At 45.8% G+C, this 72089-nt stretch overlaps 1 protein-coding gene across 3 annotated transcripts; it reads right to left on the bottom strand.

Annotated features, from left to right (window-relative positions):
* Nucleotides 1-35276: 35276 nt before the first annotated feature.
* On the bottom strand, nucleotides 35277-59492 carry LOC119405337 (uncharacterized). Of its 3 annotated transcripts, none has more exons than XM_037672173.2 (5): nucleotides 59229-59489; nucleotides 53626-53765; nucleotides 52365-52444; nucleotides 45619-45690; nucleotides 35277-35476 (listed from the first exon to the last, which is right to left on the bottom strand). In XM_037672173.2, the coding sequence occupies exons 1-5, from the start codon at nucleotides 59355-59357 to the stop codon at nucleotides 35352-35354; spliced, it is 546 nt and encodes a 181-aa protein (XP_037528101.1). In that variant the 5' UTR covers nucleotides 59358-59489; the 3' UTR covers nucleotides 35277-35351. The 3 variants fall into 3 exon arrangements, with proteins under 3 accessions (XP_037528101.1, XP_037528102.1, XP_049275215.1); XM_037672174.1 differs by lacking the exon at nucleotides 59229-59489 and adding an exon at nucleotides 55202-55283; XM_049419258.1 differs by lacking the exon at nucleotides 45619-45690 and having other exon boundaries at nucleotides 59229-59492.
* Nucleotides 59493-72089: the final 12597 nt, after the last annotated feature.

Here is a 72089-nt window from a genome sequence, read left to right as displayed (position 1 = left end):
GGAATACCAGAAAACATCATCCGGAACTGTCTTATCTTACACTAAAAAAAATTCCGGCAGATTCCATGCATCGTAGGAGTCGATTTGATGCAAAGCAGTCATCAAACAGCCTATGTCGCATTTTGTATGGCACGAGCAACGAATGACACTCTTCTTTCTCGTTGAAGCGCTTGCAAATGTGCACTTGCTTCCGGTTTCGGGAAAAAAATCGGGAGGCCTTCTCCTATCGGGAAGATGGATGCAGGCGAAGCTTGATGTTTGCACTCCTGTCTTTCTTTCTTTCTTTCTTTCTTTCTTTCTTTCTTTCTTTCTTTCTTTCTTCTTTCTTTCTTCTTTCTTTCTTCTTTCTTTCTTTCTTTCTTTCTTTCTTTCTTTCTTTCTTTCTTCTTCTTCCTTCTTTCTTTCTTTCTTTGCTTCTTTCTTTCTTTCTTTCTTTCTTTGCTTCTTTCTTCCTTTCTTTCTTTGCTTCTTCTTTCTTTCTTTCTTTGCTTCTTTCTTCTTTCTTTCTTTCTTTCTTTCTTTCTCTCTTTGCTTCTTTCTTTCTTTCTTCCTTTCTTTCTTTGCTTCTTTCTTCCTTTCTTTCTTTGCTTCTTTCTTTCTTTGCTTCTTCTTTCTTTCTTTCTTTCTTTCTTTCTTTCTTTCTTTCTTTCTTTCTTTCTCTCTTTGCTTCTTTCTTTCTTTCTTCCTTTCTTTCTTTGCTTCTTTCTTCCTTTCTTTCTTTGCTTCTTTCTTCCTTTCTTTCTTTGCTTCTTTCTTTCTTTGCTTCTTTCTTCTTTCTTTCTTCTTTCTCTTCTTTCTTTCTTTCTTTCTTTGCTTTCTTTCTTTTTCTTTCTTTCTTTCTTTGCTTCTTTCTTTCTTTGCTTTCTTTCTTTCTTTCTTTCTTTCTTTCTCTCTTTCTTCTTTCTTTCTTTCTTCCTTTCTTTCTTTGCTTCTTTCTTCCTTTCTTTCTTTGCTTCTTTCTTTCTTTGCTTCTTTCTTTCTTTCTTTCTTTGCTTCTTTCTTTCTTCCTTTCTTTCTTTGCTTCTTTCTTTCTTTCTTTCTTTGCTTCTTTCTTTCTTTCTTTCTTTGCTTCTTTCTTTCTTTCTTTCTTTCTTTCTTTCTTTCTTTCTCTCTTTGCTTCTTTCTTTCTTTCTTCCTTTCTTTCTTTCTTTCTTTCTCTCTTTGCCTTTCTTTCTTTCTTTCTTTCTTCTTTCTTTCTCTCTTTCTTCTTTCTTCTTCTTTCTTTCTTTCTTTCTCTCTTTGCTTCTTTCTTTCTTTCTTCCTTTCTTTCTTTGCTTCTTTCTTCCTTTCTTTCTTTGCTTCTTTCTTTCTTTGCTTCTTTCTTTCTTTCTTTCTTCTTCTTTCTCTCTTTGCTTCTTTCTTTCTTTCTTCCTTTCTTTCTTTGCGTCTTTCTTCATTTCTTTCTTTGCTTCTTTCTTTCGTTGCTTCTTTCTTTCTTTCTTTCTTTGCGTCTTTCTTTCTTCCTTTCTTTCTTTGCTTCTTTCTTTCTTTCTTTCTTTGCTTCTTCCTTTCTTTCTTTCTTTCTTTCTTTCTTTCTTTCTTTCTTTCTTTCTTTCTTTCTCTCTTTGCTTCTTTCTTTCTTTCTTCCTTTCTTTCTTTGCTTCTTTCTTCCTTTCTTTCTTTGCTTCTTTCTTTCTTTGCTTCTTTCTTTCTTTCTTTCTTTCTTTGCTTCTTTCTTTCTTCCTTTCTTTCTTTGCTTCTTTCTTCCTTTCTTTCTTTCTTTCTTTCTTTCTTTCTTTCTTTCTTTCCTTCGCCCTCCGCAATGCTCCCTCCTAACTTTTTACTTCCTCCGTTTCACATGCTTAGCAGCACAGCACTTCAGTTGCTGCCGGGAACAACGGCGGCCATGAGTTCATATCCAGCCAACAATAAAATATGGCAACGTGAAATAAGAAGTGAACTCGATAAAAGATCCGAATGCCCATATCAGAAACGGCTGATCGCTGACAAGCCCACAATCGTGAGAGGGCATCAGTTATTCAAAAAAAAAAGCAGCGCATACAAATACACAAGTGACAGGCGCACATTCGATAACATTATTTGTTGGTGTTTTACGCCCCGAAACCTCGATATGGTTATGAGAGACGCCGAGGTGGAGGGCTCCAGAAATTTTAACCACCTGGCGCTCTTTTTGACGTGCACCTAAATCTAAGTACGCGGGTCTCCAGCATTTCTCCTGTACCGAAAGGCGGCCGGGGTTCGATTCCGCGACCTTCGTGTCAGAAGTCGAGCACCATAGCCACTAGACCACCTTTTCTGGGTAGGCGCACCTTTGAGGGCCGCATTTCCGTACGCCCATCGGCACCGCATTTTTTTTGCGCACACCGCCGCCACCGAAGTCTCTTGAATCATAACAAGCTTCACTTTATTAAAACTGATACGAAATCACTGGTTCAAGTTAAGACTTATATTGGGTACATATGATGTAGATGCAAAAATTTACTTCAGATGAGGGGCAACTAACTGCCAGGATAGTTATTGATATTTAATAGAATGAGTTCAATAAAAGGGCTGAAGCTCTTCTTGTGAGCAGCTGGAAGTGTTGCGCCACCTGGCGGAGCACATCTCAACCACACGCTTCTTTCTACGTGGCCTCTGAGATCCGCTTCGGCAGCGCGGCGAATCACGAAATTAACTCTAGTAATACGCCAGGGCACAAACTCAGACGTGCGTGCCACCACCAGACACATAAGTGAGCTATCAGGGCCACCTGCATTTTTTAACGGCGAATCTGCTTAACAAATCGTTCCTTGTCCGGGGAACCAAAAAACTATCATGATCATAAACTGGTGTGTGCCACATAAATTGGGTAAATCCCACTGCTCACCACTGGTCTACTAAAAATGAAGAAGGCAACAGTTAGCCCAACAAATGGCTGTGAAGCGACGGCGGCCCCGAAGAGATTGAAGGCTTACGCCAACGACGACCTGCCAGTAGATCTATGAGAGGTGCGAACGCGTGGCTTCAGCGCGAGTTTCTATTTCTGGTGTTTGGGCATCCTTGTCGCGTCTGTGACTGTGTGTTGTTTAACTCGAACCTCTCTGCGCTGAGAATCAACGCATAAAGAACCTGGCACCACCTAGCCAAATCCTATCAGCGACCTTGCACCAACCTAGAAACAATCCGCATCACCCAACTAAGAGGTAAAAACAACCTAGAAGCAACAACGTTAGTTTTCAGAATCGTCCGCTTTCGCTGTTTCAAGCCTTGCGCGGCTTGTACAAGCTTCGCCAATCTTTTTTAAATGCGAATGCATTTCTTAGTCGGGCTATGTGAGGCATCCGGCGTTGTCCGCGCGCCTCTCCGCTCTCACTCCCTCTCCCATAGCAACAGCTGCGGGCGCGCGCGCTTATCCTCGCCCCTAGCAACCGGAGCAGGTTGTGCGGGCGGAGTAGCGGAGAGTAAGTGGAGAGGAGGAGCGCGCTCTGGCGTGTGAGGGCGCTCGCATCGTGGGAGCTCGGCGGAGCTCCCGCGTGTGTGGAGAGAGTAGGAGTGGGTAGGTGCAGTGCTTCGCCGCTCCTTCTCTCGCCGTTCGCTCTCTCTCCTCCCTGCGCCACCACCTCAATGCAGTGCGTTTGAAACGCGTTTGTAGCGTTTGTGCTGCCTTGGCACAGCCTGAAAACAGCGCGTTATAGACGCGTTTGTGCTGCATTGAAGGCGGTGGCAATACCCTGAGGTGATTACGTGCGCACGTAGGAAGCGTTCGTTGAAAGAGGCGCCCAAAAGGGAGACACTTGAGCGCGTCGATGTGTCCAGCTTTACGCCATCAAAATTACTACGCCGTGTACTCTCGACGCAAGAAATGCATTCGCATTTCCTCACGATTCCCTTCGGGGAGGTGGGGGCATTTTTTTGAGCCATGCCTTACTACGTGGATCGACGTCCTTGTGTACATGGAGCGATTGTGCGCATAAAGTCGATTTGCCAGGTGCGACCACTACACTGGCCTGTAAAGCATAGCTTATGGTCTGATGTAACGTCGGCACTCACTTTAGATTGAGGACGACAGTTTTGTCAAAACCAAGTGAACGCTACGTTGCGATGACGTGCATACATAAAGTTTTTGAATACAGCTTGGGTAGCCATAGGCGTCAATACGTAATGTTTATTACGCTAATGTAAGAGCAGATAGCCAAACCTTCATCGAGAAATGGCGTTTTCCAGACACGATGCTTGTACAGGGTGTTTTTCTGAAGCAATTTCAACCACTCCAGTGGCGGTGTGGTAGAACATACTTGAATGCCACGAAAAATGACTTGAGTTCAATTCCGGCTCGAGTGGAGATGTATATTGTTTGCGTCCATCTGGAATTTCTGGCTTCTCAACAACGTCGCGGACGCCGACACCGGATTAAACGCAACATGAGGTCGCTAACGCTATCTAGTTAAGACATGCAAAGTCTATACGCCACTCATGAAGTTGCTGTAGACAGTAAACACTTTCGCGCATAACCGCATACCACGGACCTTGGTATGCGGGTATGCGCCGCAGCTGACACGGAGAAAGGGTTCCATGACAGACGCAAGAGGCATGTGACGTTATTCATGTCGTGATCTGTAAGTCATGCTCATCATTCACTCATGTCTTTATATGAAAATGTTGGTATGCAGGCTGTATACCAAGTTTAGGAAGCGATCACGAGAGCATTCTGACGTAGGTGGCTAGATAGATAGATAGATAGATAGATAGATAGATAGATAGATAGATAGATAGATAGATAGATAGATAGATAGATAGATAGATAGATAGATAGAAAGAAATGCTCGAAGCACCTTTGCTTGCTAACATAAGCGTAAAATTTTATCATGTGTAGGAAAAATTGCAATGATTTAGAGATCTGTATGCTCTGCGTAACCTACGGCCTTCCTTAGAGCCCCGTTTTCGAGTGGCATCAGGGTTGCCGTTGGGTGGACTTGAAAATGAGCGAAAACTCAAGCCAAAAGTAGCCAAAGTAGCAATGCCATTGAATTTTATCGTCATATTCGTAGCCAAGTGGAAGAAAATCGGTATTATGAGAACAATTTTTAGGGGCGAAGCTCCTTAAGGCGGCACCCGTTCGTCCCTCGTAGTCGTAGTCGTAGTAGTCGTAGTGCGTAACCAGTCTTACGCTTTGACCTCCAAGGTGGTGCCGGTGGGAGATTTTTCTTGTGCGTTGTTGAACAATAAAAAATTCGCAGCGTTAGCTAATAGCCGACTTCTTCTGTCTCTATTCCCATTAGCAGCCATTCTTTACCTCCAAGGTAGTGCCTGGTGAGATTTCTCCTGTGCGTGATTAAACAATAAAAATTTTGTTCAAAACGTCGTTGATTGATGAAATAAACCAACGAAAGACGCCAGATGTTTTGTAAAAACAAAACGAAAGAACGCCAGATGTTTCTAAAGCAAAACGAAAAGACGCCAGCTGCTTAACGAAAGACGCCAGATGTTTTCTAAAGCAATGATTTTCTAAACAATGAAAATTCACAGCGTACATGTAAAATTAAAGTGAGCTGCAAGTCGTCATAACTCATCGAACCTTTAGTATAAACGCGCCCGATCTCACGTCGGTGATGTACTGGGCAGAATTCACGGAATATTCACGGTTTACCGATGAACCTCCGCAGCTTCGCCCACTCATCATCATTCACTCCCTGGATATGCTGTGATTTTTTGTATTGACAAATAAATATCATTTTGAGTGAGCGAGACTATAGGAACAGGAGCCCAATATTTGCCCTCTTGGTTGGTCTTAAATACACAAATAAGTTGCAAATGAATGAAGAAGTCATAAGAAATTCAATGCGCTTGTATATAGTTTATGTACAGTAGATGGAGTTCTTGTTAGATACAGATTAATGTTACAACATTCCAGCCAACAAGTCAGTGGGGGCATCATACGTTCAAGCAGTTTTTCCCTGAAGCCGTGGACCGAATTTGTTTAGTAGAGTTTACACAATACAAGTCCAGCTTCAAATATTGTAATCTGGTTGAAGATGAACAGCCCACCTTTAATTTGTTGCGGATCTGTTTTTGTAAATTTCACGGAAGAATTCTCGCTGCGCATCAGAATTAGAAGCATGCACGTAGCATGAACATAGATGACTGATTACATGAGCAGCCCGCTGGCCACGCTTTTGCCAACATGCTCACAACTTCGCCACTCCACATATGCAGGCACTCTGAGCGTTTTTATAAGGGTGCTTCAATGCGCACCAGCCCACTGGTCGGCCGAGGACCCTCGCGCTCATCGGGTGACACGAGAGAAAAGCCTAAAAACAATATATTTCGTCTGCGATTATTGAGAAAAACGGCTGGTTATTGAGACAAAACACAAGTTTCAAAGTAGCCAGAAAGTAGCCATGGAGCCAGCCTGAAATTTTCTTCGTCAAACGACGCGTCTTCCGCTACCGCGTGTCTAATAATCACATTGAGGTTCTGGATTGTTCAAGTAGGTTATTTGCGTTTTGTATCGCCACCTCGAATCCTATTAAACTGTTGTATAAAAATATTGGAAGTTTTAATTATGTTTTGCATGATAAATAAAACACTCTTTAACTGTTGCATACAAGTGAGATGCTTATTACCCGCCAAGATGGTCTAGTGGTCATGGTGCTTGACCACTGACTCGAGGGTTGCGGCTTTGAATCCTAGCCGGGGCGTCGCATTTCGATGTAGGCAAATTAATGGAGGCCTGTGTGGTCGAAATTTCCGGAGCCCTCCTCTATTGCCTATGATATCATTGTTTTGGGACGCAAAACCTCATCACTAAGAAGTTCAGTGAGGTCGAAAATAGGGCTATTCGTGTGAAGACAAAAAAAAGTTAATTTTTGCAAAGATGTTCAGCTTGGTAAGTTGGCCAGAGGAAATGGTGCTTGTAAAGGTAATTCACTCAGTGTTTTCTTCAATGCGAAAACGCAAAAGCAGGAAGTCCCGTTCCGTACAATAATAAGTGAAAATGGATATTGCCAGCACCTAGCAATCCAATTCTTGTTAAACAAATTAAATGGGTTAACGGTCAACAACCCCTTTGATACGAAGAGTTCAGGAGATGTTGTGCGATTTCTGCGGAAGGGGAATTCTATTGAATTTATGCTCTCTGTGGATGTTCAGGGTTTATTTTATTCTCTTCCTCATGAGCAGTTATTTGTTGCTGTACGTGATTGCATCGAAGCCGGTGGGGTCATTGATTTTCAAAATTGTGCTGGTGTGTCATTCAATGATTTCATGACTTTACTTGAATTTTTTATCGTCGTTCTACATTTGTTGCCTTCGAGAATGGGTCTTATCTACAGCGACAAGAGATTTGCATTAGGTCCTGTGTGGCACCATTTTTGAGCAACATATTTTTAGCGCACGTGGATCGTTCTGTGTTAAGCATCCTAGAGAAAACCAATGTCATCAAAGTATTTAGATATCTAAACGATTTTTGAATACATTAAGAAACCCTCTGTTTTTCTGTACATAAGTCTGTTGATTTTATTCTTGAAGGGTTTCAGAAGTGTGGGAAGCACTTGATCTTCACCCATGAAATTCCGGGTAACGACTCGCTGCCGTTTTAGATTAACGGCTGTGTTTAAACGGTCATGTTTGTTGTTCAAACAGGCCCCGATCTCAGAAGACACTGTTGCCATGTGATTCTGCGCAGTCAGAACTAGTCAAGCGGGGGATTGTGAAGCTTTGTTTGGGTTTGTTCTCAGGTAGTCATGCTCATATCTTATGCAGGATAGCTTTAATGATCCAGTACGTCGAGTTTTGGGACGCCTGGTACCCTTGCACGTTTGTTACGGCGATCGCGGACGTTCTCCCGCGTCAAGCACTCCTTTCCGCCACACCGTTTCGGTGAGACACCTGGGCCGAAATCTAGGAGCCGCCCTGAAGTGTTGCGCTACAAGCTCCCCACTTCTAACAATTTCAAGAAGATTTTGAGAGGGCACGATGTGCCGATGGTCCTTTCTGCCCCGCGCAAGCTGGCCTGACTGTTCCCGAAAATATGTTTTGCTAAGAAGAAACCTGGAGGGTGCGAAAAAAGGCACGTGGTGCCTTACCTATCCTGCGCGGTTGGCGCTGTCCCATTAGCTTCCGCTTTCGTGCGGATGTCTTATGTCGGGAAAACCGGACGGTGCATCAACGTTCGTGCCAGGGAACATGAATTATCGCTAATCAATAAAGAGAATGCGCATTTGCCTGCGCAATTCCGGCATTGTATGTGTGCTCCGAATTTCCGAGGCTTCAAACTTTTGGGCAAAAGCCATAATGGCACTGCTCAGGCGCTGATGGAAGCCTTTTCTATCTCGACAAGAGGGGATGCCTGTGTCAGTCAAATATCAATTTGTTTGTTGGAAAGTGAAATGAGGTTCTTGCACAGCCTGTTGTAATCTGCAGAGCTTGCAGTATGTTTACCGTTGTTACCACGTAAGTAAATGAGCATATATATTGACTGCGACGATGAAAAATAAAGTTAGTTGAAACTTTCCGCTCGTCCGTGTCTTCTGCGTCGCTGTCTATAGTTAGCGCGCATCCATTTTTTTCCTTGCATGCAGAAAGGTGATGGAGGGGGGCGCGGTGGTCTTAGTTCATTGACTGAGAAGAAATACAAGAAGATGGTTTTCGCATTGTAATGCTCTTAGGCGAATGCTTTACGGACATCGGGAAGTTTTTCATTTATTTCGTTATGGCGACGATTGTCTTAGGTGCCAGAGGGACGGAAAGGCGGGATAGTTTTTTCGTAGAGTCGGCGTAGAAATGCATACGTCTTTAAAAACGGGCTTAAAAGAAACTTGATCGGTGCCACCTTGCAGCATTGCATGCAGGCAAATTTTCTTGGTAAACAGCAATTCCGATGGTACACTCAAGCACATGACGGCTTTATGCTTATACAGAAAGGATATGCTTGATGCGAACCCTGATTGCTATGTCGGGTGGGACTCGCGCGCATTGCCGCCTCATACCTACACGTGCTGCGCAGTAGAGATGCGCGCGTACCACAGACGCCCTACAAAAGCGCCAGCCAACACGTGCGCGGGGAGTTAGCGACAGGACTGGCGGGGTGTGTGCGCGTGTGCGTTGGACGACCGGTGTGGTGAAGGATAATCTGTGAACGGCAAGTGTGATGGCCGGGAGGACTGTTTGTCTCATGAGCGTAACCGTTTAACGTTGCTTGTTACTAATAAATAGCTTTTTTTTAGTTGTAAGGCAGCGCGGGAACCCATCGTTTGGTCAGGCGACGAGGACTCCCACAGTTGTTTTATAAAACGGGACGTCTCGGACAAAGGCTTCTTGCCGCATCACGAGCAGCGCGCGGCTCTGTGGCTGCACACCGGCTTTCACAAAATTTAAATGTTATATCAGGTGCTTTAAAAAAAAAACGGTCAGCTTGCCCGATCTAGCAATGACCATTGGTAAGGTGAACCTTATAAACAGCGTTCTGGCTCTTTGTTACGTACGTTTCTCATCGTTTTGTATCCCAGAAGGGTGCGTTTGAACATTTTCTGTACGAAGCGCCGCACTCGAAGCTGCGACGTATTGTATGTAGGGAAGAACGTGGTAAACAGCCCCATAAAGACGATCTTGCAGTCCCTAACTCCACTAATTTTTAAGACGTCGAACTAATGTGTAAGAGACTTTCTGCAACGCAAGTCATAATGATAGCAGGCAACGTTATTCAGTAGGGGAAGTTCTAGGTCTATGAATCGGAGTTTCGTGGTTGAAAAACCGAAATGTCAGTGAGAATGTGTTTCGCGTTTCATGACTCACCGGAGTCTTCATACTGCAGTATTCCGTTCTTGAAAAGGCGCTGAAACTAGTGACGGAACTTTCGCGTAATAACGAACTCCGGTTTCTTAAGCGCACCAATTTGCAACTGCGAGGACAGGGAAAAGGCGCTTCCGATAGGACCAATGAAAAGCTAAAGTGGCCATTGTTATCAAGCCCTAGGGATGCTTGTTATGTCACAGGCGAACACGTTCCTTAGCGGTTGAGAGGGAACGTAAAAAGGGGAACCAAGATTAGGCGAACGAAATAACGTACGGAAGCGTAAGGCTGCCCGGCGACATGCGCGGGCTTTCTGTGTAATGCTTTGCAACACATTTGCACGGCTCAATGCTACGTCGTTCCTGTGGCACGTTACATGTAATTGCTTACTGAATAGCAAATAACCTACAATGGGCATTAGCGAGTGAAAACGAAACAACACCAATGCCACAAGAAATATATGTTATGTGTAAAAATGCGAGAAGTAATAAGTCGTGCGTGAGTTGCTACGTGCAATTTTGGTCTATAATAATTGCAGTGTTACTCAATTGCAGCGTTACCGTAATTGCATTTCTATACTAATTAAGTGTTACCACAAAGCCACTTGAATAGGAAGCTCATGCTTTGAGCGGGATCAAAAGAAAGCAATTACTCTGTACACTGGCTAACCAGCCAAGCTGATACATGTGGCCCCTGCGTTCATCACTCGGTTAATTACGACGGTTCAATAAGGTCTTTCTCAAACATTGGTTACGTCGGTCCAGAAATCGTAATTGGTGCCTACTGCCCGTGTGTTGCCTTCTTGATTGCTAGTGGACCAGCGGTGAGCAGAGCAGCGGTGACTGGAACAATTTGTGTGGAACTTACGCGCTCGCATTTTTTGCGCACTTAGGACGGACGAACTTTTGTATCGCGTAGCTACCTGCAGGTTCGGTGTAACAGAGCAAGCACAATGTTTGTCTATGAACCCCGTTCTCATTACTGCCACAGACAAACACACGAGATATAGTGATTGAAATAATCAATTACCTCTCGCAGTTCCGTCAAACTAGTTTTCTTGATCGGCGTCGAAGGCTTGAAATTGCAACCAAAGGTCATCTTGGAAAAAACGAAAATAGCAAGTAGAACAAACGAAACCATCTTTTTCTCAGAAACGCACTGCAGCTGCGGAAATGTCAAGGGATTTTGAGACTGTGAGCTTAAGAGCGGTTGCCCTAGGCCTTATATGAAAACACAGATTCCATTAAAGTGCGCCGTATTCATTTTATTTCAGTTGTTTTTGAGGCTACTTGAATTGTTTTAGCAGGGCTTCCTTCTCATTGTATGCATTTGTAATTCGTTGAACGCAGTCCGGCATCAAGGCCTCACATTCTTCTGTTCCGCCTTAAAAAATTCTTGAAGACTTCCTACATATTGTTGATCATAGACTGACATTTTTACAAGCTGCAGGGCGGCTGTAGAATTTATTTGTCTTTGACGACGTTTTAGAGGAATTGTCTGTGAACTTTTCGGTCTTCCTGTTTACTAGGTAACTCCATTTCATAGATGCACATGCCCGTTGTGATCGACAATATCGTTTCAGTCAAGTATATTCTGCAAAAATAGTCAAATACGGTGAATTCATGCTCACGTCGCCTCTCCCCAGGTTTCACGTAAGTGGCCTACATGCCCCTTGCCTACGTGCCCTTTCCCCACAAATAGTTTAACCTGAACGCGCGAGCATCGACCGCCGAGTTGACAAGGGCTGTAGAATGGAGCGCAGTGGCGGAATGAACGAGAATACGCACATGCGCGCTCTAAGCAGTCGTGCGCAACTCTCATCTGCTAGGCTTTTTTTTTTCTGAATAATGCGGCGCGTGAATTGACTCCTCGGCGTCTCCTCCCACTCGGTGGCATTGGAAGCATCGATTACTCAGCGTTCCACATCACAAGTGGATAAAGAAATGGGCCGCTCTTAGATGCGCTTCTTAAGGGCAGTTCAAACAAAATGTCGGAGCGTTGCTTGAAAGCACACCCTTCGCCCCATCTCGTTGGTGATACTGAACACGCTGAAACAACTTCGAGGTCTGAGTACCGCCAGCGGTAAATCGTGTATATATAAGTGTGAGTTCACCGCAAGGGCGAAGCAATGAATGCGATAGGCAATAAATTGTAGTGTTATACGAAGTGAGGCTGGTAGATAACTGTTTTCTATCGGATCTCACACAACGTCAAAACGCTGGTGTAAGGAAATACGCCCCCTCCAGGGAGAAATGCTCTGTCCGCATAGTCACTTCGCGTTGATAGCGCCGCACGTAGAAGGGTATATGAGCCGCCCGCTGTGATGGTTGTCGAGAAAGGGCGCGCGCCAGCGATCGCGACTGCGCCCTTAGATTCAAAGTTCAAAGTTGCTGCTGGCGTGACCCCCTCCCCCCCCTCGCGTCTTCTCATGCTCGTTAAAGACGGGCGTGGCGTTTCCTGTATGCTTCGCCTGCAGGCCTCCAGAGCGGGGTGATGGTATCGCATGTATCATCCAAGCGACGGAAATGGGCCGCCTCGTTTTCACCTCCGCTTCGGCCGCGTTCGTCGCCCCCGCTCGTGCGCTTTTACCCGCGGGAGAGCATAAGATGCACGAGGGATCATATCAATTTGGACTTCATACGGGACATGCCGGCAAAAGCCCGTGGAGACTGTCCATCTAATTGGTCTCGCAATAATAGCTCTCCGTTGGTATATTAAAGTAGGAATAGCGCGTGGCAAAGTTGTCTAAGGCGGCGCGCTGCGGAGTGGGGAGTCACAGGTTCGAATTTCGGTGGCGCCCTTCGGAATGTTTTTCTTTGTGGCTTTTATATATATATACGAAAATATACGGAACATGACGGCGACGTTGACAGTGACCGCAAAAAAAAACGCCAGGCCTGCGCGGAAAGCGCAGCACAGTCACAGCGAAAGCTGGAAGAGCCGCGTTTCTAGAGACCGTTATAAACTCTCTTGTGGTTACTAATACAAGTACATTAGCAACGTACCCACTACGCCACAAATCATAATTTTTGGGAAGTTGCGAAGCACCCACCACGACATTATTCGTTATTCTGCGGAGAAACGAGGTACCATCTGTAAGGCATTATGTGCACTTTGTTGATGCGACGGTTGATGGGGATGAAGAATTATGGCTGAGCCGTTTGTAATGGGTTGGAAGCTTTAAAAGAACCACTACGTAATTCACATTGTGTGACGCCCGGTCGTTATTGAACTCTCCCGCCACGCTTTATAACATACGTTAACGTGAGAAAGAGAGAGAGAGAGCGAATTAACTTTATTGAGACCCTGAGGAAATAGATCATGGGAGTCTTATGAGCTTCCTTGGCAACCAATAGAACTGCACTTGCGAAGAACCCACTACGCTATAAATGATCATAATTTTTTGAAGTAGGGAAGCAGCCACTATTTCATTTTTCTTCATTCTGCGGAGAATTGTGGTACCCGCTAAACACCTTTAAGGCATTATGCGCACTTTGTTGATGCTGTGGCTGATGACGATGAAGAATTATGGGAGAGCAATTGTAATGGGTTGGAAGCATTCAACAACTCACACGTTGCGCAATTCGCAATGTGTGACGCTTGGTTACAAAATTCGCGTTGTGTGACGCTTGGTTGTTATTTTACTCTTCTACCACGCTACATTACATGTGTTAATGTGGTTGTTTCGCGACATGAAGCCTGTATAGGGTCTTTTTGCAAAGCAGTTTCAGCACAGGCATGGCTCAGAGGTTGAATACTGGGCTCCCACGCAGCGGACCCAGCGGCCGTATAACGAACCGCTGTTCCGTGTTCCGTATTCCGTTTTGGCCGCCATTAGCGCCCCGTGATTGGTCGTTTCACCTGTCACTCAAGTGACGTGTCGGAAGCCCAAATTTTGGTGACGTCAAAATGACGAGTACACGCTCATTATGCTAAAATATACGGAATCGGTTCCGTCGAAGCGCGGAACAGCCAGCGAGTGGCCCCGTATCGACGGAACAGCAAACATGGCGGTGCCAGCGTATTTCTCAGAGGCTTTTTCGTGTTGTTCGCGTCGGTCGCTCGGCAGCGCCGTGGGCGCCCGACGACGCGTTCGACATGCCAGTCGATGAAAGAGTTCGCCCGAAGTAAGGAAGGTGCTGCGGTTGTGCGACGAAGTGGCCGAGGAAGGCGCGCGACGGCGCGACTGACTGCGCTGTCGGTGCAGCCTGTGGGTGTTGTGCGGCCTCGGTTTTTCGCGAGTGGCAGCTTTCAAGCCTCGTTTGGAAGCGAGGATACTATTGTCATCATGAAAGCTGCGGTGAGCAGACTGTGTGCGATGTTGTGGCGGAGGTAATCGTGCACGCCGGGATCCGTAACAAGTGGGTTCACTTCCCGTGGACGCCGGATGAAATGGGGGCCTTCAGTGTTTCCTACGGCTGCCGGCGTCATCGGATGCGTGGACGGCAGCGTTGCACCGAAGGGCGACCATCACAAGGCGGCATTTTATCCCCGCAAAGGACATTATGCCCACATCGTCATGCTAGTAAGTATCGGTCTTCCCATCCTTTCGAGCGCATGTCCGCGTAGCGAAATGTGGCTCACAGTGCTTCACGCTTTCGTCAGATCTGCGACGCAGACATCGGAATCCTGCCGTGAACCACTGCGTTTGGGGTCAGACTACGACGCCCACGTCTGGCGGACAACGCGGCTGCGTGAGCGCATCGAAGGGGCCCGGATTGCCTCGGCCATACCTCCTGGCCTCTAGGTGAGCAGAACAAAAAGTTGGGATATTCACAGTTTGAGCTAACGGAATATTTGCCCGCGCTATGGTTAATGCCCTGTTTGATTAGCTCCAGGTACTTGGTAACTGTGACAACTGACAGGATGTCGCTCGCTGCATGTGTGTCATCTTGCAGCTATCGGTTATCCGCTCCATAATATCGACAAATGACTCACATTGTCCTGACAACCCATTTGTAGTAGTCATGCTTCGCATAGTACGAGTAAGTCAGACTGGTGAGGTGTATAGCATTAGACCATGTAGATCATTCTATAATTGCTATCTTTGTGTGGCTCAGCCTTGTGCATCTCTTACATTGAAGTAGTATTTACAACACACCACTTGTATTTGTGCAGGTGACAGAGTCTACAAACCAGGACCATGGCTCCTGACATCTCTCCAAGGCTGTCCTCTCAGAAACAGTGTTAAATAGGTAAGTGCTACACCACACATGCTGCAGTGCAGTCTGTAATGAAGCTTTGTATTGGGCTAATGAAGAGCTGCTTTCGCTGCGTTCAGCAGTGCTGTGCCCTCCATTAAGAATCAGAATGTGCATCTCACATTACCGCAGCATGTGTAGTGTTGCACTTGCCTTTGCATTGCAGAAGGTGACAAAAGTGTTCATGATTTCAGCGATGACTGCAATAGTGAGCATGGCAGTGTTGTCAGTGATGACCCCCGACCACTGCTTAGACAAGGAAGGTCATCACACTCCACATATATTCCTGGACAAGCTGTCCGCAATGGTAATCCACTATTTGGCTAACTGCACCACTGACAATAGCACTAGGCAAGTGTCATTTCAGTGAGAAACATGTGCCTAAGAGACATAACAATAATATATGGGGTTTTCTGTGCCAAAACCATGATACAGTTGTGAGCCACGCTGCAGTGGAGGACTGAATTTATCTTGACCTCCTGTGGCTCTTTAACGTGAATCTCAATGCAAGTACAGCAGTGATCCTGCATGTTACCCTCATGGAGATGTGTTCGCTGTCAGCAGGAACCGACCTATGTGCTGAATGAAGTTCAGCAGCGCGACTTCTTACCTGCTAAGATGTTACCTAACAAGTAGAACAAAACGTTTCGAAGTTAAATTTCCTGGTAATAATAAATCGCTGCTGGGTTTCATCATACGCTGGCATTTCAAGTACCTTTTTTTATTCAGAAGTGTGCTCATTTGTGAAAGAATATGTAAGCAGTCTCTTCAAGACAGAACCTTGTAAAAAAAAGAATTTATTCGTGTTCACACCAATGCAAAGATGGCATATACTTTCTGTACATAAACGTACATTGTGAAACTGCAGTGTCATGTTTTTAAAGCATTACATGCACAAGTTACAAGAAACTAGAGGTGTGCACGGGCTCCGGGTAGCCCGAAAGCCCGAGCCCGACCCGGCCCGCGGGCCGGGCTCGGGCGGGCCGACGTGTTTTCACCTCGGGCCCGGGCCGGGCTCGGGCTACTTGGAGTTTCATCGGGCCGGGCTCGGGCCTGGCGCAAAGCCCGACTCAAGCCCGAAATATAGAGAATGAGCGGGAATTGCTTTCCAGCACGCATACAGCGCCTTTTCCGCGACCGCCCTTTACCCTTTACCGTTTTTCCTTTTCATTCACTACTTTAAACAAAAGGGGAGCAGGTAAAGCATTGCCTTTGTTGCACTCCGACAAACAGAGAAGTAACACCACCTGAACTAGTGACGGCGCCACGCGACTGTTCGCGTTAGCGGACAGGACGAGCGACCCGGCGCAGATCGCCTCGTGCAAGCTGACGCTTGCATGGGCATACCCCATACACGTGACGGCTTTGGCGAGCGAACTCCATTGTTGCTGGCATGAGGCCGTCTACTTGTATTTTGTATTCTGTGTAATAGAGACTGTTCGTCGTGTGTCGTTTGATAATATTTGATATGCTCAATAAAATGCCAAATTACCGGAAAACAATGTTTTGTTTTCGCAACGAACCTTCAAAAAGCCGGGCCGGGCCGGGCCGGGCTCGGGATTGTGTTTTCGTACGTCGGGCCGGGCCGGGCGGGCTCGCAGCCCTTTGCCGTCGGGCTCGGGCGGGCCTTCGACAACGTTAGCGGGCCCGGGCCGGGCTCGGGCTCGGAAATACGGCCTGTGCACAGCTCTACAGGAAACATCATGTTGAAGGAAGCACAGTGTCACATGTACTGCTTGGGTAATTAATGACTACTACAATGCAAATATAGATGACATCAGCATGCCTTCCTACTATGGACACGTTACGTTGCTAAAAGCATTATATGCGTTTCAAGGAGCACCCTTGTGGTCGCGTGTGGCAGGGACCTGTCCGCGCACCTCAAATTTTGGTTTAAGTTCAGCACATGTTGTCTCTGTTTATTGCTGCGTCCCATCCTACCGCATGAAAAAAAAAGAGGGACACGTGAAATGTGCACAGTATACGAATCACAAGATACGTGGGCAACTGTGGGCACAGCTATGCATTTCAGATATATTACAGAGTAGTATAGTACCCCTAAGAAGATGGTGGTTTGTGAATGTTTATAAGAAAGGACAGTTGCATAACAATGGTATTACATGAAGCAGCAAGACAAACCAATGTATACAGTGTTCAAAACACGCCTGTGCAAGTGACAGGATGCTTTCCTGAATAGCAGTAGCAAAGTTTTTTCTTACAGATATAGCGCCAACATTACGTAAATGTAAAATGCATGTTGCAATGTAACTGGCCTAATTTGCAAAAAAGAGTATATGCTTGGTTTTCGAAGACATAACTTTGCAAAAGGATTGATAGCTGTGACCCACGCAAAAGTCAACTGCAGTATCAAAAAGGACTGTGTGATTATTTTGTTCAGTGTAAAAGCACCTCCTGTGAGTGGCAAACAGGCATATCATCCTTTAGTGCAATTTGTAAACACACTTGTGTCATATACATTCCTACGTCAAGTGACATCATGAAACTAAAGTCTTTTGGTGTACAGTCAAGCATGGTCTGCATATCATTTCAGATAGCTGACTAGCATATGCCAAAAAACTTATGAAGAGCAAGCACTGCCACGAAATCTTGCAGTGTCAGTTTTACTGGAGAGAAAGGCTATGCTTACAGGCTTGCCGCACGAAATGACGCCACATGATATGTGTTGTGTGCATCATTTCAGAAGGCTGACAATCACATGTCAAAGCAACTTGGGCAGACGTGCTCACACTACCCCAAGAAAGAGGAGTATCGATTTAAAAACACTTACGTGCTACACTTTTCACACCAAAAAGATGACACGCAAGTAAAGAAACGCGAAACAAAGAACAGAAAAATGAAGACAAGTTTAAACGGCAATAAAGTCTTAATGTTCATGGCCGACGAGGTAGCTACAGCAGCAGTGAAGACTGGGGAACTCCAGGCCCATTGGCAGCCAGGAGATGTTAGAGGGTGCCTGCGATGCATTAGGTAGCCGAACGCATGCCCCTCACTTCATCGACAAGCTCCGGATGCTGCAGGTAGAGAAATTCACAATGTATTACAGGCCACTTAATGCAAGAACACACAGGAAACCAAACTAATGCTCCATCGGTTTGATTCGGATAGGCAGCGATGAAAAGAAATTTGTCATTGAGCTGGAGAAAAAATCCAACCGTTTTTTGTTATTTATACGTTTAAACCAGGGCCCAACCACAAGAAGTCAAATAGATTTGAAGTGTTGGTTTCACTTATTTTTGTTCCATGAAAATGTGACCCTGAATTGACTCCGCTTCTTTCTAACCTCGGTACAAGCACTTCAAAGTAGCATCGTTAAGTCTTCACACTTCAGCTTCCTTTACGTGGCAAAAAAAAAAAAAAAAAAAAACTCGGAACTTGGCGAAAAACTCGTAGCACTTCTAGCCACATACACCAAAAACAGGCCCGCCGCTGCTGGAACAGCCTGATAGGTGGCTCCGTAAATTTTCCTTTCTTTTTTAGGGGCGAAGCTCCTTAAGGCGGCACCCGTTCGTCCCTCGTAGTCGTAGTCGTAGTCCGTAACCAGTCTTACGCTTTGACCTCCAAGGTGGTGCCGGTGGGAGATTTTTCCTGTGCGTTGTTGAACAATAAAAAAATTCGCAGCGGTAGCTACAAGCCGACTTCTTCTGTCTCATTCCCATTAGCAGCCATTCGTTACCTCCAAGGTAGTGCCTGGTGAGATTTCTCCTGTGCGTGATTAATCAATAACAATTTTGTTCAAAACGCTGTTGATTGATGAAATAAACCAACGAAAGACGCCAGATGTTTTGTAAAAGCAAAACGGAAGAACGCCAGATGTTTCTAAAGCAAGAGGAAAAGACGCCAGCTGCTTAACGAAAGACGCCAGATGTTTTCTAAAGCAATGGTTTTCTAAACAATGAAAATTCACAGCGTACATGTAAAATTAAAGTGAGCTGCAAGTCGTCATAACTCATCGAACCTTTAGTATAAACGCGCCCTATCTCACGTCGGTGATGATGTACTGTGCAGAATTCACGGAAGATTCAAGGTTTACCGATGAACCTCCGCAGCTTCGCCCACTCATCATCATTCACTCCGTGGATATGCTGTGATTTTTTTTTCAGAGTTCTCGCCGCAACGCGGTAAACCAATGCAGCATATATGATACAGTTCTTTGCAGTCTACAACAATTATGATTATCAAATCTATTCGTTATATCATAACAAATGAAACACCGTGGTGTGCATGTTAACGGAAATGTTTTACGCAACAAGTTTCTTCTGTGCAAGTTCGATTCAGCAGAAATGTACGTAAAATGCACAGGGGAAACAACTGAATGTGCACGTCCATGTACGCTGTAACTACGCTCGCTCACGCACTATCGTTCACGAAATCAAAAGGTGAAGCTTAATAGATATCAGACGATAGAACTACAGGCTTCCACAGTTCATAACGATGTTTCTTCGCTACCTGTAAGAACCAAAGCAAATTAAACATAACGCGGTAACGGCATGCTCGGCATAGTTTACTCACCTTGCGGCTAGAATTCCACGTTTCCCTTGCTCTTTGCAGCTTCCGATATTCCTCTGCGACGAAAATACTCCCCGGTAGTCGCGATCACATTCTTTTCGCAGCATTATAGGTGACAGAACAGAAAACACGGCTCGCAGAGACGATCAGCTGTTTTTCTCGCAACGGCCACCTTAAGCGACTTGGATTGGATGCAAAAGCGACATCCATGTGGCTACAACTCCCAAAATACGTTTGTTTTGCGTTTTCTTCGCAATACGCTTCATTAACCTCAGCACCAGAAGCTCATAAAACAAATTTATTTTCATTTACGTACAATTGTTCTTCTGTCACACGCTCGCGGACGAAATAAGAGTTATACGGCCCCTTTGCGGCCCTCAGCCAAAAAGTCACTAAAGCCCCTAAATTTTCCTTCCGAAAATGCCTAAAAAATGCTAGGGATTTCCCCAGAATTCCTACGTAAAAAACGCCAACTGCCGCACTTGTCTTGCTCAACAAGCTATGGGCGGCTACGAGCGCTTTTTATTGCCCAAATTCAAAAAACGTCGCGGCTTCCGGCGTGGGCGGCGCTTCAAGCGTGACGTAACAGGCAAACCGGAATACGGAACACGCAATAAAAGTCCATTATACGGCCGCAGGTTCGAACCTCGTTTCATCCTGGAAATTTTTTCTTATTTCGTTTTTTTCTTATTTCGAGCGATAGCGGGTACGGACACCGGCGGCGGCGGCGGACAACTACGGCGCCAGAAACGGCCCTTGTTGTGATCTCATAACAGCTTTCGCTGTAAAACCCACCCAGAGTGTCTATATAATTGCCATCGCATTAAAAAGAAGTGTAAAAGGCTTTGAAGTATTGTTGAAATATTTCGTGATGATGGAATGAAAGCCCTCTCTAAGACGTGATGGAAAGCCGACATGGAGGATTGTACGAATCAGGAAAATTGCGAATTTGCGAAAACTGAATGCCAGACACATGTTACGGCGGCCGCGTGACACGCCCTCCGCTGGGCCATTTGAGACGCTGAAGAACCAAGGAGGACTAAAAAAATTATTTTAGTACTCCTTGTGATGAAAACTAGAAAAACGTAGAAAGGCACGATAGCGACGCCGCCTGAGAACAACTTTACAGGGAAAGCCGCTACCATAGAGAATGAAATTTTACGCTTACCCATCACTTAGACAACACCGAAAGGAGGCTCTGCCTGTGCTTTTTACGGCAAAAAGTTCTAGTGCTATTATGAAGAACTACATCTAGGCAAGATTTAAGCTGGCAACAAGTCCGATCGATATATAATTACTGTGGCTGAACGTCTGAAAACCCCGATATTATTATGCGGGACGCCGTAGTGGAAGGCTCCCAAAATTTCAACCACCTGGGGTTCTTTAACGTGCACCTAAATCTAAGTACACGGGTTTCAAGCATTCTAGCCTCCATCGAAAATGCGGCCGCCATGGCCGGGATTGGATGCCGCGAACTTTTAAATGCACAAATGTAGCCAATAAAGTGGACGGGAGAAGGACCGCCGATTGGTACAGCATCGGATGCGTTATTCGAAGGTAGCGGGTTGGGTCTCTGCCGGCGGCAACTTGTCTTTTCGCCTGCTTTACTTTCTTCACACTTATAATATAGTTCCTACAAATGGCAACCGCTATAGTTTCCTCGACTTGGTTAGTTCTCCGAAGCCGTAGTTCATCGAAGCCGCATGTCTGCGCCTATCGTAGAAGGTCCACAGGAATATCGTTGGTTGATTGACCGGGCTTTTGGACCCCGAGTTAATCAATGCGTGCATGACGTTTTTGTACGGCCGATAAATGTAGTTGATCTTATCAGGTATGTATTTAACTGAGTCTACGTCTTCGTCATCGGCGGCACGGTTGGCAGGAAACGTCTGTGAATGCCACGAGCATGCGGACCAAGTCCATGAAGCAACAACGCCTTCCGAGCAGACTTAGGCTTAATGTTGCATTCGCCAGCCAGGTCATACATGCTGAATTCTTTCCGCCATTCTTTCCATGCGGTCGATGGATTGTCACCTGAATCAATCGAAGTCAGCCAGAGGGTGAATGATTATGCCGGCCACGCTTGCTGATTTCTCGCGTTGCCGGTGAAGACTTACCTAATCTTCTTACGACTCTTGTTTGCGGTCGCAATTGTTGTCAACGACTGCGCAAAGATGCGGCTGCAACGAAACCACGATTGCGAGACCGAAAGCGAGAGAACGATTCTGTAGGCCACGACCAGCGTAACCTTTAATAAAAAGGACATGATTGCAGGGGCCGCTATTGACTATACATAACAGTTCTTAGTGTCCTTCTGCAGAAGTAGAATAGTAATTTGCTCGGTATTTCAGCTTTCTGACCACCCGTTGAATTTTGCACTGCACTGAGTAGTGAACCATTCTATCTTTACATACAAAAAAATATTTTGAACGCCATCGCAAAATGAGCCGTGCCGCGTATTACTTCCGGCAAATTAGATTTGTTTCTGCCCGTAGATGTCTCGGTATTGAAGCAAAGACTGGATTCAATATCAAGCGAAAATGAGAAGTTGAATGCAGGAAACCAGGTTCACCAGGAAGCGCTGTAGCCACAGAGATGACAAGGGATTTATAAAATATGAGCTTAAGTGCCTTTGCTTGGTGTATATACATGGGAATGTTCTTTCGATAAAAGCGCGCCGTAGACATTTCGTTGTACGTATTTCTTAAAGTACAAGGAGTCGTGTTGCGTAAACTGTTTGTTGCACACGTGTGTTACTCATTGCTCGCAACCTTGCCTTTAGACCTTGCATTCTTCTGTTCCACCAAAACAACTGACGAGTGCTTTCAAGATATCGCAAATGATGGACTGTTGTTTTTGACAGGTGCGGGAAATCTGTAAGCTCTTTTCTCTCTTCCAAGAAGTTGAGGAAGAATTCCTTCTGAAACTCACAATCGCGACGATGATTCATGCTTCTATTTATGTTTGTTGGGTATTCAAGTTCGCAACGGCGCATGCCCGTATTGATCAATGATTGCGTTTCAGTTAGTATAAGGCACAAGATGGCCAAGTGCGAGGAATTTCAACACATGTTCAAGCATAAATCTATATACTTCATTTTAGAAAGAAATGTTAGCCAAGAAAGTACAATCGAATATTCACCATGCTGAAATTGCTTGGGGTGAAGTGCTCCTAGCTGAAACTTCTTGCCGTTTGTTTCACAAATTGCCGCCATAACAAATTGTCAATGGGCATACGGAATCCGCAAGAGACAAAAAGATTGCTGCAACATTTCTCTAACGTGGGCAATAAGCGCAGCCTAAACTGGAGAGATGAGTACTAACATTGCGTGGCAAGAAGGCGCTGAAACAATATAAATGGCGTAGGTAAAATATATATATATATATATACCCAGAACGGTCACACCTATTCTCAGAATTGTTTACTGATGCGAAAGGCTTCTTCGGAGCAGCCATTATTTCAATTTTGCTTTAATATATTTTCCCAGTTGATCTATGCCTGACAATCGTTTTTCCAAGTTTTTATAGGTTTTGGAGGGGAAGAGCTGGATATCGTACATGCTCCGAAGGGCGAGGGTTCGAATCCCGAAACACTACGTAAGACGGAAGTTCGTTGTGTAATTTACTACATACCCTTACATGTCTGCCAGCTGTTTTTCATAAAGGTCTCTGTATTCATGTAGCATGTGTTTCATTAGATTTGGTTTCAACTTCCGGTTCACCGTTATGCGCATTCCCAGTGTCTCGATCAGGTCCTGAACCACTTTTCGAAGTAATCATCGAATGACATCAGTGTCGGAATTTATTGCCTCACGAATTGATTGCCGTAAAGTCCCTCTTATCCGTCAACAATGACCGGAGTTACAGGGATAGGTCGCAAACTTTCTCTCTTCTCTCGTCCCAACGAGCACGCTGGAAGCTACAAAGGGCGGGATGGCACGGGGGAGAGAAGCTACATCAGCGTGCGTCATGACCTTTTGCAATTCATCTGCGTAAAAGTGTGTTGGCTACGTTTTTTGAGTTGCTCATACCTTCATGAAAAATTTAGTCTCTTTAGATAACACTACGGAGAGCACAGGCGTAGGGCTGTGCTCTCATGAGACATTCATTAAAGTAAGTGGACGCTCTCTGTCGATTGCATTGTTGCTTCCCATTGTTCTTCAGTCACCTGTATATCACCACTCGTTCTAGAGTTATTTATTCCGCACAAGCGTAAATTCCCCATTTGCGCAATCACTGTCGTGGGGTGTGTACCCACTAGCACATCGAAATATAGGCAAAGCGGAAGACGAGAAAGACGAAGTGACAAAGCGTCGCGAAATAGGCGCTTGCGGGCCAAGAATAACAGCGCGGGTAGGCGGTTGGTTGATTGGTTGGTTGTTCCTTAGTAACCAGGTGCAAACCCTCCCCCCCACCCCCCCCCCCCCCCCCCGCGGGTGATCGGCCATTATATGTGCGGTACCATGTTTTAGAGATGAAATTGTTTTATAGTCTAAATATGTTTAGAAATAGTTTACGAAATTACGCACCGGTGTAATCAGGAGCAAAAGCGATGACAAGGCAATATGGTTGAAAAATAACCAGAAATTAGATAAACTTAGCATTCACTTCGCTTTGTTTCACGTAGGCGATCACATAGGGCATCGCAAATGATCTTGTGGCTAAAACCCAGTTCGGCAGGAGAAAGCATTTGCGCACTGATTGCATTAACTACCTTAGCTTGCACAGGAAACACGTGATGCCTGTGAACGTTTGATTTCCCGGTACTGGGGATGCGGCAGCGCGTCCGTTCCTTCTACGCGCTAGAGTCAATGCCTCATCTTTGAAATGGCCGCTGTGGAGTTTGTCCAAGCTAGACTGGTTAACGTGAAGAGATATTTTACGGGTGACAAGAGGGTAGCACCAATTCTCGCAGCAAAGGTGTTCGCAGGTTTCCCATCGGGGGGCGGCAAAGTTGCATCGCAACGGCCCCTCCCCCCCACCGCAGCTATGTCAATGTATGGGGCTGATTTTGCGCCCCCACACCTCTTTGTTACTAGCGGGGAAGGCCGCCCCCCTGCCCTCCCTCCCCTGCACACGCCTATATGCCTATATCCCATAGTATGTAGCAAGGCGGTAGCATCGATTCCCACTCTATGTAGCAACTGCCGCTGCAGTTGACTTTGCAGGTGGTCTGTACTTGTGGACGTGTTAACATCGGAGCGGGTGCCTAGCTTGACTGTCACCCCACGTCCATTCGTCTTGACACTTTTGCTCCAGTCAGTTGTGTTGGTATTGACACTACATGCAGTGAAGCAGCTCAAGTACAATTCCTTCTCTGAGTCTTGTTGCGGGTGCTCACGAAGCAGTCCAACTTGCTTTCGGTGCGCTGCTGTCTGCCGATGTGGTTCAAGAAGCACGAAATGTCCTTGTTTACCGCAGTTATAAGAATTCTTGCCAAAAGCTTGGTAGTGTTTACGAGGTATCGCAGCGTGAATATTTACGGTGAGATGTTTCGGACGAGTGATGAGGCTACTTGAGACTGTTGACACGTATAGATCGGCCGACCTGTTCACTGCGTGGGTTGGATACGCATGCGAATTACATCCGCATCTGGTTACTAATCACTGTTTGCGATCGCTTACACATGGTTCTTTGATATTTCCGATGGCCGGCACGCAGAGGTCACTCTGCCTAAACCGACATTCGCCGAGAGCTCCACAGCGGATGCCAATCACACGCGATCGACGATGACCCGGTTGCACTTTGACAGGGGTTTTAAGGGCTCGTTTTTCTTTGTTAGACGCCGCATCAATGATAACTAACAAATAATCAAGCCAAGGAAGGTATGGGGGATGCTTTCCTTGGCTACGCTATACTTTCCTTTTCTTAAAGGGCCCCTCACCATGTTTGACAATTTTGAGCTAACGAGCGCAATGCATACACTGGGCGTTCACGATCACGTCTGCCAAAATTTGCAACGCTACGCGCCGCGGAAATGGATCAAATTTCAAGGTGAACGCTGCTTGCCCTTCCTCTCGCGGGCGCGCGTTTTAGAGAATGAGGGGATGACGTACATGAGAAAATGGCCCTACGTAGATGGTAGTGCTGTGACATCGCTCCTCTACGTAGACGGCTATGCTCTGACGTCGCCAACGGTAGCATGTGACACTGCGATAATTTTTTGACACGACATGTGTAGTTTGTGTAATTTGTTGCTTGAATAGGTTAATAAAACTTGAGAGAAAAAATGAGACACACAAAGGGAATGTGTGCGTCTTTTTTCATTTTTGTTTCGTGAATTGCAGCGAGATGCGGGGCTAATGTGCCTCCCTTTCCCATGCGTTCGTGTCCCCGCGGTTAGCGCATCGAGCAGACGCCAGCCCTGGAAACGAAAGTAATGTTCTCGCGCGTTCGAACACTCATTATGCTCATTTATTCTACCGTATCCAAGTAAACGTTAATGCGGCACTGGCTCATGATACTGCCACTCTCGTGCCCGTACAAATGTCTCAACATTCATGCTTCGTCCCGCAGAAACAGGCAGTACACCACAGAGAACGCCGACAAAACGCCCACGGCCGCTACATAAAAGAGGTAGCGGCCGTGCAACGACGCTCGCGTGCTCAGGCTGGCTCGGGCACGTCATGCGCACGTGACCATGCATGCGCATGACGTGTTCATGCGTATATGTCAAGTGAAGAGGGCAGGGAAGGGATTTGGCTTGCGAAGGCTACACGGGGCGAGTGGCAAGGGTTTGAAATTCGCCTCGTATCGTGGTTTCGCGACGCTATAAACTACTGTTTTTCTGAGCTCGTAATGAACCGATTTGAAAAATTCTTGCGGCATACTGCTCTTCATTCCGCACACAACAACTTCCAGCGTCTAACTAAAATTTGCTATGTGGCCTGGTGAGGGGCCCTTTAATTGTCCGATATTCTTAACAATCTTGGGGCCTACAAAGAAAAACCAAGCCATTGAATTTCTCCTCGTTTCTTTCATTCATAGCGAGTGTCTCGTTCAGGAGAACTTGAGTTTTCAGTCTGCATGCGAGGGATTATTGGCCAGCTGGCAGCTAGTAAAAAGATCGCGTGCCACGTGACTTCAGCAGGAAGAAAAAAAGTGTTCCGCACTCGCTATCATGGCTACAGGCGGCGTTGACTAACGCTTTCAGGTTTAAATGCACAGATCGGATGCATTATTCGAAACATGAAAGCATCGGATGCATTATTCGAAAGGTCAAGGTTTGTTCCCTGCCGGCGGAAAGTTGTCTTTTTGTCCACTTGACTTTCTTCAAAGTTATATCATAAATACTAAAATCGCATTCCCTATGGTTTCCGTGGCTTGATTAGATATCATTAGTGTTTCACCGAAGCCGCATTCCTGCGGCCTGTCGTCGAAGGTCAGCCGGAAATTTTTCGATTGACTGACCGTACTGTTGGACCATCGAGTTAACCAATGCCTGCATGAAGTTCTTGTACGGCCGATACAACTCTTCGATCTTATCATATATGTACTTCACACGGTCTGCGGGTTCGTCGTCGGTGGCGGCAGGGTCGGCAGGAAACGTCTGTGCGGTGGGACGAGCATGCGGGACAAGTGCATGAAGCAGCAACACCTTCTGAGCAGACTTAGGCGTTTTAGCAGGGTGTCACATTCTTCCTGGCTCATCATTCGATCAGCGACTACACTCTGCGGGCCGTTCAGGCAGTCCTCGTCAATCGCCACTCTCATTACAACGTCCAGAAAATCCTTGTCACAGTGAGGCGGCTGGCCCTGTAATAACATAACATTGGCTGGAGTAAGTTTGCCTCCAGTGAGCAGTAGCTCAGAAAAAGATTTGTATAGTTATGCAACCTGTAGAATTTTTTTGTGTAAATGTAAATATCATCATTTTGTTAACCCGCAACTTTTTTATGTACCTGTGCAGTATAAACGTGTGGTTGGAGGTGCTAAAGTGAAAAACGGTCAAGAGGACCTCGGTTCAAGAAATAGTGAAGGTAACGAAGATTGCATATTTGGTCACAGTTCTTGTGGAAGTAACCTGGGAACGAATGCCGTGTAGAGCTGGATTACCAATACATTATATAAAAAAGGCTTCTATCAAGGCGACCGGTAACGATAAAGCAAGATTTCTTGAAGGGGACCTGAATCACTTTTACGAGTAATCATTGATTGGCCTCAGCATCTAAGTGGATTGACTCACGAATCGATCGTTGCAAAAAAAATTCGAATACTTCAAGAGCGAGCGGAGTTACAGGGTTTGTCGCATGTCATAAGCGCTTTCTTTCTTCTTTCCTCCCGACGAAGCCGCTGGAAGCTAGAGACGGAAGGATGACAAGGGGGAAGTGAGCTACGTCATGCGTGCGTCATGACCTTGCGTACGCTTCATGAAACGTGATCGGTCTCTCCAAGCGTTATTCCGAAGCGCGCCAGTAATGCAGCTATTCAATTTTTAGCAGACTGCAGAGCGCGGCGCCCGGCACGTGGCGGCATGCCGCGGTAACAAGAGCATCTGATCCAAGCGCCGCTATTGGTTGATTCCAGCTATCAGCCAATAGCAGCAACCTATTTTGTGACGAAAGATCTGCTGTATGACAACCCTGCGAAGAGCGCGAGTACGGGCCTCTGTATGATGACAGGGCGCTTGAGAAAGATGCAACTTCGCATTCCACACGTGAACTCTCTTTGCTGCGCAGTATTGCAAGATTTGGCTGAGCTGTTCTCAGCAGTGTCTGCTTTGCTCTGTATGTGTTTTTCTACCAAACACGAGGGGTCGTTCAGGACCCTCTAAAGGAAAGAATGCACAAGTATTGACAAAAAACTTCACCACATCCCAGTAAAGGAAGCCATGTGGAGATGCGAAGGCGCACATGGGTCCACTTAAAGTTCCGTTCATCACGGGCACCATGCCGGATGTTAGCGCATCCTTGTATGTGGAGCACACCATGAATTCACTGTAGTTGCTGTTGCTGTTATTTGTCCCGAACCCTTTTTGCAGCATGCCACGGGGGTTCATCGCACATCTGCAGAATCTCGTTCCCCGACGCCATCACGTGATTGCTGAGAGAGTGTAAGAGAGAGAGGCCATAGCGTCTTACCCTGCCCCTTACACAGGCCCCAACGCGTTAGCCCGTGCCAGCACACGCGGTTTTTTCTGCGTTACGCCAAGCTAGGACAGCATACGGCAGCCCGGGCCCCTAAAGTGCTCTGCACCTATCATCGTCAAGGCGGTCGAAGAACAAGACGAAGAAGACTTCTCTTAGTCGCGAGCGCGCGCTCTGCACGTATCATCATCAAGGCGGTCGAAGAACAAGATGAAGAAGACTTCCCCTTGCCGCGAGCGCGCGCTCGATATGTTACAGATGGCTGTGGTAGGTTTTAGAAAGCGGACGGTCGCCAATAAAACTACGGACAAAGCCCAGCGCAAAAGCTGCTTCGCATCTGTTTCCGGAGGGGGCTTTCCACGCAGGATGCCATGCTGCAGGTCAAAGAACAGGTCGTTAACGCACCAAGCACGCATGTGCGCGCCCTGATCGGATTAGACCTGAAAAGCGCCTTCGACACCCTGAAACACACAGCTATATTGGACAAGATAAGCCGACTTGATCTCGGTGCGAGGTTCCACCGGTACGTCAGCAGCTTCCTGAATGGGCGCAAGGCGACGGTCAAGGTCGACGGGGCCCTGCCGCGAACGGTTGGCATGGGGGGTGCGGGTACGCCGCAGGGCTCTCTGCTATCCCCCATGCTTTGCAACATCGTCATGATCGGGCTACCGGAGTGGTAGAGGGTACCAATCACCGGAGTGGTAGAGGGTACCAATCACACAATCTATGCAGACGACGTGACGGTGTGGACCACGGAAAATACGAGTGTCGGCGAATTGCAAGACAGACTACAACGGGCTGCCCGGGAGGTGGAGCGGCACCTCGAAGACACGGGACTCGTCTGCTCTCCAGATACATCGGAAATCTTGCTGCATAGACCACGCAAGAAAGGAACTCACCCGCAGGCTGTAGCGGACGCCCGTCGTTTGGGAATCCACGTCACGACGAAGGAGGGGACCCGAATACCGATGGTGTCCAAAATACGAGTGCTCGGCCTGTGGCTGGAAGAGAATGGTGCCAACCGCGAGCTGGTTGCGCGACTGCAGAACAAAGTGGTCGCCGCCACGCACCCTCTGCGACGGGTAGCGAATAAGAGGAAAGGGCTGAAGGAACACAACGTGACAAAGCTGCTACATGCGTACGCGCTGAGCCACATAGCGTACGTCGCTGCGTACGCCGACTGGAACAGGAGCGAAATCGACAAGCTGAACGTGGCGATTCGCAAGGCCTTCAAGACAGCCCTGGGTGCTTTAAAAAAATTGTGTATTTAATGTTTCCAACGCGAGTGCAGAAAAGACCATTAAATAAAATGTTCCGGCTTTGCTTCTATCCGCTTTTTTAATGTTAGTTGTAGGCTTCTTTTAAATAAATTTTCTTGCTACGTTTTATATTCACTATAGTGTTATTGTAATGACTTACCATGTGCCATATAGGCAACATTTAATTTATATTCCTTGGTATTACGTGTCAAAACCACGATATGATTACGAGGCACGTCGTAGTGGGGACCGGGTTAATTGCGACCACCTGCACTTCTTTAACGTGCCCCTAAAGTACACGGGTCTTCTTGCATTTCGCCCCCATCAAAATGCGGCCGCCGTGGCTGCGGGGATGGCACCCGCGTGCTAGGACTTAGCAGCGAAACAGCTTAACCGCTGAGCTACCGCCGCGGGCAAAGCAACATTTCGATGAATATGCACACTGGATTTTCCATCCGATCACCCGCTACAACGTGCAAGGCATCATTAATAATCATCATCAACAACTATATCCACTAGCGGGCCCGGGCCGGGCCTGGTCATGAACACGCGCGCTCTGGATAAGTTTAGTAATAAACGCTCGGGCCCGGGACAGGCTCGGGCTGGGCCCGGACCGGGCCCACGCTGGAACCACGGGCCCGGGCTGGGCTCGGGCTTCATAAAGCGGGTCCGGGCCGGGCTCGGGCCGAAAAATCAGGCCCGTGCAATGCTCTATAACATGACTGTGAGTGTAACAGTAGTCTCAGTGCACCAGAGGCTTTCGTTGCAGGATTGTAGGAAACTCCATTGTCAGTTAGATGATTCCATGGTCAGTTAGGTGATTCGATTCGGTGACCACGCAGTTATGTGTCTCACCTTTTGCGTCAGCGGGTGACGCCTCTTCGCCAACGTAGGGCCGCTTCCAAATGGACCAACGGTGTTTCTCCACCACCTACTGCTTCGAGTGCGTTGGCGTCGACTGATTAAACGGCTGCCGTGAGCGCCGCAAAAAGGCAACGACGTCCACATGCGAATCTCGTGCAAGTGGGTGCATTGGGTGAGAGAGAAACACGCCAACGGGAAGGCCTTCGTGCGTTCACGGCTGGAGAACCAACTCTGCCTCTGTCTTTCCTGAAGCGCTCTATGGTAGAGCCTGCATGGAAGCGCACGCCCCGCCACGGTGGTCTAGTGGTTATCACTCTCGTCTGGTTACCCGAAGATAGCGGGATCCAATCCCTGCCGCGGCGGCTGCATTTTCGATGGAGGCGAAAATGTTTGAGGCCCGTGTACTTAGATTTGGTGTACCTTAAAGAACCCCAGGTGGTAGAAATTTTCGGAGCCCGCCATTATGGCGTCTCTCATAATGATATCGTGGTTTTGGGACGTTAAACCTCAGATATTATTATTGCGTGGAAGCGCACACCTTGCCGTCTGTCTCCTCAAATGACGACGCTTTGAAAGAGTGCATATCGAGTACCAGTGTTTATTATGTGCATGTTGACACTTACTTTGAGCGGGAATATTTAAATGTGTGTTATTTAAATGTGTGTTAATTAATTAGGTGCTATATAACTACCACAAAGGTATAATCATGACCATGGCGTTAGTCAAAGGGATGAAGACGTGCCACGAGGCGTCAGTGTGGGTGCGTCCACATAAAGCGGTGCTATATCTGCGAAACCCGAATAGACATCGTGCAAGGTCTCGTATATCCATGTACAATAAGCATTCAACTACAGCTGTGAGGACACGTTTCACTTTCGCGTTGTACGGATTCCTATGACGGAGGTATCAAGCATGCTTTTCTGTGTGTTGTGTACGTGAGCCTGCACTGAGCTCTCTCTCTCCCTAAATATATATATATATATATATATAAGAGAGAGAGAGAGAGAGAGAGAGAGAGAGAGAGAGAGAGAGAGAGAGAGAGATAGGCAGGCATGGTGGTAAAAGTGGCCGTAGCGTTGCAAACAGTGAAAAAGATTCCGTGAGAACAGTAACAGCGGAGGTTTTTACTTCGACAGTTATACACCCACCACACACACACACACACACACAACACACACACCACACACACCACACACACCACACATATATATATATGTATGTATATATATATATATATGTATGTATATATATGTATGTGTGTGTGTGTGTGTGTGTGTGTGTGTGTGTGTGTGTGTGTGTGTGTGTGTGAACAAAAATCAAGCATGTAGAAAAAATAAAATCGCAAGGACGGACGTTCCGCCCAAGGGACTGGCTTTCGTCACAGTGATGTACGCATGTAACTGTAGAATCATAGTACACGAACAATGGCGTATCACAACACTGCTGCTCGCTGACAAGCCATCGATAAAAGCGCTGTAAACAACATGCACGGTATGTCCAGAAAGCTACAAAAGGAATACATGCGTGTGCGTTTGCGCAAGTAAAAAAATTACAGCATATCCACGGGTGAATGATGAAGAGCTTGGAAGAAGCTCCTGAAGCAATCATGGTCCCGGGATCCGCTGCTCGTTGAGCCCGTTTTGCAGCGGCGTCCTTGGCTCGCACCGCCGCGGGATCCGCCTGGCTGCCGCCAAGTAAGCGCCAAGCATGCGAGCCTCTCGGGATCGAGAGGCTGCCGCCAAGCGAGCGCGGCGCCAGGCGGATCTCGAGGCGGTGCGCGCCCGCGAAGCCGCCGCCAAGCGCGCTTGGCGGCAGCCTGTCGAGCTCGCACTTCGGGATCCTGCCGACGAGCACGAGACGCAGCAGCCTTCCGCACCCGGCGCTCCTTGTCGTTCATGGTCCGCCAAGCAGCACGATCCGGCAAGCGCACTCCTCCACGTACGGCGACGATCAAGGAGAATGAGAGATAACGGGCGCAGCAGCCAATCTGAGAGCAGCGGCACCTATAACGCCACCTAGCGTGCATTCACCCAACCGCCGGGTGATTGCTATGCGCGTCCCCTTTATAACGGGCGGTGACAAGTGTGCCACCTGGCTTGACAAAATAATTTTTCCTTTTCTCTTCTTTTTGTTTTTATTTTTTCTTTTGTAGTTTTATTTTTATTTATAATATTTCCTGTTTTTTTATTTTTATTTTATTTTTCCTCTATTTTTATGGGACAGCGCCATCTATTGAATGGTACGGGAGACGCTACCGCGGGGGAACGCCGGACGGAGCGACAAGCGACCAGGTGATGCTAGAAGGAACTTTGGTCCTAAAAGAATTTGAAGCTAACATATTTATTTGTCGCCGGCACAAACATTATTATTAACATGCAATAGCTCGAATTGAGGTCAGATAATCCATGGACATAAACGCGTGTGCAACATTTTCTCATGATCCGACAAACAATATTAATAAGCAGGAAACCTTTATATCTGTGTAGAAGTACAACATTAACAAAAAGGACCAGAAGTCAAGGGCATTTAGGAAATTCTATAGGAGGAAAGGAAAGTTTGCCACCATTTTCATTATTACCATAAGCAACGCGTTTAAATTTATTGATTAAATGAGATTCTCGAAGCTCTCTTTCGTGGTGGGGACGAAAAACCAAAATTAAGCATTGTAGCAGTGATTTTATGAAATGCATGGCCCGGAATGCGAACGCGTTCTGATAGCGGAAAGTTATAAATTGTCGCAGCGTGACCACGATGGTTGTTAAAGCGGTATCTATCTGAAGGTTATAGCAATTAAAACGGTATATGGTATACTATATGTAATATGTGTGTGCGTGTGTGACGCCATGGATGGGAGACCTGGTTTGGCTCTGACGCCCTACTTTTATTCTAAATAACGTGCACTTCTTGGCCGGCTTTTCCTGCCATCGCTTCCTACGTCACAGGATTCACTCTCCCCGTAAAGAAGGCGTGGGTAAAAATTAACAACAAAGAAATGAACGCGGTTGTCCGAAAGCTGATAAACAGAAAATGTTAAAGTCTGCAGTTAGTTCCATGTCCCGAGGAAGTTCTTTAAGCTCACAAAACATGGTTGATCCTTCCGTAAGAAGAATCGGTATAACACGAAAGTGAAACGTGTCCTCGCAGAATTAGTTCAGTGTTTATTGTACATTGATATACGAGACCTTCCACAGCGTCTATTGGTGTTTGGCAGCTTTTTGCGTTGTTTTTAGGTGAAGTTTCTTTACGACGTCGTCATTTTAGCCGTGATTCTGCCTGCTTCCGATGAAGTTTCCTTCGGTTGTTGTGCTTGTCGGAGGATTAGTTGAAATCTTTTAAGGTGATCGACTAGCCTGCCTGTGTGGGCCGTACTGTTGTTGCTGAGAAAATTGCTGAAGTGGAGCCCCTGTCGGAACATGACCTTCATTTTCTTCGCAAGCTGATGTCATGTCCATAGGTAGCTGGTGCAGGGTGTGCTGTGGTCTTGCTTGTCCAGCAGTGAAGGGTCCGCTTTGTGGAAACACTCCGTCAAATACTCCTGAAGCATGAACTCTTGCGGAATGGCATTGGCTTCGGAGGTTATTTGCACGATATTCCACCTGGTCTACGCGTACCTAGGAATCTCTTGAAGCGTACGGGGAGAGTTAAGAGTCCCAGAAAAGCCACTTGACACAAAACGAGGGGGTGGGCCGCTTACGCAAGAGGAGCAACGACGCAAGTCGTGTGGTTCAATATTGGATTGATAATTGTGCTGCAGTGAAGAAGTATACCATAGCTATTTTTGTACAAAAGGCAAGCCTGGCTGAAGGCTAGGTTCTTTAAAAAGATGACTGAGTTCTAATTTCTCCAGATAGACGAGGCTTCGTCCAATTTTTTATGCCCGGATATGATTTATTTGATCTTTGTCCACGACTCATTGTTTTCGAAGACGTGCGTGAGATAAAATCGGAAGGCCTCACCAGTGAAGTACTCGCTTAAACTGACGACCATATCGCGTTCTCACTGTAATGCAGCTGTACCGTGGAGTTAGAAAATATTGAACCCGTCTTTTACGTGTCCATCGTGCCCTGATCCGGTGTACCTTGGGATGTCGAGGTCCACCAATGGGGCTGCCATGACGCTAGTCACATTGGGGATCTACTTCTGTGGTCTGTATGGGGTCAATGTGCCTTGTTGAGGGCTTCGTTGATCATATGCGGTGGATGAGTCGGCTGCCAGGTCTTCATCCTGTCGACTTGTATGACGCTATGAACGGGAGGCGTTGTTTGGCTCCGCCGCCATGCTTTTATTCTTTGCACGCCCACCCCACACACACTCTCTCTCCCCCCCCCCCCCACACACACACATGCTTTTATTCTTGGGACGCACACCCCACACACACTCTCTCTCCACACACACACACACACACACACACACACACACACACACACACACACACACACACACACACACACACACACACACACACACACACACACACACACACACACACACACACACACACACACACACACATATATATATATATATATATATATTTATTTATTTATTTATTTATTTATTTATATCTATATATACAGCGAGCATGATTATTGATAGGAAGATGGTAGGGAATACTGCAGCAAAAACAGTTTTATTCTCTTCAGTGATCCGTACAACAACTTCTGAGGAACATAGGAGAGAAGATGTTCAAGTTCGGCAAGTGCGTTTGTAAACTATGTAGCGCATCTTCCCACAAATGCGTTTATACGCTTTGTCGCAATGCTTAACATTTTTCTTAACACGCGAATCCCAGACATACTGCTCACAGCCAGCTGAAAGAAAGAGCAGATAACTCGTTTGAGCGACATTAAACAAACGTTTTCAATCAAATAAGCGAACGGCAACATGTACATCAGCAAGTTCAAAGTGAGAGTGAAATGGATGAATTCGATTCTTCAGCAATTCATGCGCTTTGGGCGCACGAACTTCGTTGTGCGCGTCATTTATAGCAGCAGTAATCATCTACACTATTTCCAAAAAGCGCTCTATTTGCGGGAATGTAAAGATGAATGTAAAAAATGCGGCATACATCATCATCGACGGAGAGTGGGACGGTACAGGGGTTAATCCCCTTTTCCATCCGCCTCGCCCGGGCTCTTAATAAAGTTTATTAACTCACTCACACTCAACTTCCCACCGCATGTTTCACGTAACATCAATTCCCACAGTGTGCGGAATATGTCAATATTAAGACAGCGAAATTATTTTCAAATTTTATCACGTGCGCTGGGAGCCGGTCTGGGCAGTATCGCGATTGTATTTCAAAGACACTTTTGAGTATCTGCATTTTTGTATCGAGATACATTCGAAAAATATGTTTGTATCTCAGTACTGAAATACTATTACGACGTGTCGATTGTATCGCGATATTATGCATGACACTGGTGTCGCATTATTTTTTTCCGGAAATGAGCTAAGGCTTGTTTCCAAGGGGGCAATGAAGATATTTTTTGTCCCAAGACAAGCAAAGGCGTGCCGCCGGTTAGCGACATAGGAAGCGCGGCGACGGTTTCCCCTCAAGTATTGCCCATGTGGTAAAACTCGCGATGCCGCTGACACCAGAATCGCGGAGGCGACTTTCATCGGCCTCTGCCAGTGTAGCACACCTAATTTGTTTCAAGCGACAAGCCATCACTTCCTGACCTCGCGCGCGGAGTCCGCCTTGAAACAGAGGCGCTACAACGCTTCGCGCGCGTTCACTTCTCAAAGCGGTGGCACTTTCAATAGCAGTTGCCGTTGTGGCGGCGGAAGCGACTAGAAGATGGCTGTCTTTGTCGCGCTTTCAGCCACGCCTCCCGTCTGTCAGGGTGCGTTACTAAGCGATCTACATGTGTGAAACGGTCTTTTGTGGTACCAGGCTTGAGCCTACTTCGCCTGTTGCGGCTTGCTGAAATGGGTGCCGGTAGCGTCCGTGGTGGTGACCCTCGCTGTAGTGTCTGATCGGCCGATCGAGCAGCTGTCTCTGTTCCCGCGTCTGTTTTAAGAAAGCTGGCAGGAGCGACCTGGGAGGGCTTGAGCCCTCTCACCCCCAAAGAACGGGATTTTAGAAAGCGAATGTTTCAACTGTGCAGTTTTGACATACTGCACTTCATTGCACTTATGTTTTTGTGGCCGGGCTATATTGGCAGGCGACTCCTTAGCCGTCTGACCCAGCTGTAGGCTGGTCATAATTAGCTAGGCGCAATGGAGCCTACTCTATCAAAACAGGGCCAGACGGTTGAGGATTCCGAAGGTGGGGACCGACTTTGGCTTTTCAACGGTGAGAACAGACACACTTGAGGGCGGAAGTGTTTTGGTACCTACATGACCCGAAAAGAGATATCGCCATACTGCAGGGCTGTCCGGCTATGAAGGTTGCATTTATTCACTAGGACACAAGTTTCTGCTCGTCTGCAGTGACAGTGATACTTTTTTTTCTTTCGTGAGTCTTGTGTTGAAGCCGAACCGACGCTGTTTAGAAGGCAGCCTATTTGAGCAGCTCCTGTTGCTGAAGTGCGATAAACACAGCAACCTTCTCGCGAAAACAGATCTGATGTGTAAAATAAGTGTATACTTTTTTTTCAATTCACTGGTGTTCGATAATGATTCGAGTAATTTATTTGAACAATGTATATCCAGCAGAGCTGATTTTGTTGTCACCAAGTACGTCAATTTCCGAGTCCAGTGCTTGTTACTCTTGCTGTCATATAGCGTACTTTTTATTGCAATTGTTATGTGAAAATATGTCATTATTACAAATAATGTTCATTGTAACCCCCTCTCTGTAATGTAATAATGGCGCTGAGGGTACTGTGATAAATAAATAAACTGCAAGTGTCTATGCGCTGCAAATTTATTTACATTATGCTACACCTAAGGAATGTCTTTGTGGAGTTGAGCATCACGAGACAAAAGAAGTATTCGTGTAACTGTATTGCTCTATATGTATCCCTGGACACTTCTTTCGTCTTTTTGCAAAAGTATCTCTGAAATATCTCGTTACGTGAAATGCAAACGTATCTCAGTATCTGTGTTTTAGCCTTCTAACCCATGTATTTGGATATCTGTATTCCGGAATACTTTTCCTGATAATATTTACCAAACCTTGGCTGGAAGCATGCGCTTTTTTCATCAATCTGATTTTTATTGACAACTCAAAGAAAAGATTACAAGATATCTAGACCGTTAGTCTACATTGGCTAGTGATCGGTCCATATCGGAGTACATAAAAGCAGCTTAGCAGAGCATATATAATAAACACATCTATACACACCTATTTATACATATACCTATTCACATATGCACATACATACATATATACATAAGCGCATGTACATAATCGAATTTTCACAACATACCCAAATAAAGTTCGCTTCATCATCATCGTCATCATATATAACAAGTAAATGGGTAAAAGCACATATTAGCGCAGGAGAAAGTGAGAACGAAAGCAAAGCCTATTTACATGTCCTGATGCTGCAAGCAAAATAATTTCACACTGTGCTTAAAATTTCTTGCCACTTTAACTTCTAAGGGTATTAGGTTCCAAATCTTTGTCCCATGAAATTTCAATAAGGGTTTTCCATATAATTTATAGCTGGTAGGTAAATTAAAATTGCCATTCGATGCGTGTCTAGTGTTTCGCGATTGTATTGTAAATAGAGTGGAGGAGAGGGGAAAGCTAGTGCCTATAAATTTCTGAACAAAAAGGGCAACCTTATAATCGCGAAATGCCCAAACTGGTTAGATTTGTTGTTCCTGAAATGTAGTTTTATATGAATATCCATGGTTTCCACCTATTATGCTTAGGGCTCTCTTTTGTAGTCGTAGTAATGGCCCTAGGTGTGTCGAGTATGTTACACCCCATGATTCATTGCAGTAGCTTTATGTGAATGACAGAAGGAAAAGTACAATGTTCGAGGCATGCTGGGTTGAAAGCATTCGCGTGCTTTGATGAAAGTATAACAACCGTAAGCCACCTTTCTACAAAAACAATGAATGTGTTCTTCCCAGTGAAGGTACTGGTCAAAAAACACTCCTAAATATTTAAAATAAACCACTTATTTGATAAGACTGTTGTTCAGGTAAAGTTGCATAGACGCCGTATCAATATTCTCTCGCCATGATCGAAAAACTACATACTTCGCTTTCCCTGAATATCGTGTCAATTTATTCTGTATAAACCACTTGCTTACGTGTGTCTATTCAGATATTATGTTGGATTGCAGTGTTGAGAATCTCCTGTGAATAATATGGCAGTATCGTCCGCATACATTAATTCTTTAGAATACACTAATGTTTTGGGGAAATCGTTTATGTAGAGTGAAAAAAGTACCGGGCCTAATACGGATCCCTGGGCCACTCCACACACTATTGCGCTGTGTGCAGATTCATTATTGTTTATCACCACTTTTTGTTTGCGCGAGGACAAGTAGCTTTAGAAGAACTGGTGTGAACTGTCACTGAAGCCATAACTTTCACGTTTTTGTAGCAGTATGTCGTGAGGAACTGTATCGAATGCCTTTTGAATATCTAGGAAGACTGCTATTGCGATTTCACCGTTGTGGAGCGCGGTGATTATATTGTGCGAGAGAGTTATAATATATATATATATATATATTTAATTTCCCTTCCGGAAATTTTGCCGGCTATTTGCGCCGAGTTAATTTCGGGTGGCCTGTTCTGGCAATCCCACGTTATGTGGGTGAGAGTGGGCCTGCCTCCGCCCCACGGCCAGCTATCGCTGTACATTGGGGTGAATGGCATGTTTGAAAGAAAGGTTCGGATATGTATGTGTTTGTACACGGCACCAGTCATAAGAGTCCCGGCCAGATAGATACGGGTGTGGTGGACTGTACTGTCGTCGCTCAAGCCTTTGGTGCTCAAGGATGTCTCGCGGTAAGAAAGGATGTTCGTCTGAGTGGTCGGCCGCTCGGATAATAAAAGCACGAGCTGCGCCGTCCGCTCTCTCATTGCCATCGAGTGCCGCATGTCCCGGGCACCAGATGATCGCATGGTCCTGCGTTAGGTCGGGTCCTAATAGGCGAATGGTGCTGTGTGGTAGTCTCCCGGTGAGAAAGAGTCTACATGCGACCTTGGAATCGGTAAGAATAAGTGATGGCTGTCCCAGGATATCCTTAGTTTTAATAGCTAGCGCGATGGCTGAAGCTTCTGCGGTATTCGCGGACGCAGCTCGAGTAGTGGCGCATGTCAGAAGCCCTTCACTTGCGGCCGCTCCTACGACTGCGAGGGCGTACTTGTTGGTACCGCATCGGGAGTCGTCTGTGTACACCGTGTCAGGATTTCCCCCGAATTACCACAGTAACTTGCAAGCTCGAGCGCTTCTACGACCTTTGTGGTATTGTGGGCTCATGTTTTTGGGAATAGAGGCTACTAAGATCCTTTCACGTACCTGTTTAGCCATGGACTCCATTCTTCTCCCGCATACTGAGGACGAGATGGGTAACCTACACGGCATAGCAATTTTCTCCTAGGAGTGGTTAAGCTAAGCCTTTCGCGTTGAGAAATGAGCACTGCCGCGCGTAGCTCCTCATAATTATTGTGTATACCGAGGGCTTCTAGGCCTTCAGTGGATGTTCCGATTGGTAGGCCGAGAGCCGCTTTGTACGATGTTCGGATCAACGCATCTAGGACATTTAGATCTGTTTTATTGGGGTCCTGGAAAGGAAGACTATATGTGAGCCGACTGAGGACAAAAGCCTGAACAAGCCGGAGCGTCTCAGCTTCCTTGATACCTTTTCGGTGATAGGTGACTCTATAAATCATACGGGAAATCTCCTTCACCGTTGTTCTGAGAGTTTGATTGTTCGGTCCACTCGCTTGTTGCTCTGAAGTCAGAGTCCGAGTACTCGCATTTTCTGCACCTCTCTGATCTGGTGGTCTCCTAGAAAGAGGTTGACCGGCTCGTGAATTCTGCGGCCTCGGCCTCCGATTCTAAGAAATTCAGATTTTTCGGGGGCGCAGCTCATTCCGCTACGGCGAGCGAAGTTTTCAACAGCGGTCACTGCGTCTTGTAGGATTTGTTGTTTTTGTCCTAAAGAGCCACTGTCGGCCCATAAGGTAACGTCGTCCGCATATAACGCATACCCTAGCCCTGGAATGCCGTCGAGGTATTTGGCTAAGCGCCTCACGCCGATGTTAAAGAGAAGGGAGAGAGTATCGCCCCTGCGGTGTACCTTTATTGGGCATGTGAAAATGATCTGAGCGCGTAGTGCCTATGCCTATTGTAGCAGTGCAAGCGGTCAGGAAAGTTATATATTTCTTGCCCACAACCGATGTCAATTCGCTCAGATAAGATGAGCTCATGTGACATAGCGTCGAATGCGCTTTTAAAATCAAGAGCTGCGACGAGATGTTCTGTACCAACCGTGGTATTGCAAAGGACCTCCTCCCGAAGGAGTAGGAAAACGTCCTGCGTTGATAAATGTTGGCGAAATCCAAACATGTCAGTTGGAAAAAGGTTTCGATCTTCGATGTAAGACGTGAGACGTGTGTGAATCACCTTTTCAAATAATTTGCCAAGGCAGGATGTTAGTGAGCTTGGTCTGAGATTTTGTAGGGCGTGGGCTTTTCCTGGTTTCGGAATAAGGACGATTTTGGCTTCGTTCCAATGTTGTGGAACCACGCCTGTCTCCCATACCTGTTCATTAAAATACGGAGTAAGCTGCTCGATGTGAATAGCTGATGCAGTAGACCTAGCGGGAACGAATCCGTGCTGTTGTGAGCATATGATGTCGTTATCAACCAGAAAGCGTTTTATTTGAAGGACAATTAGCTTCTCGAAAAGTGTATTGAGACAGCTTAGAACCGAGATTGGTCTGTAGTTTTCAGGGTTGTTTTAGGCCCCTGATTTGTATACAGGAACTACTTTGGCGGTTTTTAAGCTAGATGGATATATACGACATGCAAATGCATGGTTGAAAATATGACATATCGGAATGCAAAGAAGGTTAATGTTATCTTTAATAACATTAACTGGTATTCAATCAACACCAGTGGCTTTATTAACCTTCCTCAAAGAAACGGATTCGTTCATTTTCTTCCACACGATCCAAGTTTCTAAAGCGAATCATCGATAATAGAGGTGTGCACGGGCTCTGGGTAGCCCGAAAGCCCGAGCCCGACCCGGCCCGCGGGCCGGACTTGGGCGGGCCGACGTATTTCACCTCGGGCCTGGGCCGGGCTCGGGCTACTTGGCGTTTTATTGGGCCGGGCTCGGGCCCGGCGCAAAGCCCGACTCAAGCCCGAAATATAGAGAATGAGCGGGAATTGTTTTCCAGCACGCATACAGCGCCTTTACCGCGACCGCCTTTACCGATTTTCCTTTCCATTCGCTACTTTAAACAAAAGAGGAGCAGGTAAAGCACTGCCTCTGTTGCACTCCGACAAACGGAGAAGTAACACCACCTGAGCTAGTGACGGCGCCACGCGACTGTTCGCGTTAGATTTAAGGCCAAATCCCATATGAGTGAAAATGCACGCGACAGCGACGAGCGACCCGACGTAGATCGCCTTCGTGCAAGCTGACGCTTGCATAGGCATATACCCCATACACGTGACGGCTTTGGCGAGCGAACTCCATTGTTGCTGGCATGAGGCCGTCTACTTGTAATTTGTAATCTGTGTAATAGAGACTCTTCGTCGTGTGTCGTTAGATCATATTTGATATGCTCAACAAAATGTCAAATTGCCGGAAAACGATGTGTAGTTTTCGCAGCGAACCTTCAAAAAGCCGGGCCGGGCCGGGCCGGGTGGGGCCCGGGATTGTGTTTTCGTACGTCGGGCCGGGCCGGGCGGGCTCGCAGCCCTTTGCCGTCGGGATCGGGCGGGCCTTCGACAAAGTCTGCGGGCCCGGGCCGGACTCGGGCTCGGAAATACGGCCCGTGCACAGCTCTAATCGATAAGGTATTTTTGCGAGCATCTTCACACGTGTTTATTTGAGCGCTACGGGAAAGAGACTTTCAGTGCAAGCTGTCAGGCTGAAATTAGCTGGCTACCCGGAAAACATCTAGTCAGCGATTTAAAAACACCGGAAAACAAACTCCACAGACACAGCTTACAAAATTTAGGTTTGCTGTCATACGCTAAGCGCACTGCGTTTCCCATAACGTCGGGAAAGTTGCGTGTAAAGCAGAGCTAAAGCTTGCGCTATCGCCCCAACAAGCTAAGTGCGTTGTGCAAGATATGTAGTTAGAGATACTAGAATATCGCGATAGTATCTTAGAGGATACTTTTGAGTATCGATTTTTCTGTATCGAGATACAGTTGCGAAATGTATTTGTATTTCAGTAGTGAAATACTTCTGCGATGTATCGATTATTCAAGGCGGTGATGCGGGCTGATTGGTTTGAGTCACTTGTAATCATATTCGTAGCGCAAAAACCAGACGCAGACACAGCACGGGTGCTAGTCCTAGTACCCGTCCGGTGTATGTGCTCCTCACTTTTGTCTGCGTCTGGTTCTTGCGCTACAAATATGATTACGAGGGTATCTATTATATTGGGATACATCGCAGGACACGGGTATCCCGTTACTTTTTCTTCGGAAATGAGCTAACCCGTTTCCAAGGAGGAGGGAAGACTTTTCGTGTCCTAATCCAAGCAAATGCGCGTGCTACTGGTCGGCGACACGGAGTGAGCGGGGAAAAGTTCTTCACACTCACAGAATGGGCCATGGGGTAAGAGCGCCTGACGCAGCTTGTGGCAAAATCGCGGAAGGAGTATTGTCATCCTCTGCCTAAGAAAGTAACTGACACGTATCGTACCCCAAATTTCTTTAGGTTGCATAGCCATTTCGTGAGTTCGCTAGTCTTGTATTGAGGCCGAATCAACACTGTGTACATGGCAGCCTCTTTGAGAAGATGCTGTTGCCTAAGTGCAATTAACCTAACAACATTGTGCTTAACAGACCTTCTGTCTAGAAACAAATGTATGTTTTTAATGCACAGGCGTTCGCTAGTGATTCGAGCGATAGTGTTGACTTGCAAGTTTCAATTCGTTGGAACATTGATCACAATATTATCCTGCTCCTAATAAATGTCTTGGCGTAGCATCAGCATCTTAGAAACAAAAAAGTATTGCAGTATTTGTATTCTTGTATCTGTATCCCTGTAACTATACTCTAGGATACTTTTTTCGTTTTTTGGAAATGTTTCTCCGAAATATCTCGTTGCGTCAAAGACAAATGTATCTCAGTATCAGTATTTTTGGCTTCCAGCCCATGCATTTCGATATCTGTATTCCGGAATACTTTTCTGAGTATCTCTGCCAAGCCCTTGTTACCATCTATTAAAACTAGTGATTTTCCGTTGCTAACCGTGATCCGCCTTTTCTCTTTCTCAATCTACGTTGTTTTCTTCTTGTGTAACCTTCATGATGCCTTTATGTGCTGCTTCTGGAAATAAATCATTTGGCTGTTAGAGCTCTGACGTGTGCCCAGTCCCGTCTCGCGCTGTTACATGGTCTTCTTATGATGTACCAACCAGACCCTCGCAAAAGAACACAATGAAATAATCTTAGGGTCCTTCGCATCCTCTTTGATACTTGTCAAGAAGAAAGACAAAACCTGGTAGTTCTGAACTGACTATCGGTGCCTTAACAAGATTGCAAAGGAGGAATTAGACCCTTTGCCACGAATAGACAATGCACTTGATTCTCTTCATGGTGGACGGCACTTTTCTTCTATGGCTTGCGGTCTGACTATTAGCAAATTGCCGTTGACTAAAGCGATCGAGTGAAGACAGCCTTCATTACGCCCCAGGGACACTACCATTGGGTATAATATAGCAATGTGGTGTGGCTTTTTGGTACAAGGGTACCAAAAATCCACGTCATGCCCTTTTGGTTCCGTAACGCGCAAGCAATATTTGAGTAACTGATTCGCAGTGTCAAATGGTCCACTTGGCTTTGCTACGCCAACGACCTCCTCGCTTTTTCACCTATAGGTTGACATATCATCTAAACTACCCACCCCCCCGCAACTTTTCTAATCGGCCCTCCCATACAATTTAAAATGACCCATGTACAAGTTGTACTGTTGATCTAGCGCCAAGCACAACTCAATTTTGAATTGGCCAAGCCCAGTGTAGGCATCCCCAAGCATTCCCTGTAGGACCCTATTTATCCATAGGATAAATTGAGTGGCGCATTGTCGCGCTACGGACACAGTTTTGCTCTGAATGTTCCAGAGTGCACTTTGAAGCAAGGTAGTGGTTTTAGCTACCTGATTTTCTATTTATTTGTCTAGGTGGAGTAGCCCGAAGCACTTTTATTTCGTCGCCTCTGTGTCCGCCGTACCTTGTGCTTCATGACCTCAACAAAAATTTTAAGAACTATTTTGCATAAAAATGGCATCTGCTGGTGCTAGGTGAGATTAAGGGCAAGATGGTTCCTGTTGAAAGTGAGGCTGGCATACCAAAGCGGTATTGTAAAACGGCCACTGCATTCATTATAGCCCTTGCTACATCGAACCGATGATGAGCAAAATGCTGCAGAGGTGGCACCTCATAATTCTACTGCGCTACCGAAAGTACCAATACGGCCCAGCGACGGGCTCTTCTAATGCAATGGCATGGGTGCACAAAGCCAGAAGAATGCGTGAAGAGACACCCGAACGAGGCGCCTATTCACGAAAACTAACAACGAAAGAAAGAATGAAAGAAATAAAGGAAGAAAGGAGTAAAGAAAGGAAGAAAGAAAGAAGGAAAGAGAGAAAGAAAGAAAGAGAGAAAGAAAGAAAGAAAGAAGGAAAGAAAGAAAGAAAGAAAGACAGACAGACAGACAGACAGACAGACAGACGGACAGAAAGAAAGAAAGAAAGAAAGAAAGAAAGAAAGAAAGAAAGAAAGGAAAGAAAGAAAGAAAGAAAGGAGCATTTAGCTTTAACCAAGAACACTGTATTCTCATCTGCCACTCACATGGTAGCCTGAAAATTGCGCACTTTTCATGGTTTTCCCAGAACTTGAATAGGTAAGGTGTTGGTTTCACTCCTGGTTGAAAAAAAAGAAAGAAGTTCTCGTCGTAAACATCGCCAATATGCATAAAATAGAGAAACTGGAAGAGTTCCGCTTGAGCAAGTTAATGAAAATAACCATTTCCTACCGCATTCCGTGTTAAATGGTTCCTGCAATCGGTGGTTCCTACAATCAACACTTCACCTCCACCAGATCAAGTCGATAATGGAGCCGGCCCTCAAAAGAAGGGGTCACCGCGCCCCAAAGACGCAGCATGGCAATTCTTGATAAGGGTAGCGTCTGGTTCAGTCGAAGCTCGGCGCTGCAGCATTTGGTTATGTTATCTAAACTATGTTTAATTTATTGGTCACACATATTGCTTATTGATGTTGTTGCCTTCTGATTTTTAATTTTTGATACCTTTTGTATTGAAATTTCAAGCTTCTACAAGCATTTTACATGTCTTACATTAGCGTTTGTTTATGTCCTCTAAGTTTGTTTGATTTGTCAGACACATATATGCTTGATTGATTTCATTTCCTGGGCAAATTTTCGCTCATTTATGTTTTCCTGTACACACAGGCTTTGCGTGTAGAAGCTCATTTATGCTTACTTTCTCATTGACTCTTTACTTTACACTGAGCACTGTGTCATTTTGGTGGGTTTTGGGTTTACAGGGGGCAGGCACTTTGTCAGGCTTTTATGCCTTTTCGCCGGTCCCCTAGGCAAACTGTACCTTTCTTTTTTTTGCTTTTTCCTGAAATAAACTTCAAACTTCAACTTCAATATATCAATGCACAATAAACGCTCAACTCTCTCTCTGAAGACGCGTTTGACTTTCGTGTTACACCGATTGATATGATGGAGTGATCAGCTATGGTTTAGATACGAAGCAGCCTTTGCTCGGGGCTGTGTCCGTCCCTTGGCGACCATCCCACCTAGCATAGCCATCTGAGCGCGCGCTCGCTCCAAGGAGGTCTTGTTCCTCTTGTTCTTCGACCGCCTTGATGATGATACGTGCAGAGCACTTTAGGGGCCCGGGCTGCCGTATGCTGTCCTAGCTTGGCGTAACGCATTCAAAACCATGTGCGCTGGCACGCGCTAGCGCGTTCGGGCCTGTGTAAGGGGCTGGGTAAGACGTTGTGGCTTCTCCCCCTTACACTCTCTCAACAATCACGTGATGGCGTCGGGGGACGAGATTCTGCAGACGCGCGATGAAAGCGCGTGGCGTGCTGCAACAAGAGTTCGGGACTAATAACAGCATTAGCAACTACAGTGAATTCATGGTGTGCTCCAATTGCAAGGACGCGTTAACATCAGGCAAGGTGCCCGTGAGGAACGGAACTGTAAGTCCACCCATGAGTTGCTTCGTATTGATTGATTGAATAACTTTATTATAAACAGTCCTGAAGCTCGGTTTTTTAGGCCGAGGCGGGCCGCATCCACGTCGGCACCACCAGTCCGAGACGGGTGGCGGCGTCGTGGGCCTTCTGGACAGCCCTTAATTGATCGTCAAGTTCGTCGCTCTTGATAAGCCGCATCCACTTCTCCCATTCGCGGTCGGGATCGGCGAGAGAGGCGGGGCATCCCGCCATCACGTGTCTGATTGCCATGACGCCATTACATGCATCGCACACTGTCCTTCATTCCAGCTCCGAATAAATTTTATTTACGTTGTACGGTGTCTGGTAGGTACCCGTCTGCAGTAACCGCAGACTGACCGCCTATGGTCTATTTAATGTTAGGTGTGGCAGCGGAAAATGCCTACGCTCCATGTAGTAGTGCTTTGTATGCCCACATGGTTTCCTTAGTGGGAGGTGGTGGAATTTTAGGGGCGAAGCTCCTTAAAGCGGCACCCGTTCGTCCCTCGTAGCGTAGTATGTAACCAGTCTTACACTTTGACCTGCAAGGTGGTGCCGGTGGGAGATTTTTCCTGTGCGTTGTTGAACAATAAAAATTCGCAGCGTTAGCTAAAAGCGACTTCTTCTGTCTCTCATTCCCATTAGCAGCCATTCTTTACCTCCAAGGTAGTGCCTGGTGAGGATCTCTCCTGTGCGTGATTAAACCAATAAAAATTTGTTCAAAACGCCGTGATTGATGAAATAAACCAACGAAAGACGCCAGATGTTTTGTAAAAGCATAACGAAAGAACGCCAGATGTTTCTAAAGCAAAACGAAAAGACGCCAGCTGCTTAAGGAAAGACGCCAGATGTTTTCTAAGCAATGGTTTTCTAAACAATGAAAATTCACAGCGTGCATGTAAAATTAAAGTGCGCTGCAAGTCGTCATAACTCATCGAACCTTTAGTATAAACGCGCCCGATCTCACGTCGGTGATGATGTACTGGGCAGAATTCACGGAAGGTTCACGGTTTACCGATGAACCTCCGCAGCTTCGCCCACTCATCATCATTCACTCCGTGGATATGCTGTGATTTTTCTTTCAATGAGCCCCTCAACCACCCAGAAGTCGAAATTTAAGTTGTGGCGTTGCAGCTGTGCACGAGTCTGCAGCGAATGCGTTCGTCGGCTCGTCTGTCCACCTCTCCGAGTGCCTTTCCTGAGCGTCAGAGGTGAAAACCGAAGGAAAGCGCGCATCTGGTAGCAGAAGAGCACGCGAGCGCGAGCGTCTGTTGGTGATTAGGCCCTACTGAAAATTCCTATATATACAGGACCCATACATATGATGTTATTGGATACAGGTCGTGTAGGGGATACAGGTTTATAGGTGATATAGGTTGTATAGGTGATATAGGTCGTATAGGTGATATAGGTCGTATAGGTGATACAGGTAGTATAGGTGATACAGGTAGTATAGGTGATACAGGTAGGTGGATTATATGGGTGTTACAGGTGATATGGGTAATATGGGCCGAATCAGCGATTTGGGTCACAAATGACGTGCAGCAAAGGAACATATTCATAAGGACATGCCAGTTTATGAAGCGTATAATAAAGCAAATATATACAGCAATTCAAGCTGTAATGATATCTCGCAGCAGTCTAATTATAAGAATGTAAGAATTCACTGTTGCACTTACATATATACTTGAAGAAAACGATCAGGCAAGAATATTTGGTAACTGATTATTTATTTAATCTTTAAGCATCTCCGCCAATAAAACGGTTCATCTTTTTCAAACGTTCAGCTCCCGCACTTCGTTGGGCTTCTCGGCACATACTTGTTGAAGGCATCTGTGGAATAATGAGCAGCAATGTGAAGGAATTTTAAGCACTCATAAGTTCACATGTATGGTAAAAGTGAATGTCATTACATTAAGCGAAATTAATGAAGCATGAAATACTCACTTGCATGAAATACTCCTTCTAAGCCCCTAGTTGACACAGTCCCTAGTTGACACGCTATGTACACAATTGTGTACATAGCGTGTCAAAGGGTTAAGAACACTTCAGAACTGCAAAACTTTAGTGATGTAAACCACAATAGTTACGTAGTTGCATACTGATACAACATCCAACGCACAATACTTCTTTTCACTTTTCATGACTTTCGAGTAGAACGTACGAAGGCAGTGAAAATGACAAACTTACCTTCAAAGATAATCAACAGAGGCGCGTGGTTTGGAGATCCAGCAAATACAGAAAATGTGATGGCACATCATGGTGACGGTATCTGTCTCGGCAGCTTTGCAGAAGGGAGCTGCGATGGAGTCTTGCATGTAGGCTGTGTTGTCCATTTTCCGCAGGAAAGTTGCGATGCTGAGTCTGGTGAACAACCGTTCCGCCGAAACAACTTCCATGTACGGCCACAATTGCAGCACATGAGCGAAGTATGTTCTTCACTCTTTCGCTGATAGGCCTGTGCACATCAGCGGTACTCGATGTCCACGAAATCAGAGCAAGAGAGATCGAAAGTTACGAACACGTCCGCACTCGTGACGCTGGTGAGCAATTCTGAAGAAGGAAGTGCGGCGCGGAGGGATACACAACAAGAACTAAAGTGCCGTCAGAAATTTACACTGGTGTAACTGCCAATAACTTCTGCGAAGCTTATTTGTGAACTATCAAGTTTTCATGGCGCAATATTAGCACCCTATAAATACAAATTGATCTTTTCTCGCGTTATTTTCTTGATCGCAACAGTAGACGGGCCTCCTTGCACCTGTGCAGCGAAAGGTTTGCGACATGCGTTCTCAGAATTCTTCTCTTCCCCCCTCATGGTCTCGCCACGTGGCAAAGGACTACCGCCCGCGACTTACCAGACAGGCGAGTTTCGGAACAATAGGGCGCGCCTTTTCCCCCCACGGTCGGGAGAGCAGCTTAAAAATGCACGACCGTTGAAAGACGCGTTCGTCGAATCCGCATTCTTTTCGCGTAAGCCGGCTACCACGACGTGTTTTATCCCCATTTTTATCGTACTTCTCATGAATAAATAGTAATAAAATAATAATAATAAAGACACTGCCTGTCAAAGCATTGAATACACATTCCGATAAACATTGAATCAAGGGTACTTTTGCTAATTTTGGAAGGCAGCATTTTAGCGAATCATTGAAGCAAATGCACGTGTCGCACTTGACCGCGACACGATCCGTCTACACAGTTCAGAAACACGTGCGCCGCACAGTCAGTGCCTGAAAGCATATGCTTGCATGCAGTTTTATGTAATGCAATGCTGCTCACTTAGTGCTGTAACTGTATCCTCAAGTTTGGTTTATGTCTAATTCAGGACCCTTATTAACGAACGTGTCTTATAATAAAATGGGGAAAATATGCGTAAGAGAAAACTGCAGCCAATAGTGGTGCTGGCCATATGACGCGCACCACACACACACACACACCACACACACACACGCGCGCGCGCGCGCACACACGCACGCACGCACGCACAAAACACAATAAGTTTTGTGAATTTTACCCCAGAAGCTATGTAGGTGTCAACATCCCTCATGAGAGCGCTCAATACTAGGTCAATTAAATGTGTAGTGACCGTGGGTCAATTAAAACTTTCTACTGTATGTCAATTAAAATAAAAATGAGTGAGAGTAAATGAATATTCAAACCTAATGTCAATTCAATGTTTATTGAGGGCACTCATTAGAAGCTGCCGTTTAAGTTGACCAAGCTATGAGTCAAAAGGGCCTCGGTTCGGGGTCAATTGACACGCAAAAGTGCATTTTTGTAAGGGGTTGCGCGTGCAAAAAGACTGTTGTACGAGGTGTAGATGAACGCAGATGATTATGTGCTGCACTGCCACTTGTCAAGATAAAAAAAAAGCCAGCTGGTTCGAGAGCTAGAGTGAGATGAAAGGGAATTTGAAAGATAACATTGAGAATTAGGTGCTGTCCTGACACTTATAGAGATAAAAAGGCGAAACTATTGATCAGGATGAGATTGTGAGAGGTTTGAATGAGAGCGGATGAAAGAAAACAACTCCTGTGTTGATCCTATATGCCGCCATATAGGTCCTGGGAAGCCCTATTTGTATCCTATAACCGCCATATGGGTCCTCTGGAGGTCCTATTTGAGTCCTATATACCGCCATATGGGTCCTCTGTAGGTCCTACTTGCGTCCTATTATACCGCCATATGGGTCCTGTTTAGGTCCCATTTGGATCCTATATACCCCCATACGGTCCTATACAATTCCTATATTTAGTCCTGTAAGTCCTGTATGAAACCATACGGATCCTGTATGAAACCATATAGGTTTTTTCAGTAGGGGGGGCTTTTAGATGCGAAGCATCTTATAGCAGTGTTCAAACCGGTAGTGGTGGTGGTGGTGGTGTGCGGCGTGACCATGCTTACTGCGCATGCGCATACCCTCTCCACACACCTCCTCCCCACTCCTCCTCTCCACTCTCCCCTCCCCATCTCCTCTTTCCCTCTCCCCTTTCTCCTCTCCACTTCTCCTCTCCCCTCCCCCTCTGCAATCTTCCTCTGAACCGCAGGCTAGACATGCCGAAATTCTCTCCTGCGCAACGCCGCGATGAGTGCCAGCACATGCGCGTCCCCTCCCCACTCTCTCTCCTCTCCTACGCTGCCCCCCTCTCGCGTGCCTGTAGATCGCGTTCCCCGCTCGCCCTGCGAGAATTAACGGCCATGCTAGAGGGAAGACAAGACGCGCGTAGCGTTCCTCTTCGCGTTCCACGACGTGAGGTCGGTAGCATGCCCAACGAACGCCAACGGAACGCGGTCGTGCAAGTGCTCCGGCTTCGCATCGCCTCATGGTCCGCTTTAGCGGGAAATGGTGTAATTTTTAACCTGGGTTGTGTTGTTTCCTCGCTTCTTTTGTCCGTGTCTACGTGCAGGGCATCACAAGCATGAAGACGTACAAAGTAGCCCCTATTGCCGCCTTATTCACCTGGCGTTTTGTGTTTGTGCCCCAAAATTTTCCCACCAACGAGAGGTATACAGCGAAGCTGTAAAGAAAAGGCACCTTTCTGGGCCGCGCCTAAGGCTTGGCGCCAGAACAGCCATGCTGCTCGCAGCGTTTTCTTCACGATGAGCGATGCAACCGGTGCAAGTGCTTCGTACGCCCGCTGCTGCTAAACGAGTTAACGGAGATGAGGCACAGACACGCCGAAGCCATATTATAAAAGTTCGTGCCACGGAAGCAGAAAATCATTGCCGCAGCCGGGATGTCAAAGAGCTCAAATTGTTTGCCTCGCATATCGCAAAATTCATATTGGCTACACGCAAATGTGGTGCGACGGAATGTCATACTCGTAGGAAATGTTTTCGTCTTACCTTTCGAGGCACCGAATGTGACATCCATCACAGGTCCGTCAGGGCCCTCCGAAAGTGTTGCACTGAAAAATATCTTCTTCCTTTGGGATGGTAAGCAAATGACATGTTCAACAATATGAATAAAATTGTGTGGGAGATTACCACTCATACAGATTTAGAATAAACTCCGAGTGAATAACGAAACAATAGAAGAAAAAAACATGGTTGATCCCTTCGTCATGGGAATCGGTAAAACGCGAACGTGAAACGTGTCTTTACAACATGAGAGCTCGCACGGTCTGTGTTAGAGTCGGACGGCTATAGCACCGTTTAATGTATACGCACCTACGTTGATCCTAGTGGCATGTCTCCATCCCGACGATTAAAACGTCAATGATCATGATTAAACTTTTGTGCTGCCTCAAGTAGTAACATAAACCCGGACACAGCTCGCAAAAATTTGTTTGTGCGCCGCTCGCATCTTGTCAGGGTCTGGTTAAACGCCGGCGGCACTCGCAAGATTGCCGAGTATAGTTATTAGGCGTCACCCAAGACTTCACTTGGCATAATCATGCCGGATAAACAGATCAACAAAGGACGGGATGTCCAGCATACCCCTGCTCTACAATAAAGTACACCGATGTTTCCTGATTCAGGGTGAATGGTGAACATATTTGTTCTCTCACTGTGTTCAATTGAGAGAGATATGCAACAGGCTTTCGCATTCCCCCAGAACCTGAAGCAGTTTATATATCGATCTGAAGCATACTGTTACTGATATATGTACACCAACAATGCATTCGTAGACCTGCCTAGAGACCTTAATATGGCGAACTGACACTGGGTCTTTGTATTATCTACGCTACATATCTAATACTTAAAGGAGAAAGCCTCAGATCAAACGCGAAAATTTACCGTCAGCAGCGTCAGCATCCGGCGGTGTCTGCGTCAACATGACTGATGCAAAACACCATCATCACGTGATGTCCCCATGTGACTTCACCATGACGCCACACAACGTCCCGTCACATGACATCATCAGATGACACCTTCGCTAGGTCAAAGGTAGGCCGATCACGGAGGCAGTGCAAAACCAAGGTGTGGTCTAGAAAGCTTTCGGAGGCCGGCGGGAAGAATCGATATATCGACTGAGAATAAAAAGAAGATGGCTCTCGCCTTTGAGTCGTATTAGGCCAATGTATTAGCAGCCCTGTGAGTTTTTTTTTATTTTGTAAGCTAACTCCTTTTCTTCCTTGATTTATGACGTTTTTATTCTACTCACCTTTGTTCCTGTTTTAGGTACCGTTCATTGAAGAGATACGAGTCCTTCGTGAGTTCGATTTTTTCAAAGTAAAGACATGTAACAGATTCTCTTGAGTAGCTCAGCATTTTCAGCCAAATCTTTTGGCTTGTGTTGAGAGCCTACAAAAGCGGGAAAGAGTTCAGCACTTTCTTTGCCGGCCAGTACACAGCAGTGCATAAAACACAATAATATAGACATATGCGGCAGTCACGTCAAAGAAAAGCACTTGTTTTACGGCGCGTGAATAAAGAGTTAGTTGCTTGCGTTGTGGTTTTGAAATGGTAAGCAGCGCAATCACGAAAACAGACGCAATGCGCAAATGTATATCTATTTCGCAACATATTTCTAACGTCAGAGCACGTGTCTAAGACAATATTAATAATATTTGGGGTTTTACGAACCAAAACCACGAAATGATTACGAGGCACGCCGTAGTGAAAGGCTCTGGCAATTTCGACCGCCTGGGTTTATTTAACGTAACCTAAATCTAAGGGCACGGGCCTCTAGCCTTTACCCTCCATGCAAATGCGGCCGCTGCGGCCGGGATTGACAATAATGTCTGTGTTAGCTTATTATGACACTGGTTTGCGTGCTCATCGAAAAAGGTCTGTGGGGATAAGGAAGAGGCTCTGCTTAAGGTATACCAACAAAACTCATGGATCGTCCAGCCGTCACACCAAAAGGTCGCGCAATTGCAAGAAACGGCACACTCCGCATGTTGTAGGCCATAGCCTGAACATACTGCAAACACAAGGCAAGAGAGAAAACACAGTACTAGTCGGTACACTCGTAGTCTTGCCCGCATGACGAAGAAACTGACAAGAGATCGCGTTATTTTCTTACACATGGTTGAGTGAACGTCCAGGCTAAGGTGAAAAGAGTGGTCGTCAAGCTGCTGATCGATGGCGAAATGTAGGGTACTTTATGCCAACCAGTTTATCGAGTGATGAATGTGGCTAGTTGATGGTTGTTCATGATTACTCCTTGCGCTTCGTACTACGAGACGGGGACGAGAAAGGGACAACACTGCGCACCAGCTGTCTTGTTATGCGTACCATGTACTTTAATCGACCGATAAATTTCACTGTAGATGGAACGTAGCGTTCTGGGCAAAGAGAGGCTAAAGATATGGAGATTTGAGCAAAATGCAGCTTCGAAAGTGAAGTGATACCTGTTAGAATTGGGGTTATGCCAACCACCGCAACTGCAGAAGAGTTCAAGTCGGAACTTTCGAAATTCTGCAAGTCTTTTGCCAATTCATGTCAGCACCAGAATACTCAACATTAGTTTTAGAGAGAGCAAGCTTCCGCACACATTGATTATTCAGAATATGTAGCGGAAAGAGGACTGATACGGGGTCATAATTTTACTCAAAGATAACAATCGGTGATGGCAGGCATCGGGATGGCAGCGTCGGAACCACGTAGGCAAACAATGGCAGGGCAGTAGGACCCAAAACGGCTACCGCAGAGTCAGCTACGATGTTCGTGTCTAGGTACGAATGTTGCCTATGGATGTGATCAGTGAACGAGACTAAGACAACTTTACGGCTCACCTTAAATAGTTCGGACAACTGCATCCCAATGGCATTATAGACGGACGTGAGAGCGATGTGGCTGGTGACGAAGCGCTGTAAATATTTGGGCAACGCCTGCCGAAGAACAAAGAATGTATCGGGACTTTGCTCCCTTGGACATAAAACACTTCCAAGATGACTGACAGCAAAGTCAGAGCTCTGAATAGGTTAAATTCCTTAACGACAAAAGCGCAGTGACATTTCTCTTTTGTGCGAACACCGTCAAGTGCATGGAGCCTACCTCCACGATGTACAAGCGAAAGAAGGCAATGAAGAGGGTGAGTCCTCTGGGGGAGAGGGAGGTTATTACCACGCACCTCCCCACTGCGTTCACCCCTCATCTAGTGAGACCACGCGTTTGAGAGTCCTATTAGAATGGAGAGACTCCACTGAATACATTGTCGTAGCTGATTGTATCGAACACGACAACAAACATCAGTAAGGTTGCGAATACACTAGAACGTTTCGAACAAGTTGAGGTGGCCTCAACAGGCCCTGGAGTGAGTTCTAGGAACAAATTGTGAAGCTGGTCTAACAGACATAAAATACAACGTAACATCAAGATCACATCTTGGATACAGGCCCCGCAAGGCGGAAATGGCGAGCGCACCGCGCTCGACTCTCTTCCGCTGAAAAAATCTGAACAGTTGAGTGATCCATCCCTCCCAAAGCAATCTACTCCAAACTCACCAAAGTACGTTCATTTTAGCAGCGCAAAAAAGGACGCGACAAAGAAAGAGAAAGACAAGCTACAGTGCAAGCCGAACTAGCCCGCATCAATAAGCTTTTCCAGCATCGTACACCTCGCAATCCAACACTGCGAGGCAGCCACACGCTGAAAAACAGGATGAGCTCCAAAAGATCCTTCGAACCTCGATCGAGAGAATCACTCGTTACGACAAACCGGGCACTGGGCAATATCATGTAGCTAATGGAGAAATAGAGCTTCACTCACGTGCGGATACTACCGAGTGAGCCATGGAGCAGCAAAAACGGGCAACATCGCAGCACGAAGAGAATGAATAGGATTCACAGAAATTAAATCGACCACAGACGAATGATACCGCACACATTAGCAAGCAATCAGTGCAGATAACTCATGGCAGTCAAGTTCACTCTTCCAGGCAAAGCCAGCCAGCACTCATTTATGGTTGCTTCAGTCAACTACCCCCTTCGTTGCAGCCTGACTTCACCGAACGAGTACATATGAATACAGCAACTGCTGCACCAGACCAATAGTTCTGATATTATCATAGGTGTTGTATTTATTACCAAAAGTAATTACTAGAGATATTACACTGTATATTTTAGAGGACACCACGTGGCTGAACAATTCAAATTATTACCACTTCATATTTGCCAGCAAATCTGAGATCACACGAGAGCTGTGCTCTATGCGAATCAAACAGATAAGACGCTGGACTTCACCGTGGCCACCTCGAAAGTACTAAAAATCTGGGAAACTCACACTACAATATGGGCAGTGATCGTAATGAAATTACTAAGCGAAGCTTTTATAGCTCATATTACAGTGGTGACGTCGTACGTGAAAAACTCGGCGCCTGCGAGGAATGCGGCCCTCGAAGGTTCGCCTGTCACACGCGTATCTGTATGCGCCGCTTTTTAATACTTGATGCACCAACAATGGTGGGCTTCTCGGCGCGCAGCCGCTTATGATACGGCAATCTGAAATTACTTGACGTTCCCACGTTTGATTATTGCCTATATTAACGCATGACCGTCCGTGTTTCCTATATCAACTGTACTGTTACGCTGCTAAGCACGTATATGGAAGTCCAATTGGCGGCATGGATAAAGGAAGCAGTTAGAACTTAGGAGGAAGCGTGGCGGAATGCGAAAGAAAGCAAAAAAAAAGAAAGAAGGAAAGAAGGAAAGAAACAAACAAGGCAAGATTGGTACGTCAGGCACGCGCACGCTACGCTTCTCCCCATTTTCCCTATAGGGCAAGCCCTTCTGAATTTTGTAACAGTGAGGCTGTTCAAGCCGACCGTAATCAGTCCTACGCGAACAAAAACATCCGAGCCGCGATGACGTCAGCGCGCGTTACTTAGTAACCGGTTGCACAGCTGCGCGCCTGCTTCACTAGCACATACACGAATCCGCCGCCAGCCCACCTGCTTGGACACTGCGCGCAACCGCGCGGTCGCGCCGGACGTGACGTCTTGGCCAACAGGGCATGCTTTTCTTAGTTCCCTATAAAGCTGGTGCGTGGAGACGGCGCGCCAGAGGCAGACATGGGGAGACTAAAGAAGGTTCGAAATGCCGGTGAGGAAGCCGCTTACCGGGAATCGCAGCGTGCTACCAAGCGAGAGGGAGCAGACGTCTGCTTTCTCCATTTCGACCGTCCACGGCGTAGTAAGACCAAAACACCGTGATGCGACTGTCCTTGGACTCGACCGGAACTTGGCATCTCTTTGCATTGCATAGCATCACTTTGAATGGCCAGGACCAGCAAGAAACCGACCAGCTCGCTGTGCTTTTAGCCTTGCGCCACTAGTGCAAGCTGCGTTAAGCTTTTTCACTTTGGGGAAGCAAGTTGTCAAAGACAGCGCGCATACTCCATCTATCAACTTGTCGAACTTTCGAGAAGGTACGTAACATCCACCGAAGTCATCGAAAAATTCGCTTAACTTTTCCGTGGCAGCGTTTGCTCGGCCACAGAAAAAAGATTAGGGATGACTGCGACAAAGGAATTGACTCATGGATCACTTCTCTAAGAAATAAATAAGCAACAGTTTCACAACAAAAGTCACAGATTCGCCTCAAGGTCGAAATAGTGAATGCGATAGTAACAAATCGGAAGGGTAAACGAAATAAGGCTACCAGCTAACTTTCTCAGCATCAGACGTGACATAACTCAGTAGAACAGTGGCGTAAGGGAACATGACCACTGTAGGGAGCGAAGCGACCCTTTCATCCGGCTACCAATTCAACACAATCTTTGTCGTGAGAGCACATCGCTTACTACAAATGCTTGGGACGTGCGCTGATCCCTATCAATATAGTGCGCACGCGACCGCGCCCCGCCGACCAGAGTACGCTGCTCCTGCCGAAGCGGTGCAGCCCTCACCACCTCCTCCGAGATCCCTCCCCCATGAGCCATGCGCATGACTAAAACCGGCCGGCGCGTATCCTCTTTTGAGTCGCGATCATCGGCTGCCTTCGCACGCTTTCACTCGTTGAAAGAACATACGACGTGCGCGGCAACGTATTATTGGACGTTATCCGGAACGTCACTGCGACGCAGACGGCGACGGCGATGGTGAAAAGTGAGCGTCCAGTGTCCATGTAATTGCTATCCCAATAATTTATTATATCTGGGTCTCTACACGCAACCCTGGTTCTTGTTACGCATAAGCGGCATGCCCAAGCTTGACGTCAGTTACCTAAACAGAAAACATCCACAAGATTTGGGGATATTTGTGCGTGGCGCCATGTCTCTGCAGTAGCAATGGCGTTCTGCCATAACTGCATGGGTAAAGGGAGAAAAATCTTATCTCATGAAGAAAGCAAGCTATCAAAAACGACTCGGGGCTCTATAGAGGAAGGACCTACTGGAACGTTTCGGTAAAATTGCAGTATTGCACTACAAAGCGCGTGGCTTCCCAAGACAATTGAACACCGCGCATTAGAAACACATGGGGCCCAACTGTAAAATTTTACACACTCTGGGAAGCCACGCTGTTTGTAGTGCGACACTGTAATTTTAACAGAAAGTTCAAATAAGTCTCTGCTGTATAGAACAGGGAGTTATGTTTGATAACTTTTTTGGTCAGATGTGATTTTTTTCGCCTATTTCCCATTCAGTTACGGCAGACCACCGCAGTAACGGAGGCGAGGTGGCGGTGCGTGCATATGTCCCCAAATCCTGGTAATGCGAATGCTTTAAATGAAAAAAAAAAAGCAAGCATAATTTGTATCGGGATTAAGCTGGGAATACCACAAAGGAAAGTCACTAAATATGCTGAATAAATTAATCACATACCTCCACCAGTTCCGTCAGGTTAGGTTTTAGTCCGGAAATATCATGTTTTTTTACCTCAGTCGATGCCTTCGTATGGAAAGCCAGGGTCTTTGAAAATGCGCAGATAACAAGTAGACTTAAAGAAACCATGCTTCTGCTTAGGTTTTGCAGCTGCAAAACTTTCAATGGATTTACACAACAGAAGCTTAAGAATGGTTGCTCGACGTATATGTGAAAATTTTCAGTCGTTAAGAGCGAGCCGTATTAATTTTATTTTATTTCTGAAGTTACAGGATGTGCTTTGCTTCTATCGCCTGCATTATTCTACTCGCGAAAAACGGCACTGGGAGGCTCTCTAGTTGTCCTTAATGATGGAGTGCTATTTTCGCAACGAGCGGAACACCTGCAGAACTTATTTGACTTCGCACATGTTTGGTTGAACTCCTTGGGAAAGCGACAATGGCACATGCAATAGTGGCAAAAGTTTTTGAGCTAAAACGGTATCGCGCTCAAGCCAGTGTGAAGCGTGTAGGTAAAATGTGTACAAAAATTGTCACACGCGTTCCCAGAATTGTTGTCAAATGCGAAACCATTCTTCAGAGCAGCTCTCATTTCGCTACTGCTTCAATGGTTTCATATTTCATGGAAGTCTGGCTCTCTTTTTTCCAGTTGTTATCTATTTCAGAGGTGAAGAGGTGGAAATCCTACATTGTCAGAAGAGGATTGGTCAGAGTGCCGACACACTTCGTAGGACGGGGGTTGATGCTGTCGTTCACTATATACCTCCAAATGTTTCCAACGCGCTTTCTTTTCCATTCCTGTAGCATGTTTTTTATTAATTGTATTCTGAAGAACCTACATTATGTAACTCCTTATGCACATTCGAAATGTTCTAACTTGACCATTACACAATTTTTTATATCATGACATTCCTATGCCGCTGCAAGTTTCTCAACATTACTAAAAACTAAAAGACAATCAGGCCAAGAAAAGTATAGGCCATGCTATTTGTAGTAATGTTCCAGGTATTTCCCGAGGACCTCTTTGTATTCTTGCGGGCTTTTTAAATTTTACGTTCTTTTTAAAGGATCAATCTAATGCTGCCAGTTATCTACATTTGCGGTGTTCTAACGTAGCAATAAAATAAATTCTCCAATTACCAAACCTTTTTTTTTCAATTAAAAATAAACGTCGGAAGAATGCGCTGCTGGGCGAGTTAGTAATTCATCTTAAAATGGCGGTGCGCTAAAGAAAGATAACACAAGAGAATGGAACTTGGACACGAGGCGAAGTATCAACTCCGGATTTATTGAAACAACAAAAATGGTTTTTTAGTGCGTGTTAATCTAACCATACATATATATGTTTGTTGCTTCTGCTCATAATGCTGTTTCTGCTCATATAATGGCGATTAATTATGCCTGAATGATCTGTAATGGGTTGGCCTTTAAACCACGAACACTTTGAGCAATTAACATGTTTTGGCGCATGGTGCCATTTTACGCTTCTGCCACGCAAATGTTTATGCGTAAAGGAGTCTTCCTTGCAATATATGGCATACGCATAGGGTTTTATCCCGAAACAGGTTCAAACACTGGCCTGGCTCTAACGGGCAATAAAAAAAAAGCACTGGCGTCGCTCTCTGGCAGAACACCTTCTTGCCACGCAGAAGTTATGAGTTCGACTTCCACTGGAGCTGAAAATTTTTACTACAAATTTATTTGCATCTATCTCAAATTTTGTCTGACCAACGACGCCGACACCATAATTTCTTCGAAACGAGCTCTTTAACGCTATCGCATTAAAAGTATTCCGGAATTCGTCGGCAAGCCGTCTCTCATAAGGTCTAGATTGCGGCACCTGAAAATAGAAAATTAAGATTAGTTCTTTGCAATGCCCGAAACTGAAATGCGGTGCTGTCGTGTGCGGCTCACACCATGAAAGCCTCATCGTTTCACTTGAGCTTGTTAAAAATAGCTCAGTGTGTATTATCCATTTATTTGTTTATTTATTTAATATTTCTGTCAATCTTGTGAAAGATTATAGCAGGGAAGCCACATGAAAAAATTTTCGCTGCACAGTCTACTACATGGTTTACATAATCAATCAATCAATCAATCAATCAATCAATCAATCAATCAATCAATCAATCAATCAATCAATCAATCAATTATTTAACGTGCCCAGGAACAACCGTGAGGTCTTTGTGCAGGCGCACGCAAAAATAAAATAAATAAAAATAAACAATACAATACAGACAGTCTTCAGAAATAAAAAAAAGCAAAAACACGTAGACAAAGAGAAATGAACACTAAAGGGGAGGAGTAAAATAATAATAATAATAATAATAATAATAATAATAATAATAATAATAATAATAATAATAATAATAATAATAATCAATCAATCATTTATTTAACGTGCCAAGGATCAACCGTGAGGTCTTTGTGCAGGCGCACGCAAAAAAAAAACAATAAAAATAAACGATACAATACAGACAGTCTGCAGAAATAAAAAGAGCAAGAACACGTAGACAAAGAGAAATGAACACAAAAGGGGAGGAGTAAAATAAGACAATATGAGAAATATTGAAGGGGAATAAAAAAATTAGATTGCACATATACAACAATGCGGAAAGACGGAGAAGGGAAGACTTTGTACATTGTGCCATACCACGTCAAAACAGTGCAAAGCTTAGATAATAATAACAATATCTGGGGTTTAACGTCCCAAAACCACGATATGATTATGAGAGAAGCCGTAGTGGAGGGCTCCGGAAATTTCGACCATCTGGTGTTCTTTAACGTGCACCTAAATCTAAGCACACGGGCCTCTACCATTTCGCCTCCATCGAAAGCTTGGATAAAAACAATGATTGTGGGCTATGCAAAAAGTCAAGATCAAGAAAATTAATGTTATAAAGACTTTGTATTCTGTGAAGGCTAGAGTGTTGGAAGAAGCAGGCGGGTACATGAAACGGTCTGTTCTGTCTGGTTAACTTACGCGGAATTCGAAAATTAACACAATTGAGAAGTGCAGGGCAGGGTATGATACCGTGGACTAGCTTGTAAAAAAATAAGAGATCAGAACGATTTCGTCGCCAATTAAGCGATGGCAGTGATAATGATTCAGCAGTATTTGAACGAGATCCAGAGTCATTTTTAGCAAAGCGATGGTTATATATGCTGAGGAACTTTTTCTGGACTCGTTCAATGGTGTTACCGGTGGATTGAGCAATGCCATTCCATATCACGGACGCATACTCAAGTTGTGGAACACATATTGCCGTGTACAATTTGTGCAGGGCCATGGGAGACCTGAATTCTCGAGATTTTCTACAAACACATCCGAGAGAACGAAGGCCCCGCATAGCAGCACGCTTAACGTGAGAAGAAAAGTTTAACGCGCTGTCAACAACAACACCAATATCACTGATTTCATAAACCTTGCATAACGGCACAGAATTGACAGAGTATTGAAATGACACGCTAGATGTTTTGCGAGTGATAGACATGAATTTTGTCTTTGAGGTATTCAGAGAAAGGTTATTGCCGTTGCACCATTCGGAAAAAGAACACAAATCTGACTGCAGCAAGCGACAGTCGTTAACTGAATGAATTTCCTTAAATATCTTGATTTCACCGGCATACAAGAGGAAAGAAGAATTACGAATGGCAAAAGAAACACCATTAACGTAAATTAAAAATAGGAGTGGGTCTAATACCGACCCTTGAGGGACCCCACTAGTCACTTTATACAAAGAAGAGGTTTGGCCATTTACGGCAACATAACAAGATCTATTGAGCAGATAGCTGTGCAAGAGATTCACAATCGACAAGTCAACGTCAAAGTTCGCAAGCTTAACCATACTCGGTGTGTGGCTGACTACGTCAAAAGCCTTGCTCAGGTCAAAGTAGATAACGTCAACCTGTCCTCTCTGAGAAATAGGTGTGGAGATCTGCGTCATGAAACTATCAAGATTTGTGGTAGTTTAGCGGCCAGCAAGAAAACCATGTTGATTTGGAATCAATGAGTTTTTCGCACTAAAAAACAATATTTTATGAAGAGCCAGTTCGAAGATCTCTGATGTGGCACATAGTAGAGAAATCGGGCGATAATTAGAAACATCTGTTTTAGAGCCCGACTTAAATACTGGGAAAACACGAGCAGTTTTCCCACATGCTAGGAAATGTGGAAGTGTCTAGGCAGTTATTAAATATCGTAGTCAGTACTGGGACAAATATACTACCATAAGCTTTTAGTATGGCGGAGGGGATGCCATCTGGGCCACATGATAAGGATGGTTCCAAGCGCTTAATGCATTCGCTGATAATATTTTCATCCAGCGACAAAGCACTGGATGAGCCAACTGCCTTGGGCTGTTGCCCGATATCAGTGCTAGAGTCTGAGGCCTTATAAACGGATGAGAAATGCGTGGCAAAACAGTCAGCGACGGCACGCACTTCTGCCCCATTTGAGTCCAGTAGTCTGAAGGACTCTCCGCTTTTGCTGGACCGTTTACATACATACTTCCAAAACTCAGCCGGCCTGTCAGAGGCGCTTTTTTCTAAGAATTCAATATACGAACTATGATCCCGTTTGTATAGGCGTTTAGAGAGAGTTCGAATGAAGCTGAACTCTTCGTTCCACTCGCTGGATGGAGAACATTTAGATTTCCTGTGTGCGTGATCTTTGTGCTTCAGTGCACTGAAGCACAACAACAATAATAATAATAATAATAATAATAATAATAATAATAATAATAATAATAATAATAATAATAATAATAATAATAATAATAATAATAATAATAATAATTAATATTATTAACAATATTTATTTGGATACAGAGGAAACTGTGCAGGAGCAGGCTAAAAATTGCCACCCAGTGTCGTCAGGAAATGACGACAGGAGGAAAGAAAGAGAGAGGAAAAGAAAAAAGTAAACAAATAACGCAGAAGGCAAAAAGTATGCTTGTGCAGCGATTGGTGTTGTTCTAAATCCTGCGTTAAATGCGGCTCCACTACTGTTAAACCAGAGTTAGTGCGCAGCACGGGCACCCAGCGATTCCCGTTCGTAGAGTTCCCACTGCTCCGTTTCCCCAGCGCGAGTAAAATCTTGTTAGGGAGATTTGCAACCTCGTTGTGTGACATGAGTTCTACCTTTTGCTGCGCTTTATCGAGTTCCTGCTAGTTACGGCAGTTATGATACGTGTCGTCTGCAGCGAATTCCATCAGGTTGTCAACCCGTTCAGATGTAGCGACGAAGAGCTTGGGAAGCGCCGGCGGGAGGAGCAATCGCTCGCTCGGCGTGGTGATGGCGCCCTCTCTTGCGCGGCTCGGGTGTCAGCCGCATGTTTCCGAGGTGTTTTCAGCGATTTTAGGTTAACTACTGCGATTATTTCTGGGTTATTTCTGTTTGATATATTATTTTAGACCTTGTTAGCTTATTTTAACCTGTGTAGAGAAGCATTGGAACGCTGTAATGGGTCGTCCATAAATTGTGCGTCTTCGAGCGGTTAAGGCGTTTATTGACGGCGGGATTGACGGTGACGATGCACAACGACAGAGCGCAGACTCGCACGAGCACGAGCACGAGCACGAGCACGAGGGGCGTACTCTCCGAGAAGAGACGAATAGGGCGACCCACTAGAAGGCGCTCGAGAGGACGACCCATTACAGCGTTCCAATGCTTCTCTACACCTGGTTTTGAAAATTGTTAGCCTTGTTTTGCGCTAGTATAGAACACTTGATTGTGAGCGTAGTCACGCTGCAGGATATTTGCGGTCTACAAGCCGGGTCCCTAAGGTGCTACGCACTTAAGATAGTGACATGGAAAAATGACTATAAACGCGACGCCAACACAGTTTTGTTCATGAAAGTTAGCAGGGCTCGATAGGCCTGGTCACACCGAGCAGAGTACTCTTCCAAAAACAGTTAATCATCAAGGGCCGCACGCTTAAGTCCATCGCTATTATAAAATCCCATTTTAAAACAAAGCCTCTGACCACTCGTTCTAATTTAACTGTGCTGCCAGCATGACTTCACTGAAAATCGATTTATTGCTTTCACCGCGAGCATTTCATGAGCTAATAATATCACCCCGCCCCTTAACTTCGTTTGATAATCACACTCGTGGGGACATGACCGATATGGATAATAAAAAAAACATTTGGCAAAATTATGAAGAATAAGCGCGCGTTCCAGTATAGTGGAATGTAGCCACTACACGTGATAACGATGGCGATGACCCTGATTACCATGAAGTATAAGCGCGTTCCAGACCACACATTCTCTTTCTGCCATGGATGAAAACTATCGTGAAGGCGCTCTCGCCCTCGAAAGGCAAAACGGCAACGCCGACAATAAACGTTCCCCTGAGCATAACGTCATATATTGGCACCCCGCTTTGTGTGTCAGGTCTTTGTATGATGATCGAGTGGGCAAAATTTACGGGGATTGATGGTTTACCAGATTACCTTCGGAGCTTCGCCAGGAGGTAATTTCATTTTGGAGTATGTTTGAAATATCATTCAAACATTTGTCCTTACCTACTGATATGCGGTTTTGCACAAATGCGCATGTTCACGATAGCGTCTCTAATCATACTCAGTGTTTGATAACTTCGTCTTTAAGTATAAACATTTCTTAATGCAACGTTTCACATGCGTCGTGAACCATGCGCTTTGCGTCGATACCGCCATACTGATTTTAGGTAAGTATTTTTCTTTAAGTAATAGTGTTTTGACACAAATAAAGGCCCAGTTCATGTTTGCATCGCGCAGATGGAAGGATTGCATAAGATTAGGCAGAAGGATTGAAAGGTCACCAATCAGCATATCGACATTCGCTCCTGCGTAATCAAAAATGATTTTCTTTGCATTATCCCGTGTTTTACATTCGCATATCAATTTGAAGTGATTCGCATATCAATTCGCAGTGCAAAATATTGTGATCACTCACGCCATCCAAGACCGTTACTGAGACACTGTTTGGCTCCCTTGTTAATACAAGATCTAAAAGAGAATTTCCACGCTGTGCAATCAGAAACCACCTAGTTCAAATCAAATGAAGACAGTACATCAAGAAAACTGGCATTCACGCTTCTTCGAGCTATCTATGGGTCTGTATGATGGCCATTCAATAGCCGGACAATTGAAGTCGCCAGCTAAGAATATTGACGAAGTTGGTCATTTATGTTGTATAACAATTAGTTACTCATTCATGAATTCTGGAAATTCGCCAGAAGCATCTGGTGGGCGGGAGCAGACACCAATTATACATGTGGCACATGGCAGCAAACATAGGGCTACCCACAAAATTTCAAGACATGAATCAGTGTCAACAATGTAAGCCTCCAAATTATTTTCCATTGCAATCAGCACTCCGCCACCTCGCGATCTGACCCTGTCTTTCCTAAATAATGTAAATTTACAGGACAAAGACAACTGGCAGTCAGCAATATCAGACGACAACAAAGTTTCTGTGACTAAGACTATTACGGGCGAAGATGATTAGGTTTCTAGCTGTTCCCTGGCGAACCTCGCGGCCACATGGGTTGTACTCACCCCTGGACGCGTTTCTGCGAAAACACGGGCAAGAGGACACATCGGCAGAGCACAAATTCAAAAAGTTTTTTCTTGCTTAAAACAAAAACGTAATTTGATAAAACTTTGTCAGTCAGTAGTCAACGAATGTTGCTAGTAAATGGGCTATTTAGCATAATTTTATTAGGACCACCTCAATGTTGAATGTACGACTAAGCGTGTGCAAAAATGTAAGTTTTTGCAACTTTATCGCCAGCTGTACACACTGTTTCACGCCATATACGTCTCAAACTATTTTTGGGCGGCAGTAAAACTTCCTAGCGATCAGTTAAAACGAAATATTATATTTCACTGAATGTCGCCTTTCTATGAACAAATCCCCGATATGGGCCATATTCTCCATATTTAAGACCGCATAAAAAACCCACGAAAGCGTAAACGTTGATAAAACTTATTTTCGGTTGCTTGCAGGTGGCTTGCAGAAATTAGGGGTGGCTTGCAGAAAGAATTAGGGGCAAGAGGTGGCTTGCAGAAATTAGGGGAGATAATTGGTCTCCTAATACATGTTCAAACTACACTAGAATATGCAGCCGTCGTTTACGACCCGAAGATTTCATAGAATATAAGAAGCGACGGCTTAAGAAGGATGCAGTAGCGTCACTCTTTGCAAACTACCCTTCACGTTTGTAGCCCAAGGTAACAACTGAACCAAGCATGGCAAGTATCCCTGAACATGACCGTGTTGTGTTCGAAAAGTCAACGAATGCATGCAGTACCAGTAGCAACGCTGCCTCGCGATCGCCGCCATGTGCATGCAGAGCTGACATTAGGTCCTGAAGCTGAAGAATCGGAGCCTATGGACACCACATGCGCTTCCGGCGAAACAACCAACAATCATTATGTACAGCGTCACAATAAATGAGTGCACAAGTTAGAGTAGGCTGCTCCATACGACAAAAGCGTTCAGGTCGACAGCCATTCGGCCTCTACTTTGCTCACTACCGAAAAGGCCAAATGGAAGAGAAAATAAAGATACGTGAGGAGCCAGATACTGAGCCAACAACAATCCGTCAACAAATACAAGGACGAGCTCAAGCAAGTGACAAGAGGCCGCTCAATGTTTCACGCCTTTCACATTGGCTCAAGTTGAGAGTCGGCACTATGACTTTATACTTGAACGACAGGGTCTGTTCACACACATCGGTCAATGTTGCAGAAAGCGCAGCACATATGTAGCCGTATTTGTTTGTTTTTCGTACCACCACGATTTATCTGGTTTGGGCTCTGAAATGGTGGAATCACTTGGCATAGTTCCTCTTTTTCTGGCACCAGCTGTTGCTTTCTCCTGCTGGCAACAAATGTAATTCTCAAAAGCTTTACGAAGGAAACGGGCGATCACGTATATCCCTGGAAGCAGTTTAGTGAAATTTCATGCGATTTAGCGCATGAACTTCAGGCTTCAATATAGTTCCTATAGGGAACTCTATGCGCCGAAGCTTTCAGTATTAGCTCTTGACAAATCCTGCTTTCGAAAATCGACTTTCAGACAGTCAAAAACCGACTCTCAGGTCAAGCGAACGTAACAGTGAGAAACTTTTCCGCGCATCACTGGCATGCGCTCTCTGGTATCGGGCTAGCAGACGACGCCAGAGCGTCTCGGTCAAATAGCCGCGAAAGACCATGCCTTCGAAATGGGCTGGTTGCTCAGAACGACAAGTGCTTCATGATTCCAGCTTACAACTTTTCATTATACTTTAAACAACGCGAATACAGCCTAAAACTGAACCATATAGCTGCTTCGAATGCATCCACGGCATTCGTTTCCGCGAGCGACGACGCGACGGCGGGTCTGCTACGGTGGCGGTGCCCGGCGGCTAAAAGCCGCACTAACGCCGACGGTCGGTTCCCATTGCGCTCCGCTCCTTCGCCCAGCCACTGGCCTGCCCAACGCGAAAATCTGTCCCCGTCGCTTTAGATGAATCACAAAAAAAACTAATTAATGTATAGAATGAAACAATCCATTAAAGCCCACGTAGAATCTCCCTGTAAAGTGATGAGTAAGCGTGTGCTACGAATTCTCTGCTGCTTCGCTCTCATATGATGCTGTGTTGAGGCGACTAGCCCTATATTCGCTCCCGATGACGTTTTGAGCGAAGCGTTTGTGTCTTCTGCCCCAGTTTTTGTGCGCGGCGGCCACATGTACTTATTGTAGGGGTGGCCTCCGCTATAAGCTCCGGCAGCGCAGCGTTGCTGCGCGCTGACGGAGCTTATAGCGGAGGCCATGCTGTAAGAAACTTCAAGTTCGCGGCCTTCGAACTAACGATGCTGTCGGGTGCCGTCAGTACGTAGCACCTGCCATCTCTCTCGTGTTCGTTAGTGCACGGAACGGCCTAGCGAATAGCGCATCTAATGATCGCCGAAACGCGTGTCTGGCTTATCTGAAGTGTTTAGAGCAGACTTATCAAGACGGGACAAGTCGAAGCGGTAACACGTACAGTTTCAGGCGCTCACTTTCAACAAAGTTAGCGCCTCTGTATGTGTTATCCCTTCGTCTTGTCCCGTCTTGATAAATCTGCGCTAAAAACTTCAGATATGTCGTACCAACAAGGCCAGAAGTCAGCACTTGCGTGTCTGGCATTGTATTTTAGCCAAGTTCCAAATTTTGCGGACGTGTAAACTGCTCAATGTCGGCTTTACCGCTTCTCTACACGAACGACTTTATACAGCGAAGCTATACAATCTAGCGCGTTTTGAAGGTTATCCAACGAGCGTCGACCGGCCTAGCGTCGCAGGGGCTTAGCGGCACATTTCGGAACGGCGAAAATCGAGATTACGCAATCTTCTCTGCCTCATTGGCTGTTCCATGTTGCAACAATCGCCCCCTTACGATGAACGCTGCGTCCTTTCTCTCTAATTTATGCTTTACATTCGTTGCGATAAAGCATATACTTCGTTGGCTCTTATCTCCGCGGACGATGTGAAATTGATGGGAAAGCTATGGTAAAGCTGGTGCTTGGCGCTGCTTCACTTGAACGACTTGCTATGTTGCACAAAATATATCGCATTGCCATAAAAAAATGAAGCGAAAATGCGCCTTCCTCAGACAGGAGTCATCGCAGCATATGGAAGAGCAAAAAGAGCGATTGAAGCGTGCCTGACACCTCCCTCTCCTCGAAAGAGGATACTGGGCCATGGTGATGTTGTAGTTCTAGGTTGACGCTCGTGCGAAAACCTTTAGATCGCGCTCGACTGTACATTGCCAGGGTTCCATATAGCTTACGTCGCCGGCAATAAAAGCGCGCATACCGAAATCAACGAAAAAAATACGGCAGTTCCGCACTAGTGGTGCCAAGCTTGAAGGAAGGGTGGAGCTGGGCGACATGCCTTGTTACTCTTTAATTCTCTCTCTTTCTTCCTATCTTTCTTTGTCTTTTTATCTTTCTCTCCCGTTTTAGATGCGAAGCAGCTTTTGCGCTGGGCTTTGTCCATACTTCCATTGGCAGCCTTCCGCTTTCTACCACCTAGCATAGCCGTCTGTGCGCTCGCTCGCGCCAAGGAGTCTTCTTCCTCTTGCTCTTCGGCCGCCTTGATGATGATATGTGCAGAGCATTTTAGGGGCCCGGGCTGCCGTATCTTGGCGTAGCTTGGCGTAACGCAGACAAAACCACGAGTGCTGGCACGCGCTAGCACGTTCGGGCCTGTGTAAGGGGCTGGGTAAGACGCTGTGGCCTCTCCCCCTTACTCTCTCAGCCATCATGTAATGGCGTCGGCGAACGAGATTCTGCAGACTCGCGATGAACCCGCGTGGCGTGCTCCAACTAGAGTTCGGGACGAGTAACAGCAGCAACAACTACAGTGAATTCACGGTGTGCTCCACTAGCAAGGACAAGTTAACATCGGGCAAGGTGCCCATGATGAACAGAACTTTAAGTCGACCCATACGCTGCTTCGCACCCCCTCATGGTACACTTTAGCGGGAGATGGTGAAATTTCCTTCCTTCCTTGCTTTTAAAGACGATAGTCTTTCTTGGGATACTTCAACGGAGAAATTTTGGTCTGTCTTTTTGTCTGTCTGTCTTTCTGTTTGTCGGCACGTCCCTCGATTCAGCCACCCGGCCAAAGTTGAACAACTTGCCCAAGGGCCAGCCGTCTTGAACGGCTGACTAGGTTCATACTTGTTTACATTGTTGATCAAAAAGCAACATTACGCATATCTGAGGCGCCACATGACTAGGCAAGTATTAGGTGGTGTGTTCCTTAAATAGAAAATGCATACATACTTAATTCTAAAGACCTTAGTTTCTTAAGCTGCGCTGAAAATGAGACTGCGCGTTAAACTTGACTTCCCCCGTGCCTTCGGCACGAGCTCATAGTTGTGTTTCGGTTTCGGTTCTGTATTGCACTGTACGAATGCCATGGGGCGCCGCTCTGCCATGCCTGTTTCACCCGGGCGACGTGTAAATAAAAGAGTGTGTGGAGAGTACTCGTTGAGTGCGGACGTTTCTTATGCTTCAGCGCTTCGCGCCAAACCGCGTGTTCGGGCTGGCTGGCGTCCCCGCCGGTCATGTTCGTCACCGCTGGTCTTCGCCTGCTGCTGCGCCGCGACTACCAGCCCGCAACACAGCACTGATGTTTCCCGACGTATTTCCAGATGGCGTCCATATCTCACGCAGCGCCTCTTCTATCGTCTTTAGACGACATTTGCAGCGAAGCACGCAGATACGCGGCTAATTCTTTATTTGTCGCTGTTTATTTGTATATCTTCTTTATCTCTCCTTCTTTTTTCTTTCTGTTTCTATCCTTCTGTCTTTCTTTTCTTCCTGTCTTGCTCTCTTTTTTTCGTTCTCTTTGTTAGCTTTTGTTCTCTATGCGATGTTATCTCCGTTTGCGCAGTCGCAAACACAGAAAATGTAGTGAAGTCGGTTGATCGCGCGCGATAGTCATGTGAGGCAAAGAAGAATCGATGGGCGGCTGCATGGCAAAGTAGTGCAGGAGACAATTCACATCTGATATCTCGCGCATATGGAACAATTGAGAGTATGTACTACATAAGAATGGAAGCTTGAGCGAGGTGGTATGCGTTGACCTTGGTTGATACAGCGCACACGGAACGACGACGAAGTATAAGAAAACAAAGGCGCTGATCCGCAGTTAAAGTTTATTGGAAAAAACAAGCATATGTATAGGTGAAGTGAAACTTAACAATAAACGAAAAAAAAAAACGACAAAAAACACCAAAAGCGAGAATTCTAAACATATCTCGAGCAAAGAAATGCAAAAAAAAAGAGAGAAATAAATAGAGATAGGTATCATACACTGCAGGTGCTGCAAAGGTA

This window comes from Rhipicephalus sanguineus, chromosome 9 (assembly GCF_013339695.2).
Source record: "Rhipicephalus sanguineus isolate Rsan-2018 chromosome 9, BIME_Rsan_1.4, whole genome shotgun sequence".
NCBI classification, from domain to species: Eukaryota; Metazoa; Arthropoda; class Arachnida; order Ixodida; family Ixodidae; genus Rhipicephalus; species Rhipicephalus sanguineus.
Note: the sequence above shows the minus strand (reverse complement) of the source record. Positions and strands in the feature narration are given on the sequence as shown.

Bases quoted from the DNA above. Each gene is read 5' to 3' on its own strand.
- LOC119405337 (XM_037672173.2), bottom strand. From the start codon at position 59,357: ATGGTTTCTTTAAGTCTACTTGTTATCTGCGCATTTTCAAAGACCCTG. The intron at 53,766-59,228 runs GTATGTGATTAA...CCGCTTTTGTAG, and splicing joins ACCTGACGGAACTGGTGGAG to GCTCTCAACACAAGCCAAAA. The intron at 52,445-53,625 runs GTGAGTAGAATA...ACCATCCCAAAG, and splicing joins TACCTAAAACAGGAACAAAG to GAAGAAGATATTTTTCAGTG.